The 72,089-nt window shown below is 35.3% G+C and overlaps 1 protein-coding gene, 1 long non-coding RNA gene and 1 pseudogene across 2 annotated transcripts; 1 reads left to right on the top strand and 2 right to left on the bottom strand.

Annotated features, from left to right (window-relative positions):
* Positions 1-36,978: 36,978 nt before the first annotated feature.
* On the bottom strand, positions 36,979-39,508 carry LOC108471251 (patellin-3-like; annotated as a pseudogene).
* Positions 39,509-41,443: 1,935 nt separating this feature from the next.
* LOC128284356 (uncharacterized) lies at positions 41,444-45,388 on the top strand. The gene is made up of 3 exons (XR_008274785.1): positions 41,444-42,004; positions 43,687-43,749; positions 45,165-45,388. It is a non-coding gene; the product is annotated as an uncharacterized LOC128284356 (long non-coding RNA).
* Positions 45,389-46,639: 1,251 nt separating this feature from the next.
* On the bottom strand, positions 46,640-56,272 carry LOC108473719 (ferrochelatase-2, chloroplastic-like). The gene is made up of 10 exons (XM_017775440.2): positions 55,887-56,272; positions 55,536-55,812; positions 54,716-54,859; positions 53,856-53,957; positions 53,084-53,187; positions 52,855-52,981; positions 50,310-50,462; positions 48,332-48,432; positions 47,753-47,954; positions 46,640-47,151 (listed from the first exon to the last, which is right to left on the bottom strand). The coding sequence occupies exons 1-10, from the start codon at positions 55,985-55,987 to the stop codon at positions 46,927-46,929; spliced, it is 1,536 nt and encodes a 511-aa protein (XP_017630929.1). The 5' UTR covers positions 55,988-56,272; the 3' UTR covers positions 46,640-46,926.
* Between the last annotated feature and the right edge of the window lie 15,817 nt (positions 56,273-72,089).

The following is a 72,089-nucleotide window of genomic DNA, read 5'->3' as shown; positions in this document are numbered from 1 at the left end:
AGCTTCCTGACATGGCTCATTGAACTCCCTGTTACCTTATCTGGTGCTCTCTGATAATAACTCTTCGGAGTTACCTAATAAGCTCTATGAGCTCCTTGACTAAAACTCTTATGAGTTTCCTATTTAGCTTGGATAAGTGTCCTATTACATGGCTCGTCTGAGCATTCTGATATGTGGCTCGAGAATGTGCTCCCTGATTAAATGCCCCAATGGGTACCCCTGATTATGAGTTGACGATTTACAGTTTTGTACACCTTGTATGTACTACTTAAGAATCCATCAGTATTTCAATAATTCAACGGACAAAATTTCTGACATGAGAAATTATAAGATTAAAATAGTTATGCCCTGAATTCTTTTGAATACTTGAAAGAGTGTAGTATGATGAGCTCATTCATTTTTATTTGACGTACATATGAATTAAGTGACTAACTTGCTTATTTGAGTGTAAGTGATTAGGAAAATTTCCAATTTGTTGGAAAGCATGTTATTATTGTATACTTATTGTAATGAATGCGATTGGTAAGTTTAATTCCTATTATACGAACTTACTAAGCATTAATTGCTTTCTAGCTTTTCTTTCTTCTATTTTATAGTGCTCGTAAGCTCGCAAAGGTTGGAGATCTGCTGGAGCATTATCACACTATCTACTATCTCATCTTGGTATAAATATTAAACTCATTTTAGTATAATGGCATGTATACGCTAACTTTGTCAATTTTGGTATGTAAATGGTTGTTTGTAATCTAGCCATTGGAATTGCTAGTAATGGTTTGATTTGGTATATTATTATAAGGTTATATCATTTTAATAGATATGTATATGGTATGGTTTGGTTGAATTGAAGTAAAATATATGCCTTTACTAAAAGGGGTAAGTTTGATTATGTAACATTATGAAATAGGGCCTAGTCGGAATGGTGGTTTCGGGACCACAAATCCAATATCAAAATATTTACTTTATGATTATGAGGCCTATAATATGAGTATATGCATGTGTTAAAGTTTCATGAAGAAAGTCTTTGAGTAAGGTGTTCAATTGGAAATTAGGGACTAAATTGAATAAATTGCAAGACTTGAATTCTAGAAGCAATTTGTATGAAATTTCTTTGGGTTATGAATTAGAAGGTCTTGGAGAGTAATTTTCCCAAATTTTAAGTTTTTGGTCAAAAATAGGCTTGCATGGATGAAATTTTAAAGAAAGGGCATGAGGGCATTTTGGTCATTTGGCTTTTTAATGAAATAAAATGGGAAAAATCAAGCCAAAATCAGCCATCTTCTCCCCCATAGCTGCTGAAATTCTCTTGTCACCATAGCTAGGGTTTTCAAACATTTCAAGCTCAATAGTAAGTGCTACCAAGCCCCGTTTTTTATGCTCTTTATATTTTTGAAATCCTGGTAGCTTGCTCTCTGCATTTCTACCCATATTTCATGCTAGGGTTCATGTTTAAAAATTTACCCATGCATGATTTGCTTGTATTTTGATGGATTATGGAGGAATATGAAAGTTGAATGCCTGTTAAACATCTTTTCCTAGGTGATTTTCATGAAAAACCCTTATAGGGACTATTTTGCAAAAGATGTAAATGTGTCGTAGAAATGAAAAAATAATGGAAAATGTGGGCAACCATAAGAAGGAAAAGTGTTCGACTAGGCTTGGGTAAGATAGAAAGTGCATGTGCTCCATTATACAAGCCTAGGGACTAAATCGTAAAAATGTGAAAGGTTAGGGGCAAAATGGTCATTTGGGCCGGGGTAGATATTAAACTTGAAATGTATAATGTAGTGTATTAATGAGTTAAATTTCATTGTTATAGACCCCGAGGAACAAATTCTGGAGGTTGATCGACGTAAATGCAAGGTTTCGGAATAACCGAAACACAACTCCGAAAAGAATACCAGGTAAGTTCAGATAGCTTAAAGTAAACTCCTAATATGCATAATTGAATGATTTATGAATGCATGATGATTGCATTTATTATTAGCATGAAATATCATAGAAATGCATATTTGATGGTAATATGTGAAAAATGTCTCGGATGAGGTTGACAAAGGGAATTCGATGGATAAACCCCCATTGATAAGTGTAAAGAGATCCTGTATGTGTTGCAGTAAGGATTTAGCCCGGACGGGTAATCCGTGATCTCAAGTATGAAAAGGATCTAACCCAAACGGGTGTTCCTGGAATGATCAAGCCTCCCGAAGAATATGTGTGCATTATGGATTTAGCCCGGACGGGTAATCCGATTAGGGTCTGAATTTAGCCTAGACTAGTAATTCAGATCCGAGCTTATTAAAGGTGTTTGTCATTAAAAGGAATTTAGCCTGGACTAGTAATCCCGACATCACCTTATGAGTTTATGATATGGGGGATTTAGCCTGGACTGATAATCCTGGCATGAGATGTGAGGTTTGTGGGAGTGCATATATGTGAAATGATCATTCATAAGAATTGATGGATAATGGGTATTCCATCAAGATTTCCTAGAAACTCAATGGGATTAATATGATGTATGTCAATAAGATGATGAATGATGAGCTCATCTACATAAATTACACGATGCTTTGTTACTTAACTAACTCATTGATTGAGTGCATGTGATAGGGAATCGTTTCATAATTGATGATCTCATGATTTATATATGGATATATGCTAATTACTCGGTAAGTTTACTTTCTGGTTATTCGAGCTTACTAAGCATGTAAACGCTTACCCCTCTTTTTTTCCCTATCTCACAGAGCTCGAGGACTCAAAAGGATTGGAAGACGATTGGAGAGTCAACACACTATCCACTAGATAAACTTTGGTATAAAGACTTTGTTTGTTTTGTTCAATGGCATGTATAGTATTTTTTAATATTTTGTTATATGTGTCATTTGATTTTCCAAATGATTTGATTTGCCAAATGAAGGCATGTAAGAATATGTTTATCTCTTTGTATATGGCCACGAAAATTTGGCTTAATTGAAGTAGGCTATGACCTACGAATTCATGCATGGTTTTATTTACAAGTGATGGGTCATACCAAATGGCAATAAGTCACATGAACGAGCCAATTTCGGATGAATTAAAGTGACATGGGAACCCATAAATACTAAATGGGAAATAACCTATCATGTGTGAAACCAATGATATGAGGCTTCCATACATCTAGTTTAAATCAAGAATATTACAAGTGCATAATTGTGTTTTACTTTGAATTTGGTAACCACTAAGCACAATTAGTAGAAAGGGGTGACTAAAGGCTTGGAAAATAGCCTATTAGAGTCCACATGGTTAGCCTCACGAGTGTGTGTCTAGGTCATGTGTGACACACGGTTCCCTTCCATGGGCATGTGCTATAGCCGTGTGTCCCCTGCACTTAAAATTTTAGCTCAAAGTTGTACATAGGTAGGCCACACAGGCGTGCACCATGGCCGTGTTAAAAAGACAGTGTCGTCCACGGGCAGGCAGCACGGGAGTATGCCATGGCTGTGTTGATAAGTCAGTGTCGCCCATGGCTGAAGGGTATGGGCGTACCCCAAGTCACACGAGCGTGTGAGTTCACACGGCCCACCTACACAGGCGTGTGACACTTTATGGTAAGGAAAAATTTCCTAAGGAGCCCAAGGTTTATCGAACGTACCCAAATTTGTTCCGCACTGTCTCTAGGTATGCTATTGGCCTCGAAGGCCTATATAAGGGACGAGTTGTTCAGGGATGAAAAGCTTAAAATTTGAGTAAAACTTGGTGACCCAATTTGGTACGTTTCGAAATGTAAAGTCCTGGTAATGCCTCGAACCTTATCCCGGCGTCGGGTACGGTAAGGGGTGTTACAGACTATATGAAAATAGATGATGTTATTTCAAACATGTTAATGATGATTGCTTGGTTTAATGCTTGGAATTTGGTTTTTATATATGTGTAAGTGTTGTTGTAGGTTAATGAAAAAATTTGGGTGAGAAATAAAGCTAGGAAATGGCTTTATTTTGTTCACACGGGTAGACATACGAGCATGTATCTTGACCACGTGTGACACACAGCCTGGCACATGGGCATGCGGTTTGGTCGTGTGTCCCCTGCATCATAAAATTGAGAAACAGAATGCTTAGAATTGGGTACATGGGTAAAGACACGAGCATGTGTCTCAGCCGTGTGAGCTATACGGTCTAGAACACGGGTGTGTGTTTTGGTCGTGTGAAACTTGCACCTAATTTTGGAAAATTAAATTGACCACATGGCTTAGCACACGGACGTGTGGCTGGCCGTGTGGCACGAGTCAGAGAGTTACATGGGTAAGGGCACGGGCTAGGACATGATCGTGTGCCTTACATCGAATGCCCACACGGCCTGAGACATGGGCATGTCACTTGGCCATGTGAGCCACACGGCCTACTCACACAAGCGTGCATTAAAGAAAAATTTTTAAATTTGTGAAAAATTCTCTGAGATCCCGATTTAGTCCCGACTTGATTCTAATGTTTAAATTGGGCCTCGAGTGTAACACCCTTAACCCGTATCCGTCGCCTGAATGGGATTACAAGACATTACTAAACAAATGTACAGTTCCGAAAATTTCATAGTAATTCAAGTCATAAGCACATGTGTATTACTAGTGCAAATCATATGTTCAATACTGTTCAAGATTTCAATCGCATCAATGCTTATAATTTAATTTTAAAAGAAAACATACAAAACATATATCATATCATCATTTACATTCTTTATTTAATAACCCTATAATATTGTTATTAATTAAATCCTGCATAAATACTAGTTGTATAGCAATTGGACTAGGTCTTATTACCACTTATTTTTATTCATGATTGTAGTTTTAATATATATATGTCCATGAAAAATTCATACGATTATAAATAACAACTCAATTGAACAACAAGCATCCAATCATAAATAACTCATTTCATTTCAAGTTCGTCTTTACTACATAATCCATTTATACATAATTGATGATTTACAAATATCAAATGGACTTGTATCACCAAGCACATGTTCTTATCAGACATATTATAAATCCATATAATTGCACATATTTAACATGCAAAGACTTAATTAACATAATGTCCGGAATATATGCATCTTATACGCACGTAAATTGTAATTTAAATTCAACTACAAGAATGTGGCCGACTATCACATATACACAAGTTCTAGCATAAGTTATGATAGTCATCATATTTCTGCACATATATGTCCTAATTTTTACTTGACAAACTCATGACAAACCCTAGTATAATTACATCGATTACAAACATGTAATCGATCCATAGAACACCTTACAAGTTATATAAATACTTAAATATACCTTCAAAATTATCACAAAGATGTTAAACTACCATATCATAGAACATATCTATCAAAAGACTTAAGCAATATTTCAACCCAAAATCGAATCCAAGCCTACTAATATAATCATTTCCATTACACCAAACACTTACCATAATACACACCACAATCAAGCATAGTCGCACATATATTAAACCAAAAGCATGAACATCATAACTAAGCACATACAAACAGAATATAAACACATATATATGGCAAGCCATTTTCACAAGGCTTTTAATACACAACCAAAAGTTTAGCATTTCCAAAACACACTTTAGTCTATACATGCCATAATCTTTAATTTAACTTATAAAAGTACCAAAAAATAGAGGATAGTATGATGAGCTTCGAAGATGATCCTGAACTTGTAACTTGACTTCAAAAAAAATCTATAAAACAGAAACAAATATTCACATGATAAGCTATTATAGCTTAGTAAGCTATAAGCAAATAAACAACTAATAATATAACTATCTCATAGTAAATTTAACCAAACTATACTAATATGAGTATGCTTAGTCTCAAACTACCACATTTATTTATGACATTTCATTTTATACAAAATTCCTACCTTGGTCGAATACCTATAAAGCTAACATAAATAATTCATACTTCATTTACAAGCCAAGACATCATTAAACAATTGAATTTACATATATTCATAACTTCTACTCAAGCATCATAATATATATCATTGTATGTACATTATCCAAATAACTGAATATAATTGGTACCATTAATAAACATACCACATATCATTTGAAGACAAACACATACATTTATGTACATCCTTATCAATTTCTATTATTATAATATAATTTCACCATCCGCACTTATTCAATAAGACATTATAACAAATACTAATTACTTACTTACTTACCTTGACTTGGTAACAAATTAATTCATACCTGACACATAGCTTGTTTTACCTTTTCAAACATAGCTTATCATTGCCTGATGAACCATTCGAAATTGGATAAGACACTTGGATAATCACATAAATAGTACAAAGCCAATGTCCCAGACGTGGTCTTACATGTAACCTCAAATGATGCCGCTGTCCTAGACAGGGTCTTACTCATAAACACATATTGGAATCACATATCGATGCCATGGAATTACTCACACACATATATATGTATCCTATGTCATGACATATGTATCCTAGCTATTCCTAAGGTTCATACGGGGCTTTCGAACGTCGTATCTCGGTCGAATTGGACTCGAAAGTGTAATAGCCACATTTATTCACATTCGGCCACAATATATATAGTTTCTAATATTTCATAACAGCAAGAAATTTTAACATTAAACTACCAATAAACACGTCTATTTGCTTATAAACTTACCTCGGACACCATAAAACGGGACGGGGCTGCTAGTCGACAACTTTCGTTTTTCCCCAATCTAAATCTGATTTCTTTGGTTCTTGATCTAAACATATTCAAATTAAGCTCATTCAAACATATTTTCACTCAATTTAGTCCAAAAACACATAAATTGTAAAATTACTATTTTACCCTTAACATTTACAATTTTTACAATTTAGTCCCTATTGCGCAAAACACAAAATACACAAAATTTCACAACACCCATGTTAGGCCGAATAGTACCCATGCTCATAAAAGTCCATATATTTTATCAATTTTACATTTTAGTCCCTCAAATTATTATTTTTGCAATTAAGTCCTAATTACTCAAAATCATCAAATACTCCAATACAAAATATGTTAATCTAATACATATCTTCCATTTTTCATCATCAAACAACAAAAATTACAAGCTATCAACAATGACACAACTCAAAATATTCATCAAAATAAAAAATTCAAGCATGGGTTTTGTAATACTCGAAGCAACGATCTCAAAAACGTAGAAATTATCAAAAATCGACAAAGAACGAACCTTGATTTTAGCTTGGAAGATGGCCTAACCTAACTTCTCCTATTTCTTTTGTTTATATTCAGCTATGGTGGAAATAATAATATGAGCACTTTGTTTTATTTATCATATATTATAACATTTATATTACTTATTATTATTTTACCTTTTTAACCTTAGTTAATAAATTATAAAATCACTTATATCATGCCCACTACCGTCCAACATCATATATAATGGGCTAATTTCCTTATAAATGCTCCCACTTAGAAAGACATTAACAAATATGTAACGCCCCGTACCCGAGACCGTTGCCGGAGTCGAACACGAGGTGTTAACGGACTTAATTCATTTACTTACAGTTCATTTTAAAATTTCGAGACAAGTGGATAAGCGCATCACGATTACTTTAAAAATCATATCTCGAGTTCCAAAACTCAAAAACCGATTCCGTAAATTTTTCCTGAAACTAGACTCATATGTCCATCTACAAATTGTTTTCTAGAATTTTTGGTCGAGCCAATTAGTACAGTTTATTAGTTAAAATCTCCCCTATTTCAGGGTTCGACTACTCTGACCTTCATGCATTACGACTTAGATATCTCCCTGTAAAGAGCTTCAATACTTATGCCGCTTGTTTATAAATTATGACTTACAATTGTCTCTGGTTGATTTATGGTAAATTTTAAAAATCAGAACAGGGGATCCAGAAAACTCTCTGGCCCTGTTTCGCGAAAACTTAAACATCTCATAAAATACGGCTCATATGGTCGTTTCGTTTCTTTCATATGAAAATAGACTCATCAAGATTCAATTACATAATTTATTCACTATTTAATTCCACTCCTAATATTTTTAGTGATTTTTCCAACTTACGTCCTTCTTCTTTGTCGGCATCTATTTTAAGGTAAATTTTACCTATTTCATAATTTTTCCATGAATCAAATAGAAAATTGACATACATTATTATCGAGGTAATCCCGATTAGCCATGACGTCGTAGCACTAATAGGACCATGATTGGTCATTCCAATGGCTAGTCATTACCAAACATTTCCATACCACTTAATAACCATATCACAAGACCATAATGTTATACTTCAAAATATACGAGCCATTTTCGCATGGCTATCTGAATACACATTACCAAAGGGTACTTAATTAACAACAAGGGTCAGCCCTATACATGCCATTTTCAAAATTGAACTAAAAGAGTACCAAAAAGTGGCTTAGATAGTGTGGATGACTTCGACTTTGACACTCCCGAGTCCGATGGTGACGAACAAAATCTATAAAAGAGAGAATCAAAGTAATGAGTAAGCATTTTGATGCTTAGTAAGTTCAAGTAATGAAATTATTTACGACTAAAATATAGCGTTCATATGACTAAATGAATAGTTGCATATCGCATATTCCCAAAATCATACTTACTTCACACCTCAACGGTATATTCATACGAGGATCAAACCTAACTAAAGGCGAAAGTTGTTAATCAATAGGCGCATACAATCTAAAAAGGAATTAACTTTTCCGATGCATATACGAAACATACCTTATCGTTTGGATTTTATGAGCGTATTAATTGAAATTATTACAGCAAGATCACTCATTTCCAAACCCAAGTACCTTCGAGATTTAGCCGGATATAGCAACTCGCACAAATGCCTTCGGGTCTTAGCCCGGATATAGTCACTAGCACAAAAGCCTTTGGGACTTAGCCCGGATATAGCAACTCGCACAAACGCCTTCGGGACTTAGCCTGGATATAGTCAATAGCACAATTGCCTTCGGGACTTAGCCCGGATATAGTCACTAGCACCATGCCTTCGGGACTTAGCCCGGATATCATCTGAATAATCATGCACATATATCGATAAATCATGACACATCCATATTTCATTTTCATTACTAAAGCTCAAACACAAGACACTTATCAAACCTTACCAATTTCGGCTCAATAGCCACATACAAAGAGTGTAACACCCCGTACCCGAGCCCGTTGCCGGAGTCGAACACGAGGTGCTAATAGACATAATACATTTATTTCCACAGTCCATTTAAAAATTTCCAGACAAACGGGTTACTGCGTCAATGTCGCCTTAAAAATCATATCTTGAGTTTCAAAACTCGAAAACCAGTTTCGTAAATTTTTCCTGAAACTAGACTCATATATCAATCTACAAATTTTTTTCTAGAATTTTTGGTCTAGCCAATTAGTACAGTTTATTAGTTAAAGTCTCCCCTGTTTCAGGATTTGACTACTCTGACCTCCACACATTGCGACTTGGATATCTCCCTGTACAGGGCTTCAATACTGATGTCGTTTGTTTCTATAGAAACTAGACTCGAAAAGGAATCTATACATATATGGCATGACTTCTAATTATCTCTGGTTAATTTGTAATGAATTTCCAAAGTCGGAACAGGGAATCCAGAAACCGTTCTGGCCCTATTTCACGAAAACTTAAATATCTCTTAACATATGACTCATATGATCGTTTCGTTTCTTCCATATGAAAATAGATTCATCAAGGTTCGATTACATAATTTATTCACTATTTAATTCCATTCTTACTATTTTTAGTAATTTTTCAAATCCAAACCACTGCTGCTGTCAGCATCTGTTTTTAAGGTAAACTTTACCTATTTCATGGTTTTCCATGAATCAACTAGAGGTTGTCATACATAGCACCAAAATGATCATGATTAACCATTCCAATGGCTAATCGTTACCAAACATTTCCATACCTCTCAACGAACAACATACAAAACGATTATAATGTTATGATCAAAGTATATTTAAGCCATTTTCGCATGGCTATCCAAATTTATACAAAACCCAAGGGTACATGACCAACAACAAAAGGGTAGTCCTATACATGCCATTACAAAGTTCAACCAAAAGTGTACCAAAAGGGCTTTGATAGTGTGGACGACTTGACTTCAACAATCCCGAGTCCGATAGGTGACAAACCAAAATCTATAAAAGAGATTCAAAGAAGCGGAGTAAGCATTTAATGCTTAGTAAGTTTTGAGCCATAAAATTAGACACAACTAAAATGTAGCATTCATATGGCTAAGCGGATAATTTCATATGCACAAATTCTCAATATCATGCTTACTTCACATTACCAACCCTTATATTCACACACAAAGATCAACTTAGCCAAAGGCGGAAGTTCATTAATCGATGACGAATACTACTTAAAAGGAATCAATTAATCCAATGCATGTACAAAACATACCTCATTGTTGGGATTTTACGGCGTATTAATTGAAATTATTACAGCAAGATCGCTCATTCCCAACCCAAGTATCTTGAGTTTAGCGGATATAACCACTCGCACAAGGCCTTTGGGTCTTAGCCCGGATATGGTCACTAGCATAAATGGCTTCGGGACTTAGCCCGGATATAGTCGATAGCACAAATGCCTTCGGGTTTTGGCCCGGATATAGTAACTCGCATAAATGCCTTCGGATCTTAGTCCGGATATAGTCACTTAGCACAAAAGCCTTTAGGACTTAGCCGGATATCATTCAATAACCATGCACATATATCAATAAATCATGACACATCCATATTCATTTTCATTACCAAAGCTCAAACACAAGACACTTATCACACTTACAAATTTCGACAATAGCCACATACAAAAGCATGATTTTGATTTGCTTGTGACATAATCTAATCGAATCATAATCTAAGTTCCATTACTCAAAACTTACCTCGGAGGTGGTCGAACAATTTAGTGCGTTATTCGATCACTTTTTCCTTTCCCTTATCCAACTGTGGTCCTCTAAGCTCTTGAGCTAATCCAAACAAATTTAACTTATTAAAGTCTCATTATGCTTGCTTATGGCCGAATATGACAAGGAGTTTGATAGGTCATATGGCCACCTTTAGCTCAAATACAAAATGGTCATAGGCATTTTTAATCACATTGAGCAATTTAGTACAATTAATCAAACATTTCCTCATGTGCACCTTTATGACCAAATACATACATCATTAACCTAATATCAATTAACTAAGCACTTAACAAATTCTCCTTGAGCCGATTGTCTAAGTCAAGATAGGATCATCATTATGCTTACCTATAGCCGAATGTACAACATCAATCTATGCATTCATTCGTGTGGCGAACATGCATGTCTATGTTGAGGCCGATTGCATACTAATACATTCTACAAGTATGGTCACTTGTATTGACCAAATACCATTTTATTTCAAGTTCAAAACTTGGCTAATACACATATATGCACTATTAAAACATCCTCTCCATTCCATCAATTCAACACATGCATTACTCATTAATATACAAAATTATATTCGGCCTTAGCACACCTCTTGCTGGCCGAATTTTTTCTCCATCTAGCAACATTTTATGTACTATGCCGAACCAAAAGATGAAACACCTAGCTTAATCATTTCCAAAACACTTAATCGGCCTTTGACCAAGACTTTAAACAAAGTCTATGTTCGGCTATCACACATATGGGCATTATTAGTTCAAAGTTTTAACAAGATTAATTTCTTTGATCTTAACCTAAATGACAACCCCCATTGTTCATCTAGATTTAGCATGAAACAAACACCAACCAAGAAAACAACACCCATGGCCGAGTATCATCTTCATCACATAGCAAGATTTAAACCATGGGCTAGGTAGAACTCAAACTAACGTCAAAAATATGCATGAATCTCATGGAACAACATCAAACTTACCTTAACCTAGCTACAAGCATGGCCGAATCTCTTCAACATTTCCTCCTTTCTTTCCTTTTGAATTTCGGTCAAGAAGAATGAAAAAGGATGGACATTTTTTTTTCTTTGTTTTCATCATTTTCCTTTTTCCATTTCTTTATTACTAGCTTTTTATTTTATTGTTTCCTACATACCACATTAGCACACCATGCTTAAAATATCTATGCCCCATAGCATGGCCGGCCACTAGCTCAAATATTGGGCAATTTGACATGCAAACCCACCATTTCTATAACATGCATTAATAGGCCACTTTACATTTGCCTAGCACATTTCTAAATTTTCTCACATAAGTCCTATTTACTAAAATTCACCTACAATTAAACAAAATTCAAATATAAAATTTTCACACATGCATATATACATATAATAAGCATCAAATATGACACTAATTATTTTTATGACTCGGTTTTGTGGCCCGAAACCACTTCCGACTAGGGTCACATTAGGTGTGTCACAACTCTCCCCCACTTAAGAAATTTTCGTCTCGAAAATCTTACCGGTAAATAGGTTTGGGTATCGTTCTTTCATAGAGTTCTCGGTCTCCCAAGTAGCTTCTTCCATTCCGTGTTTGAGCCATAACACTTTTACTAAAGGGACCCTTTTGTTTCGTAACTCTTTCACTTCACGAGCCAGGATACGAATCGGTTCTTCTTCATAACTCATATCAGGTTGAATTTCAACCTCTAATGGATTAATTATGTGCGATGGATCAGATCTATAACGTCGAAGCATCGAAACATGAAAGACGTCGTGAATCTTTTCAAGTTCAGGGGGCAAAATCAATCTATACGCAACTGGACCAACTCGTTCGGAGATTTCATACGGCCCAATAAATCTCGGACTCAATTTGCCCTTACGGCCAAATCTGAGTATCTTTTTCCAAGGTGAAACTTTAAGAAACACTTTGTCTCCCACTTGATACTCAATGTCTTTTCGTTTCAAATCCGCGTCGACTTACGGCGTCTGTGGTCGCCTTGGACTTTCACGGATTACTTTTACTTTCTGCTTCAGCATCTTTAATCAAATCAACTCCGAAAATTTTACTTTCACCGAGCTCGGTCCAAAACAATGGTGTACGGCATTTTCGACCGTACAAAGCCTCGTAAGGTACCATCTTAATACTTGACTGAAAACTATTGTTGTAAGGGAATTCCATCAAAGGTAAATACCGTTCCCATGAACCACTAAACTCGAGGATGCAACATCTCAACATATCCTCAAGTATATGAATTATCTGCTCGGATTGACCATCGGTTTGTGGATGAAAAGCGGTGCTAAAATGCAGCTTGGTACCCAAAGCTTCTTGCAATTTCTTCCAAAATCGCGAGGTGAATCTCGGATCAGTATCCGACACAATAGAAATCGGTACCCGTGTAATCTCACAACTGAGAAACATACAATTCAGCTAGTTTATCCAATGAAAAATCCGCGTCGACGGGGATAAAGTGAGCCGACTTAGTCGGTCTATCAACAACAACCCAAATCGCATCCTTCTTACTTGCCGACAGCGGCAACCCGGATACAAAATCCATCGTGACTCGATCCGATTTCCATTCGGTATCATGATCGGTGAAGTAAACTCAGTAGGCACTTGATGTTCGCCTTCACTTGCGACATACTAAGCACTTCAAACAAAATCGGAAATGTCTCGTTTTATACCATGCCACCAAAGCGGCGTCTCGGATCGTTGTACATTTTCGTACTCCCGGGTGAATTGACATTCGGCTACAATGAGCTTCGTTCGAATCATCGAAATGAGTTCGAATTTCTTGGAACACACAAACGACTTCGAACCTCAAACAATCGTCATCATCAATTTGAAATTCGATTCCATATTGAATACATTCAGCCGTTTTGCAACCAAATCATCATCGACTTTACGAGCTTCACGAATTTGATGAATCAACAATGGTTTGGCCTTTAATTCTGCCACTAACACATTGTCGGATAGAACGGACAAGTGTACATTCATCGCTTGTAAAGCAAACAGTGATTTACGACTTAAGGCATCCGCAACCACATTAGCCTTTCCCGGGTGATAGTCAATGACAAGCTCATAATCTTTCAACAACTCGAGCCAACGTCTTTGTCGCAGATTTAAGTCTCTTTGAGACATCAAATATTTGAGACTTTTGTGATCCGAATACACATGGCACTTCTCGCCAAATAAATAATGTCGCCATATTTTCAAAGCAAATACGATGGCAGCTAGTTCGAGATCATGGGTCGGATAATTTTCCTCATGTGGCTTTAATTGTCTCGACGCATAGGCCACAACTCGACCTTCTTGCATCAATACGCAACCCAACCCAAGTAGGGAGGCATCACTATAAATGACAAACTCTTTGCACGATTTGGGTGCACTAGAATTGAGCTTCGGTCAAATAAGTTTTCGATTGATCAAAACTTTTCGACATTTTTCCGTCCATTCGAACTTAACATCTTTTGAAGTAACCGTCATTGGTGTGGCTATCATCGAAAACCTTTACAAACCGTCGGTAATAACCGACAAGTCCCAAAAAGCTTTGAAACTCAGTAATATTTCTGGGGCTTCCGGTTAAGTATGGCTGAAATTTTGCTCGGGTCAACTCGAATACCGTCACGAATACCACATGACCCAAGCTAACCTCTCTTAACGAACTCACACTTCTTGAACTTAGCATATAACGCTTATCCGTAAAATTTGCAACACTAATCTCAAATGCTCGGCATGTTTGGTCTCATCTCTTGAATAGACCAAGATGCCATCAATAAACACAACTACTGAACCGGTCCAAATCTCGTCTAAAGATCCGATTCATCAAATCCATAATTACCAGAGGGCATTAGTGAGCCCAAGCGGCATCACTAAGAACTCGTAGTGGCCGTATCTCGATTAAAAGCGGTTTTGGGTATATCCGAATCTCAAATTCGCAACTGGTAATAACCCGATCTCAAATCTATTTTTGAAAACACCGAGGCTCCCTTTAGTTGATCAAACAAATCATCAATACTCGGTAATAGATATTTATTTCTTATCGTTACTTTATTCAGCTGACGATAGTCAATGCACAACCTCATGGTTCCGTCCTTCTTTTTCACAAACAATACTGGTGCACCCCAAGGTGAGAAACTTGGTCGAGCGAAACCTCTATCCGTCAACTCTTGCAACTGAGCTTTCAACTCTTTTAACTCGGTTGGTGCCATATGATACGGAGCTATCGAAATCGGCGTAGTCCCAAGTACAAGCTCAATACCAAACTCTACCTCCCGAACAGGTGGTAAACCCGGTAATTCTTCGGGAAAAAACATCCTGGTATTCACAAACCACCGGCACAGATTCGGGTTTCTTTTCTAACTCTTTGTCATCAAGTACATACGCAAGGTATGCTTCGCACCCCTTTCTTACATATTTCTGAGCCGACATTGATGATATTACAGCTGGCAACCCCTTTAAGTCCGTAGATTCAACTCGGATCATCTCGTTATTTGCGCACCTCAAATCAATAGTCTTGCTTTTGCAATTCACAACCGCATCATGCACGGTCAACCAATCCAAACCAAGAATAACATCAAATTCATCAAATGGAAAAAGCATCAAGTCCGCCGGAAAACAGGAACCTCGAATTACTAGGGGACATTTCTTACACATTTTGTCGACAAGCACGTAACGACCCAAGGGATTTGACACCCGAATTACAAATCAGTAGACTCAATAGGTAAAGTCTTACTGGATGCTAAGGTTTCACATATATAAGAATGAGTAGAACCGGGGTCAATCAAAGCAATCACATTAGAATCAAAGAGAGTAAAAGTACCGGTAATAACGTCTGGCGAGGAAGCATCCTCGCGTGCGCGTATAGCATAAGCTCTAGCAGGAGCACGAGCCTCAGATCTGGTCATTGCATCTCTAGATCCTCTTTGACCACCACTAGCATTGCCGTATTTCTAGATGGTCTACCTCGGCGATGGTAGCACCGGTTTCCCACTCGATTTACATTACATTCGAGACAACCTCGGGCAATCTTTAATAAAGTGGTCAATGACCAAGACTTGTAACAGGAGCGGTCATGGAATCTACAACTCCACGAATGCCATTTACCACAATCTGGCACTCCTCTGTCTCGACGATCGGTTCCAACAACTGGCGGCCAAGTGACTCGTGCACTCACGAAGTCGATCGCGATCTCGTCTAGAACGACCAAAGTGTTTCTAGATCGGCCTAAATCATCTCTAAATTTCTTCGATGATGTTGAAAGGGCCTCCCCGAAGACCTCTTACGAAACTCCTTTGCTCCCATATCAGCTTTTCTTTTCTCCATACTGAGCTCCTCGACGAGTACCACAAATTCTCAGATTTCTAAAATGCCAACACACAGCTTTATATCATCATTTAGTCCATCCTCGAAACGTTTACACATCACGGCCTCTAAAGAAATGCATTCTCGCGCGTATCGGCTAAGCCTCACAAATTTTCGTTCATAGTCGGTAACCGACATGGAACCTTGTTTGAGTTCAAGAAATTCCTTTCGTTTTTGGTCAATGAATCTCTAAGCGATATACTTCTTCGAAACTTCGGTTTGGAAGAACTCCCAAGTTACTTGCTCTCTGGGCACAATGAAGTCAACGTATTCCACCAATAGTAGGCGAATCACGTAGCAAGGAGATAATACACTTTAGGCACTCATCGGTTGTGCAAGATAGCTCATCGAAAACGAATAGTGTTGTCCAACCAAAATTCAGCTTGCTTGGCATCATCATTGTCCGTAGCTTTAAATTCAGTAGCCCGTGTTTTCGGATTACATCAGCTGGGGCTTATTTGACCTTATTTGGTCGATTCTGGGAGGTATGGTAGGTCTTGAGGTGGTATTTGTCGGGAATGGAGGTTGTGGAACAGTAGTATTAGTTCGAATGTATTGGTTGAACCAATCATTCATCACGCTATAAAAAGCTTGTCTAGCTTCATCATTCGGATTACTAGCATTAGGTTGAGAGTCCGGCTTGTTCCTTGTCTTGGGAGCAGCGCTACACTCTCGAGATCATCACTACCGCTTCGGTCGGGATCGGGATCCATTACTATAAATACACACATTTGCAAATGTCGAAATCACCACACTATCAAATAATCACATAATGGCATGTATAGCTAGACCCAAACGTAGTACGGTAGTCCTAGAATCGACTAAACCGTAGCTCTGATACCAATAAAATTGTAACACCCCGTACCCGAGCCCGTTGCTGGAGTCAAACACGAGGTGCTAACAGACATAATACATTTATTTCCACAGTCCATTTAAAAATTTCCAAACAAATGGGTTACTGCATCACTGTCGCCTTAAAAATCATATCTTGAGTTTCAAAACTCGAAAACCAGTTTCGTAAATTTTTCCTGAAATTAGACTCATATATCAATCTACAAATTTTTTTCTAGAATTTTTAGTCAAGCCAATTAGTACATTTTATTAGTTAAAGTCTCCCCTGTTTCAGGATTTGACTACTCTGACCTTCACACATTACGACTTGGATATCTCCCTGTACAGGGCTTCAATACCGATGCCGTTTGTTTTTATAGAAACTAGACTCTAAAAGGAATCTATACATATATGGCATGACTTCTAATTATCTCTTGTTAATTTGTAATGAATTTCCAAAGTCGGAACAGGGAATCCAGAAACCGTTCTGGCCCTGTTTCACGAAAACTTAAATATCTCTTAACATACGACTCATATGATTGTTTCGTTTCTTCCATATGAAAATAGATTCATCAAGGTTAGATTACATAATTTATTCACTATTTAATTCCATTCCTACTATTTTTAGTGATTTTTCAAATCCACACCACTGCTGCTGTCAGCATCTATTTTTAAGGTAAACTTTACCTATTTCATGGTTTTCCATGAATCAACTAGAGGTTGTCATACATAGCACCAAAATGATCATGATTAACCATTCCAATGGCTAATCGTTACCAAACATTTCCATACCTCTCAACGAACAACATACAAAATGATTATAATGTTATGATCAAAGTATATTTAAGCCATTTTCGCATGGCTATCCAAATTTATACAAAACCCAAGGGTACATGACCAACAACAAAAAGGGTAGTCCTATACATGCCATTACAAAGTTCAACCAAAAGTGTACCAAAAGGGGCTTTGATAGTGTGGGGGACTTCGACTTCAATAATACCGAGTCCGATGGTGACGAACCAAAATCTATAAAGAGATTCAAAGAAGCGGAGTAAGCATTTAATGCTTAGTAAGTTTTGAGCCATAAAATTAGACACAACTAAAATGTAGCATTCATATGGCTAAACGGATAATTTCATATGCACAAATTCTCAATATCATACTTACTTCACATTACCAACCCTTATATTCACACACAAAGATCAACTTAGCCAAAGGCGGAAGTTCATTAATCGATTGCGAATACTACTTAAAAGGAATCAATTAATCCAATGCATGTACAAAACATACCTCATTGTTGGGATTTTACGAGCGTATTAATTGAAATTATTACAGCAAGATCGCTCATTCCCAACCCAAGTATCTTGAGTTTAGCGGATATAACCACTCGCACAAGGCCTTGGTCTTAGCAGGATATGGTCACTAGCATAAATGCCTTCGGGACTTAGCCGGATATAGTCGCTAGCACAAATGCCTTGGGTTTTGGCCCGGATATAGTAACTCGCACAAATGCCTTTGGATCTTAGTCCGGATATAGTCACTTAGCACAAAAGCCTTCGGGACTTAGCCCGGATATCATTCGAATAACCATGCACATATATCAATAAATCATGACACATCCATATTTCATTTTCATTACCAAAGCTCAAACACAAGACACTTATCACACTTACAAATTTCGGCTTAATTGTAACACCCCGTACCCGAGACCGTTGCCGGAGTCGAACACGAGGTGTTAATGGACTTAATTCATTAATTAAACAGCTCATACAATTCATTTTAAAATTTCCAGACAAGCTGGCTAACTGCATCACAGTCGCTTTAAAAATCATATCTCGAGTTACGAAACTCGAAATCCAATTACATAATTTTTTCCTGAAACTAGACTCATATATATATCTACTAATTTTTTTCTAGAATTTTTGGTTGCGCCAATTAGTACAGTTTATTAGTTAAAGTCTCCCCTGTTTCAGGGTTCAACTACTCTGACCTCTGTGTATTACGAATCAGATATCTCCCTATACAGACCTTCAATGACTATGCCGTTTGTCTCTAATAAAACTAGACTCAATAAGGAATCTGTACATATAAAGTGTGACTTCTAATTATCTTTGTAAAATTTATGGTGAATTTCCAAAGTCATAACAGGGGATCCAGAAATTGCTCTGGCCCTGTTTCACAAAAATTAAACATCTCATAAAATATAGCTCATATACCTGTTTCGCTTATTCCATATGAAAATAGACTCATCAAGCTTCGATTCCATAACTTATTCATTATTTAATTCCATTTCTACTATTTTTAGTGATTTTCAAACTCACATCACTGCTGCTGTCTGAATCTATTTTATGGTAAATTTTACCTATTTCATGGTTTCCATGGATTAGCTAGCAATTTGACATACATAATACCAAATATGATCATGATTAGCCATCCCAATGGCTAATCATTACCAAGCATTTCTATTTCCATACCACTCAATAACCATATCATAAGACCATACATATAAAATGATTATAATGCTATACATGCCATACTCAAAATATACAAGCCATTATGCCAAGATGGTATACGGAAAGTGTGAGCGTGCCTCCGGCCGTTTCCGATTTCCGAGCTGGCTTGTCAACACTACAAGGAATGAAAAGGAGGAGTAAGCATAAATGCTTAGTAAGCTCACATGCAAATAGCAAGTAACATAACCATATAAGCAAACATAAAACATCATTTGCATAATCATCACCAAGACATTCATATCACCTTTTCATTTATCATCTTACCATATTGTTGTTATATCGAGTTTTCAACCCGAGGGTTAAGTACATACCTGTTCAAAGTATCCATTTCACAACACTTACCAATACGTCCCTTTCATCTTGAGTATTCCTCCATTTGAGTAGAACTTTACCCGTTGAACACATCGAATATAATTCGGATACATGGAAAGTTTGCACATAAGTGCCACATATGTAGCCAAGCTACCATGTAACCCGCCCATAAGTGAACTCGGACTCAACTCAATGAGCTCGGCGTTCAGCATCCATAAGTGAACTCGGACTCAACTCAACGAGTTCGGATGCCTAGTTACACCTCACGAACTCGGACTCAACTCAACGAGTTCGGACGCTCGCATCCATAAGTGAACTCGGACTCAACTCAACGAGTTCGGATGCTCAACCATCCTAGTGACATGTCACTTGTATCCTAATCTATTCCTAAGGTTCAAACGGGCTTTTTCCTCGATCTCACATCTTTGCCGTCTTCCACGGAATATCGAAATCGATACTTGGTGATAGTTCATACTCATCAAGTAATTCACATAATTACATATTATCAAACAATTATCACAAGTATAATATTTCATAATAATTATCATATCATTTAAAAACATTAAAACATTTAAAATAATAACTATGTTACCAACATTTACATATGAACTTACGGTATGCGAAAATGGCTATTTTACCATTTCGTCCACAACTTGTATTTTCCCATTTTAGCCCAAATTTTAGTTTTCCTTGCTCTATCATTTAAAATATAGTCTAATTAGGACTCACATTATTCAAATTGACCCAAAATCATATTTTGGAAAAATTACAATTTGCCCTAAACTTTTGCATATTTACACTTTTGCCCCAAAGCTCTAAATTAAAATTCAGCCTATTTTCTTATGTTTTATGACATGCTGATCATTTTTCCCTTCTATGGCAACATCAAATTCTCACTCTAACATGTACTTATGACTATTAGGTATTTTTACTGATTAAGCCCTTTTGCTCGTTTTCACTTAAAACCGAGTAGCACAAGTTGTCTAACATAATTTAAAACCTCACATTCTATCATAAAACACCAAAATACACAAATTTCACCTATGGGTATTTTTCCAAATATAAACCCTAGGTTAAATTATTGCTAGCATAAGCTAAATCGAGCTAGGGACTCCAAAAAGTAAAAATCATTAAAAACGAGGCTAGAACGGACTTACAATCGAGCTTGGAAGCTTGAAAAACCCTAGCCATGGTTTCTCCTTGCTATATTCGTCCATGGGGTTGAAGATGAGCAAAATTGGCTTTTAATTTTGTATTTTAATTCATTTTACCCTAAATGACCAAAATGCCCTTACTACTAAACTTTCCAAAAATTCCTTCCATGTCCTAATTTTTGTCCATAGACTTAGAAATTGGTAAAATTACTCTTTAAGGACCTCTAATTAATAATCTAATTCAATTTTATGCAAAATACTTCTAGAACACAAGTTTTGCAATTTATTCAATTTAGTTCCAAATTTCAAATTAAGCACTTTATGCATAAAATTTCTTCACGAAATTTTCACACAATCATGAAATCATATCATAGACCTTAAAATAATCATAAAATAATTATTTCTATCTCGGATTTTGTGGTCACGAAACCACTATTCCGACTAGGCCCAAAATCAGGATATTACATTAATAGCCACATACAAAGAGCATGATTTTGATTTGCTTGTGACATAATCTAATCGAATCATAATCTAAGTTCCATTACTCAAAAACTTACCTCAGAGGTGGTCGAACAATTTCGGCGGCTATTCGATCACTTTTTCCTTTCCCTTATCCAACTGTGGTCCTCTAAGCTCTTGAGCTAATCCAAACAAATTTAACTTATTAAAGTCTCATTATGCTTGCTTATGGCCGAATATGACAAGGAGTTTGATAGGTCATATGGCCACCTTTAGCTCAAATACAAAATGGTCATAGGCATTTTTAATCACATTGAGCAATTTAGTACAATTAATCAAACATTTCCTCATGTGCACCTTTATGACCAAATACACACATCATTAACCTAATATCAATTAACTAAGCACTTAACAAATTCTCCTTGAGCCGATTGTCTAAGTCAAGATAGGATCATCATTATGCTTACCTATAGCCGAATGTACAACATCAATCTATGCATTCATTCGTGTGGCGAACATGCATGTCTATGTTGAGGCCGATTGCATACTTAATACATTCTACAAGTATGGTCACTTGTATTGACCAAATACCATTTTGTTTCAAGTTCAAAACTTGGCTAATACACATATATGCACTATTAAAACATCCTCTCCATTCCATCAATTCAACACATGCATTACTCATTAATATACAAAATTATATTCGCCTTAGCACACCTCTTGCTGGCGAATTTTTTCTCCATCTAGCAACATTTTATGTACTATGCTGAACCAAAAGATCAAACACCTAGCTTAATCATTTCCAAAACACTTAAGCGGCCTTTGACCAAGACTTTAAACAAAGTCTATGTTCGGCTATCACACATATGGGCATTATTAGTTCAAAGTTTTAACAAGATTAATTTCTTTGATCTTAACCTAAATGACAACCCCATTGTTCATCTAGATTTAGCATGAAACAAACACCAACCAAGAAAACAACACCCATGGCGAGTATCATCTTCATCACATAGCAAGATTTAAACCATGGGCTAGGTAGAACTCAAACTAACGTCAAAAATATGCATGAATCTCATGGAACAACATCAAACTTACCTTAACCTAGCTACAAGCATGGCGAATCTCTTCAACATTTCCTCCTTTCTTTCCTTTTGAATTTCGGTCAAGAAGAATGAAAAAGGATGGACATTTTTTTTCTTTGTTTTCATCATTTTCCTTTTCCATTTCTTTATTACTAGCTTTTTATTTTATTGTTTTCTACATACCACATTAGCACACCATGCTTAAAATATGCTATGCCCCATAGCATGGCCGGCCACTAGCTCAAATATTGGGCAATTTGACATGCAAACCCACCATTTCTATAACATGCATTAATAGGCCACTTTACATTTGCCTAGCACATTTCTAAATTTTCTCACATAAGTCCTAGTTACTAAAATTCACCTACAATTAAAAAAAATTCAAATACAAAATTTTCACACATGCATATATACATATAATAAGCATCAAATATGACAGCTAATTATTTTTATGACTCGGTTTTGTGGCCCCGAAACCACTTCCCGACTAGGGTCACATTAGGGCTGTCACAAAGAGCATGATTTCGAGTGGCTTTCTAACATGATCTCTATACACATTCGGCTACCCGTCATAAGTATAAACTAATCACCTCAATATATAATTCAAGTGGAATCATTATATCTCCGTTTATTCGTTATGCTTATATGTCATGACTTAATCAAATCATAAACTAAGTTTCATTACTCGAAGACTTACCTCGGATATTTGGTACAGATTCTTGAGTGGCTACTCGATTACTTTCTCTTTTCCTTATCCGAAATTGCCCCCTATGCTCTTGAGCTTAAGTTCAACAAATTTTAACTAGTCATTAATCGACTATTCAAGTATTACTTTCAGAATATAATACATATGGATTCGAGTTTCACATATATAGATTATAGTAAGCTTTATAAAAATCAATAAATAATTCATTAGCAAATTTTCATTAATGTTTACAATATACTTACAATTTCCCTATAAGCTGACTTCTTGAGCAACAGTCACTAAAGTTTTTATAACTGGAGCTACAAAACTCCAAATCAATTGCCGTAAATTTTTCTTGACAGAAGACTCATTTATCTATTATCCATAAAATTTTCAAAATTTTTTTAGTTTATCCCAATAATACCAGATTTTTCTTAAAGTTCACCTTGTTTCACTGTTTGACTAAACTGACTACTCTTCACTATGAATCAAATTTCTCATTGTACAAAATTCAAAATATGTTCTCGTTTATTTCATTTGAAACTAGACTCATTAAGGAGTCTAACCATATAAATTTTATCTTAGGGCCATTTTTGTACAATTTATACTGATTTTATAAAAACAGAATAGGGAATCTAGTAGTCATTTTGACTCAGCCCCACAATACTTCAAATATCTCAAGATCGGTAACTCTTTTGTTTTTTATAGTTTCTTTTGTAAGAAACTAGACTCTTCAAGATTTAATGACATAATTTATTCAGCTTCTAACTCAACTCCTACAAATTATGGCGATTTTCCAAAATCACCCTACTACTGCTGTCCCCAAGCAGATTATTACCAAATCACTCTCCATTCCATCAATTCAAAACACATACATTACCCAACATCATTTTAAATTTGCTATTTCCTACTCTTCAAATTATCAATTACAAGGTGATTTACATCTATATATTGAACCAAACTTGCTAGCACACAAAATTCCTTGACCGAATGTTATAAACCTGAGCCACACATATTGTTCATTTAGACCCTTCAATGGCCACATTCGCACCTCCCTATGAACAAACCAATTTCAACCTTCAAGAAAAGAAAAGAAATATATGTACTAAGAGCTTCAAACTACTTGGCCGAATATCAAACCTCCAAACAACCAAAACTTAATCCATGGAATGAATAGAACTTGTACTAATCACCTTATTTATACATAAATTTTCAAGGATTTCAAAGTACTTACCTCTTCCTAAACATCAACCAAGCTGAACATGAAACAAGAGAATTCTTTTCTTCTCCCACCCTCAAGTCACGACAAAGGAGGAACAAGAATGAAACAACTTTGGTTTCTCCTCCCACTCACCTCATGTTTTATTATTCTAAATTCATTATTTTATTTTGTAAACTAAAAGTGTTAATAGAAAAATACATATTATCATCAATAACCCATACCATGACCGGCCACTACTTATTATAAATGGAAATTTAACATGCAAACCCATCATTTTTATAACATGCATTAATAGATCCTTATAGATTAACCTATCACATTTCAGAAGTGTCACACATAAGTCCTATTAACTGAATTCACATGCAATCGACTAAATCGAAGCTTAAAACTTTCACACATTCATATTCACATATTTTAGACAATAAATATCATATTCAAATACTTCGGTGACTCGGTTTAGCGGTCCCGAAACCACTTTTCGACTAGGGTCAATTTAGGGCTGTCACAAAATAAGCCCTTTACAAAATAAACTATCCACTCTTCAATTTACGCGATTAAGTCATTTTATTTAATCGAACATCTAAACGACAAAATTAAATCACGAAAATTTCACAGATATAAATTCACACAAAATAAACACAAAAAATAATTTTTAAATATTTTTCTAACTCGGATTCGTGGTCCCGAAACCACCATTCCGATTAAGGTCTAAATTAGACTGTTACATCGAGGGTCCATTCAAGGGACAATATGAGTAGTTTCGGATATGAATAGTAAATGACATGAAATACATAAAATTATTTTGTAAACTTTGGTAATGCTCTGTAACTCTATTCCAGCAATGGATATGGGTTAGGGGTGTTACACTATTCATGAGGCATAATTGAATTGCAAACAGGTTCATCTCATCAAGCTCTTCCCATTCTGACTGATTTAGATTATCAAGCTTTTTTTTCCCTATAACGTCCTTTTTTAGATTGTTCTAAACTAGAATTGTCATCATTCAAACTTGTCACAAGTTAAAATTTGTGATGCCATCAAACTTCTCACTGTTTAACCTCGTAAATGTCATCTCTAAATGGGTTGAATTAGAAAATTAAACCAAACTCTGCTACCAATTTGTTAGGGTAAACCCGTGTAAGCAACGAACAAGAAAAATAACAAAGAAATTAAAAAATCAAACAAACAAATTTTAAATGGAAAAACCCTTTCGAAGAGAACAAAAAAACCACGGACAAAGATAATTTCATTAAATCGGCTAAAATGAATAGTACAAAGATAGAGATAAGTACAAAGATAGAGATAAAAACTAAACCCTGAAACCCAAAAATAAGGACCCTTAAAACTTAAATGCAATTTCCTGAAAGCTTGTAAAAGCTAATACTTAAATATGTTATGGGTTAATGTTTCTAGGATAGAAAGTGGCCTATATATAGGCTAAATGTAACACCTCACTAGGCGTAGTCCTAGTTGGTGGTTTGTGTAGGTGGATTGTTACTTAAATATAAGCCAAATAATGTTGATTTATGCCCTATCTACCAAGTTAAGTTAGTTTTAATTGTTGTGCTATGATTGGCGCATTGTTTGGCTATCCTAAAAGTCTATAAAGATATGGTGGAAGTTTCATCTTTTAGTGAAGTGTAGGATATTGATTTATACGTCTTGGTATGGTCAATGTGGAGAACCCGCCAATTAGCAGATTCACTTGTTAAGTGTTGTGTTGGCGAACCCTTCTATTTGTATCCACCAAGTCAATTGTTTCACTTGGTTTGTAAAGTCCACTAGAGGAAATTTGTTGGACCTGATAATTTTCCTTGAAAGCGTGGTAGGTAAAGCCGCAACTATAGAATAGTTTGCCATGATTCCTTGAGAGACATGATTATACTGTTCAGTTTTAGTTAGTTCCTTGTTAAAACCTAGTTAGATTTGAACTAGAGTACTGTAAATGACAGTTTGATTTGTTTAGGTAACGGAATGACTTGTTTAGTTGTTGGTTATGAGTAAAAAAATAGTGTACCACTCTGATCAGTGGAGTTTGGTAGAAAAGAGTATTCATAGATTGATGTGTCGACCACCAAGGGGTACTGAACCAGTTTTAATTGTTGGCCAGGTGTAGGGTTATTATGAGAGCCATTTGGGTTATAAATAATAATGTGGTTGATGTAGTGGGGGTTCTTCATTCTTTATTCTACTTTATGTTTATTCTTATACCTAGATAAAGAGAGAGTTCTTTGTAGAGAAGAACCAGTGAGTGTTCGAATACAAGTACAGGCTGGAGAGTGTAGAGAAAGATTTTTAGTGTAACCAACTTCTTTGAGATCTTCATTGAGTATCCAATTTGTGTGAGTTTTCTGTAAGTCTTCTCCCAATCCTTGTATATTATTTGTTTATGGGTTGTAATAGTTAAAGGTTATGAATTCAAGTAAAACTATCTCCTTTGAACATGGTAAGTTGTTGCATGTAAGCATCTGCATATGTATGTAAGCGATAAGAAATAAATAGGACTTCCTTAAAATGTAAACTCGATATCCAAATATGATAGGCTATTGGTAGGGCATGTTAGTTGCTAACCAGATTGGCGTATGAATTGGGCCATTGGTAGGACATGTTAGTTGCTAACCAGGTTGACAGAGATGACGGGTCACTGGTATGGCATGTTAGTTACTAACCAACCTGTTGTTACAGGTGATGCCATCGGTAGGGCATATAAGTTGTTAACCATGGAAAAGAGCCCTGATCTTGTAGGAAAACATGCATATGTATGAAATAATGTAGACTAATACATCTATTATGATGTGTGAATATGGAAGCCAAGGTTAGCATAAGGAAAGGTGAGAAAAAGAGTAAGAAAATGTGAACACTGCATTTGTTGTATATAATGCATGTTATGTACATTTGAAGTGAGGTGAAACCGTCAAACGGAAATGTTGATTTTGTAGTTGTATTTCATGAGGAGTATTAAGTCTTAATCTTATTTAATGTATTTTGGACAATCGTATCTATTAGTTGTAGTGCTTGACGCATTCTATCCGTCAAAGGGGAGTTATATTAAGTAGGCGTATAGATACCAGTCAATTGATATGTCTAGGATGATAGACTATAAGATGGTAGCTTTTGTTGTTCATGAAATTGTTCTCTAAGAGAGTAGTTGTGAATTGTACTCGACAAATTAAAGTCCGCCAAGGATACTATCAGCTATTATTGTATGTAAGAGTGTCTACACCCAAATGTTTCTTTGAAAAACCTGCTAACTTATTATTTTTTAATTATTTATGTCATGTTGTCCTGTCTGTTGGAATCTGATTAGAAGGTTGAGCATGTTTAGTTCTAGAGATCACTAAGTTCTTTCAAACTTACCCATTTCTTTCCTTTTTTCAGGTATTACCACGACGTTAAAAGCTCGTAGAAGGGACTTTGCCAGAAGATAGTGACCTCTGTTGTAAGTCTTGCACATGTTTGTTTTGTACCATGCATATGCTTTCATTTTGGGCGGGTGGCGTATAGCTCTATTTAGTAACCAACTTTTGTAATAATTTACGTCTTTCGCTCTATCTCTATTTTGTGAGAATTATCATTTATTCCAAAGATATATGCTATGTATAAATGAGTAAAAGTTTATGAGACCATCTTTAGACGTATACGCCAAACTATTTTGAATGATGTTTGAGTGCTAGTGATGAAATAGAAACTTTTATATATGAAAATGATAGTTTTGTGTTTTGAGTAAATCTGTCAACATTTATAAGGCTTTCACCGAAAATTCGTTTTCAATTATGTTTCATATTACATGGTGTATCACTAATTTGATTGTTTTTTCATTCAAAATTTTGAGTTAATGCCCCAATTTCGAGAGTATACGTTCAAACCTCAATAAAAATAATAAATCAAGTTTAAGCCTATTTTCTATGTAACGCCTCATTTTGACAAGATAAGCCGATTCTTGAAAAATCGAAGGCTGAGTCATGCCCCGATATGCATGTTACATGTTTTTGGCTAGTCCATTGTCGTTTTGCTAAATTGTATTTGTGTATGTAGTTTAAAATGTCTTCGAATTCACATGATGCTAGTGGTTCCAAATCTTCGACTGATCTAAGAGCAAATGGAAATGTCAAAAAAGATTATTTTTTTCAAGATGATGGAATGATGGTTTGACCAATTATGAGAGTTGCTCATGTGCTTCCACCCTAACCTCAGTCCCAGCCTGAAGCTATACCACAAAGGGCACCTATTCCTGTTGTACCAGTTTTAAACCAGTTTCAATGAAATCCTATGAGAGAGATTAGAAAATGGGTGCTAAGGAATTTTTAGGACATAAAAGTGATGATCCTGCGGCAGCTGAGCAATGGTTTTCTCGTGTATGTAGAGTAATTGCATAGTTGAAATATGCAATGGTGGATAGCATGTTGTGCACAGTTTCCTTGTTGGAAGGGGAGGCATATTAATGGTGAGAAATATTGGTAAGCGTGACCCCCAAGGAATAGATGGATTGTGAGTTCTTCTTAAGTTCAGATAGAAATATGTTAATCCAATGTATGTGGAACAGATGGAGAAAGAATTTTATATTTAAAACAAGGATGAATGTTCATGATGGAATCTGAGCGAGAGATATGTGAGGGATATGTTCCAGATTAAATAAGCTTTGTGTAATAAATTTGAGTGGGGCTTAAGGGATGAAATTCACACCTTGGTAACAGCATCAGAAGTTTAGAGTCTAGCATCAAAAATAGCCAAGGATCAAAAAATGGAAACGATTGTTCAAGATAAAATTGGTGGGCAAGATAGAGAAAGAAGTGAGCATGAGAATGTTGAATTGCTCCCTGTCACAAATTTTAAGAAGCCTAAAGATGTGAACAATTTCTCCTATTAGCTTGCAAGAGATTCTCATATGATGGGAAGATGTGTGATAATAATAAGTGTCAGGCTACATTTATGGAGAATTCTGGTGTATTGAAAAAGATTAAGGCTCCTGTCTATAACATCTGTGGTAGAAAACATGTGGGAATTTGCTGAAATACGAAAAAAGTCTGTTACGAATGCAGGTCGCCTGACCATTTGGTTTGAGATTGCCCAGCAATGACTAAAGGTCAATCTGAATGATCAACCCAAACATTTAGCACAAATCAACGTGATGCGAGGGTAAGAACTATTGTGAGATCAAAATCTATCATGAGAGCTCTAAGTAGAAGTTCTGCTAAGACCAGTTCAAGAGCAACATTCAGTGCTTCTGATATGAGAGCCCAAGAATATGTTGTACCTGATGGTAAGAATTTCATGGTGAAATTCCTTTTTAGGGTGGGAAAGCTGTAACACCCTACCTAGCGTAGTCCCAGTTGGTGGTTTTTGTGGGTGGATTGTTCGCTAAGTATAAGCCAAAGAAGGTTGACTTACACCCTATCCTCCAAGTTAAGTAAGTGTTTATTGTAGTGCTATGGTTGGCGCATTGTTTGGCAATCCCGATAAGTCTATAAAGATGTGGTGGAAGGTTCATATTTTGGCAAAGTGTAGGTTACTGATCTATACGACTTGACGTGATCGATGTGGAAAACCCGCCAATCAATGGATTCTCTTGGTGAGCTTTGTGTTGGAGGACCCTTCTGTTAGTATCTGCCAAATAGTCTATTCCACTTGGTATGTAATGTATGCTAAAGATAGATTGTTGGACCCAATAGTTTTCATTGAGAGCGCAGTGGGTAAGTGGAAACACGAAAATATACACACTTTTTCATGCCATTTTTTAACTTAAATTCATGCAATTTTGGTAAAATACTTGTCGAAAAATAAATAATTATTATAAAATAATTAAATTACACACAAATTGTGAACATGTTGAATTTTAATTAATTTTATATCAAATTTTGATTATTTTTTATTATTTTTGACAGATTTGCACAAAGGGCGAAAAACGGCTCAGCAGACACTACTAGAAGCACAAAACTGAGAAGCAATTTTGAAGCATCAAGACGAAATAATTTTCAGCGTAAGACGGTCCAAATTATGTGTACTAATTCATAATATAATTAATTTTAATTTTAATCCAATTTAATTTGCGTTAAATAAATTATTATTTATTAATTATGAAAAGTGGTCAAGTTAAGCTAAACCGAGAAAACCAAACCAACTAAGCACTGGGCAGCCCAAAACCTTCCCACATGCTGACCCAATCAGCTTGCTTGGCTGATTATTTGACTTGCAAAATGGCCCTTGAAGACTCCTTCAAATTGCATTCAAACTCCTCCACTATTTGTGTCTTTCTAGATTTGCCTCTACCTTAAAATAGCAAGTTTGAATTCTTCAAACTTGCCACATGTATGGCCGGCCATGGGGGGACTCTATGGCTGCTGATTTTTGCTAATTTTAGTAGCCTTCTCAACCTATAAATACCCCCTTGGCTGCTCACTTCAAACACATCTCAACCTTTCTCATCTCTTCACTTCTCACTCATTTTTCTCTCTTCATTCCCTTCCATTTTTTCTTTATTTCCTTCCCCTATTCCCTTGCCGATTTCACCTCTTGAAAAAGAGTCAATCAAACACCATTTAGAGCAGCATTAAAGTGTTCGTAGAATCCTCAATTCGACAAGAACAAGCAGAGAAGGAAGAGTGGAGCAAACTAGTCAAGCCACGGAGAAAACACCAGATTTGATTCTTGTTCCCTATCCTTTTAATTTTTTTGTTGTTATGATGAACATGTCTATGAATATTTGTGATGTTGATATGTTTAATTTAATTGATATTGCTTAAATTTAATTCGTGTTAGGTTGATTGCATTTCGTCTACTTAATTTATTAAAATTGTGTTTATGTTGTTGTAGGCCTCAGTAAGATGTTTGATTAAGTAAAACCATGTTTGATTAAGTAAAATCGTGACTAAGTTATTCTTGCATTACAATTGTAAGGTAACTAATGAATTAATTATTTAAACGGATTGAAATTGTAATTAATTGACACAATACTTAATTAGTGCATGTTTAATCATCTAAAGTAGCTGAAGGTTAAATTAGCAATGGTATCTAACAATACATTAGCCTTGCATAACTTGCAAGATTATAGTGATTAAACTGTTTCAAGGTAGAAATACATTGTTACCTCACGCAATCTTTTATGTGCTTATGAGATTGAATTAATTGTTTGAATTGGTATAGAGATATGTACAAGAGATTATTTTAATTTCATAAGTATGTATGTGCATTAACACATTTTCCTATTAAAATTTGTTTAATCAGTTGAATTGACATAAAGATATAGTCAAGAGATAAATGGATTTTGGTAGGTAAGTATGTTCATAAGTTAGCAAATTACCGAGTTGCCGTGAATTTATTCGTAACAACATAAACATGAGTTTAATAATTCTAAGTTAAGAAATACAATTAATCTAGCACAATTATGTCATCTTGATTAAAACGTCTTTTGAAATCGTGCGTTGGAAATTTTATCTTATTTTTATTTATTTTACTTAGTTAAAATCCTAGTTTTTAATTACCTCCTCAATTCAAAATATTTTTCTTCACCAAAGTGTTTTTAAAATTGCATTCATAAATAATTCTTTTCAAAGTCCCTGTGGATACGATAACTTGACTTTTACTTGTCACTTTATTACTTGTTATGATTGTGTACACTTGCACATTTTCGTCGTTCCAATAAGGTCGCAGCTATGGAACAGTTTACCATGTTTGCTTGTAAGACGTAAGTATGCTATTCAATTTTAGTTAGTTCTTTGTTAAAACCTAGTTTGATTTGAACTAGAGTACTGTGCATGATAGTTTGATTTGTTTAGGTAACGAAATGACTTGTTTAGTTGGTTGTTTATGAGTACAAGCAAAATGTACCACTCTAATTACTGGAGTTTAGTAGAAAAGAGTGTTTATAGATTGATGTTTTGGGCACCAAAGAGTGCTAAATTAGCTCTAATTGCTGGCCATGTGTAGGGTTATTATGAGAGCTATGTGGGCTATAAATAACAATGTAGCTGATGTAGTGGGGGTTCTTCTTTTCTTTCTTCTACTTTGTTTTTAATCTTTTACACTGATAAAGAGAGAGTTCTTTGTCAAAGAAGAACCAAGTGTCTAAATAACAACTAAATGCCGAAATATGTAACAAAAGATTTATGGTGTAACCAGCTTTTTTGAGATCTTTAGTGAGTATCCAATTTGTGTAATTTTTTGTGAGTCTTCTCTGAGCCCCTGTATACTGTTAGTTTTCGGGCTGTTGATCTTTCGTAATTCAATGTAGCATATTAAACTAGTTTTCACATTTAAGGAGCTTGAATACAAGCATTTTCTTTATGTTTTAGTTAAGTTTCTTTAATTTTCCTTACATTCAATAAAATGTGCACATTGATTCTTTTACTGACCTTAAGGGCTGAACAAGGCTTAAAGGAGAGCTAACATACTTTGTGAGTGTGCAGGAGACCATTAGAAGGCATTTCGGGTCAAAACTGGATGCTATGTTGCAACATAGAGATCCAATGTCGCAACATAGAGAGCAAAATAGAGAAAGTGAGAAACTGCCTTCAATGTCATGATACAAGTTGAGGATGTCACAACATACCCTTGAAGATGGTTGTAGAGGAGCATACTGGTTGCTATGTCGCAACACAGGTCTTGGTGTGTCGCGACATCGACTCTGTGATGAGAAGAAAACACCAAACAGGGGCGTTTTGGTCTATACAATCGAACTTAAAGCTCAGGAATGTCAACTAACCTAGGTTTAAGGACAACAACCACTTGAAGGCTATAAATAGGCTCATTTAGCACACATTATGGACATCATTCCATTAGCTCATATTCTTTTCTTAGGTTTTAGGTTTGTTTTCTTATTTCTCTTAAGTTTTCATAGTTTGGTTTATTTGTTCCTTCGAGAGATTTTATTGTAAAGCAATATCAACTTCTGTGGATTTATATTATTTAATATCAATCAAGCTTTCTTAAAACTCTCTGTTCCACTTCATTCCCCATGATTAATTATCCCATTCTTCCCATGTTGTTTATTAAAGCCATGAGGAACTAATCCTTCTATGGGGGTTTAGCGAGTGGAGGCATGATCTTTTAACTATTTTTTTAGGGTTAGTTAACAGATCAATTGTTTGGAAAAGGAAGAACGTGAAACAAACCTTAGGCCTGACAACCTTGTAAAGTCATCAAGGTGAGAATAAACCCAAAATTGGTATTGCCTATTCGTGAACACCTTTACCCTAAGCCAGTCTGGACTATGAGGTCAAAAGATAAGTAGTTCTTGCTGACTCATTATGTTAGTGGAAAGTCAAAAGATCCTTCTAGGATAGTGACTAGTTGGTTGACGAAGAACCTGAGACGACATTTAATTGGGATTGCCGAAGTAAGATGATCACCCATCCTCAGATTTGGATTCACTTTATTTATCTCTATCTCTCGTAACTTTAATTTCTTTTTATGTTATTTTATTTTATTATTTTAAAAACCCTAAACATATTTCTTATTTTACTTTCGTACAATAACTTACCTAAAGTATTAGTTAAATCTTTAATCGTTAAGGTTAAGATTGATTTAGTAATCACCTTCCTTAGGTACGATCCTCAGAGTACTCACCTACTTCGTCGTAAAATCTATATTACAACTTGACCCGTATACTTGCAGATATCGCTTCATAACTCGCTATCTTATTGCAGTATTCATACTTAAGTCATTAGTAAATCCAGAGGTAGTCAAGTTGTTGCCGTCGTTGCCGGGGAAGCAACGCTGCTAGACGGATTTTGATTTCTTGCATTTTAAAGAGTAATAAGGAAATTGTTAAGTTGTAAATATGATTTGTTCTAACAGTATATCACATTAACAATATGCAGGATTTAGGAACATTTCGGTACAACATGGTTGCAACTTAGCATATCTCGACCTATTATTCATAGTACACATTTTGAACTAAACTCGACTTTATTAACCTAGATTACTTGTAATGTCAGATTTTCTTATTACACTAATAAAGATCCCATAGCAGTCTTGAGGAAATTTGACCATATAGTTAGCTATGCAGGAATTTCACTAGAGACTATCAAATTTTTGTTAATCCTGATTGCATTAGAAGGCAAGGCAAAAATGTGGTTAAAAAAATTCCCTCCGGACACTATTACTACTGGTCGATTTTATGAAACTATTTCTTCATTGAGCATTGCAGATGACTAAGGTATTGAGTAGCTATATCAGATATTTTATTTTCAACAAGGTATTACTGAAACCCTGGGACAAGCTTGGGATAGATTCAAAATAATCCTTAGATCTATGCTAGGTAGAGACATACATTTTACAGTTCAGATTCATCATTTTTATTACAGCTTGGATAGTCAAAATAAATGAAAATTTGATATTATGACTAGGGGAAGTATTTGGATGAAAATTCAAGAAGAGGTAATGGAAATAATCCAGCATTAATGAATTTACCTGGAAAGAATGTCAAGAAACAAAAAACCTAGAATTGGAAGTTGTAGGAAGTAAAAAGCAAGAATGTAATCAATTAGAGTCCAACAAAACAAGAATTAATAGGCTACAACACAGAGGAAGAAGGGGATAATGCAGAACAAGAGAATAATCATATGGTAACCCAACTGGATTGGTGAAGACAAAGTAAGGAATAGCTAGAGCAAATTACACCAAATTCAGTAAAAATGGTACCATCCATCATCAAACCCCTAGAGTTGGAATTAAAGCCATTATCCGAGCACTTAAAGTATGGATATATGGCGGAGCAAAATACGTTACCAATAATTATTGCTGCTTGTTTAGACGAAAAACAGGAAGAAGCCCCATTGAGTGTCCTAAAGATGCATAAAAAAGCAATAGGATGGACAATTGTTGATATCAAAGGAATTAATCCTACATTCTGTCAACATAAGATCAAATTAGAGGAAGGGAAAAACCTGTAATGGATGCTCAATGGAAAATTAATCCAGCTATGAAGTGGTAAAAAAGGAACTGATCAAATGGTTAGACGCAAGTATTGTTTATGCTAGCTTTGATAGTGAATGAGTTAGCCCGACCCAGCGTGTTCCAAAGAAAGGAGGCCTAACTATAATTGAGGATGGTAAAAATGAATTGATTCCAACACGAACAATTACTGGTTGGAGGGTATGTATTAATTACAGGAAACTGAACAAAGCAACAAAAAAAAAAACACTTCTCACTGTCTTTCATTGATCAAATGTTGGATCAGTTAGTAGGAAAAGACTATTATTGTTTCCTTGATAGGTATTCGGGGTATCATCAAATTCTAATTCACCCTGATGACCAAGAGAAAACTACTTTCACTTGCCCTTTCGTCACGTATGCTTTTAAAAGAATGACCTTTGGATTATACAATGCTTTAGCAACTTTCATGAGATGTATGACTGCTATCTTTGTTGATATGTTGGAAAAAGGTCTGGACGTTTTCATGGACAATTTTTTGGTTTATGGAATCTCATTTCAAGAATGTTTGGGTAACCTTGAGAAAGTGCTGAGACGATGCAAAGAAACTAACCTACTGCTCAATTAGGAAAAATGTCATTTTATAGTAAAAGAGAGACTGGTCTTAGGGTACCAAATATCAAGAAAAGGCATGGAAGTAGATAAAGCAAAAATTGAGGTAATTAAACATCTTCCATAGCCAACTAACGTGAAAAGTGTTCAAATTTTTTAGGCCATGCAAGATTCTACCAAAGATTTATCAAAGATTTTGCTCATATTTCTAAACCTCTCCTTCAAAAAGAAACACATTTCGTCTTCGACCAAAGTTGCATTGAAGCTTTTAAGGTAATAAAAGCTAAGCTCATATCTGCTCTTATGATAATAACTACAAATTGGACAGAACCTTTTGTTTTTTTATGTGTGATGCTAGTGATTATGCAATAGGTACAGTTTTGGGGCAAAAGCAAAATAATTTTTTTGGAGCTATTCATTATGCCAGCAAAATGCTGAGCCCAGTGCAATTTAATTATACCATAACTGAAAAAGAGATGTTGACAGTAGTGTTTTCTATCATTATGCTATTCATTATGTGTTGTATTTTATTGTATATGAATAAATTGATATGGAATTGATTTTTGGACTATAAAATGTAATCAAATGTTCTGTATTTGCTTGTAGCACCTTATAACTTAGGTCTAGTAACTGGACCGGGTATAGAGTATTACAATACGCCTCCTGTAGAATATATTTTTCTTTCTCTTTTAAAAATAACATACATCAATAAATTTTCTAAAATAAAAACTGAATAATTTCTTAAATAATTTTTTAGAGTATTTCTAAAATTCTACCAAGAAGTCAATGTCTTAAATTAAAATTCAAAATTTTAAAGAGTAGAAAGACATTTGTTATATTTTAAACCTTTACCTTTTACTAATTTTTCAGAGTACAAACTATTAAGAAAACATTAATGTAGCTAAGAATAATTCTAGAACCGATGAATTGAAGATACAAAAACTTTTTCCTTGAAAATCAAAAAGAGGGCAAAACCCAAAGATGTACAATGAAACTTAACGAGCACAAAAATAATATCCATGCACGTGCATCCGTGAGAATCCACGAAACCACCGTTTGAAATTTACTAGGACAAAAAAAGAAAGGAACATATTGTATGAACAAACCCCCAAAATTACATATATAATATATAATAAACAAGTTGGAAAATCAGAAGTAATGGCAAGACAACTAGAAAGATGGGTTATGTATGTGAATGCCTTGTGTGATATTAATTTCCTTGAATAAAACTAGTGAGATGTAGTAGGGTGGGACTTGAAGCGATAGAGGAGCTTCTTCTTTTTGGAGGAGGGATTGTGGATAGTGAGAACAACTTTGCCAGCCTCGCCAACCTTGAAATTGTCGCACACCACCGGTTCCTCGGTAGAGGCGGCAACCTTCCTAGCCTTTTGGATTATAACTGCATAGCTGTTTTCACCACTAGGTACGAATTCTGCACCATAGCTCACACCCCATCCAATAACTCTTACCTCCCATCTGACAAGGCATGCCTGCACCAACAATCTCATCCAAGTCTTAGCCAGCCAATACCAAAGAAAAAGGGTGCAAGGGATACACCTATTAATTAATTAATTATACAACTAGTACTACCCGAAACCCCAAGCGTTGTACATTGGATCCCATTGACCGAACGAAGAGACCAAGGAAAAGCGATTTACCTCAGTAACTGGAAACTCTACTGTGTGTTTTGCCGCTGGTTTAACAGTTATCTCGGTAACAGTTTCGGTGGTGGCGAATTCACTGTCTTTGCTCAGTCCTCCATATTTGACCGGTACTTGTTCAGCAGTGATGTACCTAAATGTACAAAAACATATTTGATTCTTATATATAACGGAAACGTAGAACAATGGAAGGAGTACTGAAGAAACTATACTTGATTTAGACAACAACCTGAAAAGGGTGTCCGCTGATTTGGAAAGGCCAGCAAAGACAAACTTGCTTTTAGTTCTTTGGGTCAAAAATGGATTTATCATCTTATTGACCGCAAGGTACCACCAAGGAACATTGATGAACACATAAAAAAACCAGCAAAAACGTCAACCATTCAGAACATAGGCAAGATCCAATAAACCTCCTGTTTGGTAAAAGAAAAACACTTAACATAGTAATCAATACCTGTCTGGCAACAAATTCTGGATAGTTGTCCTGGAGCAAATGAAGAGCCTGTTTGGTAGCTTGTCTAAGCTCCCACTTGGCTGGTCCTGGGGAATTCTTTAAGTCATTGACTTGAACAATAGTACAAATTCCACCGGGCCTAAAATCTAGTTTCCGAATACTCTTTTCCAGGAATTGGATTCTCCATCTGAGGAAATTTTGCCTCTTTTCTTCATCCGAAAATGTTTTCTGGTAAAGCTCCTTGTTTCGGAACTCCCCGAACACATTATAGCACACCGGATGTCCTTCCTTGTCAAAACCATGCATAAATACCACCTTATTCAAATTATCACCCAGATCTTGCTCAACCAGTTCATCAATCCCGAACTCTTTTCTCCAAAAATAGTGCTTTTCAGCATCACAAACGCCTCTTTCACCTTGAAATCTCTGGCTCTTAGAAATTTGAGGAGAATGACATCGCTCCTTTCATCTGCAAGAAGCGGTACGCCCCATATGGATATCTCCTCGGGTGGCACCACCTTGTCCTCTGCTTTACCACCTTTTCGTTCGTCTTCCGATACCACATAAGCCTCTGTCTCTGCTGCAGGTTGAGCTGAAGAAGAAGAGACTGAGACAATGCTCTCTTCAATGGCTTCTACAGTCTTGGCACCATCGTCTTCCACGGTGTTAGAGCCAGCAGCTGCAGTAGCAACCTTGTCTTCAATAACCTCCGTTTCAACCAGTTTGATACTATCTTCCTTTACGGGTGCATCATTAGTTTCGGCGACTGTTTCTGGTTTTGGTGGTTCGTCATCAATAACCGCTTCGTCCTTTGCCTCCTCTTTGGCTGATTCTTTCTCGTCATCCTCTTTAGGCGCTTCTGGTTGTTGCCCACCAAACTCATGCTTGTTAAGCGCTTCTTGAACAAGTTGCTTAAGTTGTTGTAACGCTTTCTTTTCATTATCAAGAAGATCAACCACCCTCGTGCTCTCTTCCTTGAAAGAACCCGACTGAAGAACATTTCCCTGATCATCACACTTGGGTTTTGACAAATACTCTTCCACTAAAGCCTTCTCGACCGGCTTCTGATTTACGGATTCTTCATCAGTTTCAGCTTGAGGTGGTTCTTTCACAACTGCTGCAGCAGGTTGTTGTTGTGGGACGTCATGGGCAAGTACCACCTGGTCAACATAGGCAGGGTTCCGAGTTTGGTCAGCCATAGCTAACAATGATACCAATAGGAATACAAATGGGGAAAGTGGGTTTATTGGAGAGTTCAAAGGGGGGCGGGGGGAGACAGTTTTAAAAGAGAGGAGTGGGGTTGAAGTTAGGAGGAAAACAAGCTGTGACAATCATTCATATAAGGGAGCCAGTTGGGATTAAGTCTAAATTAGGGGACCCACCACGTCTGTCTATCACCTGTTTTACGACCCAACGGGCGTTAGCGTTACATTGATAGAAATGATGGATGGGCGCAGTTGAGGGTTTGGTTTGGGTGGGGTCTACCTTTGGGCAGAAAATGAACCGTTGATGCGTTGGAAAATGGACACCTAGGACCCTCTGCATCTTTGTGTCTGTCATATTCTTCTGCGTAGCCAATCCAATGTGGGATGTGGGACCCACTAGTAAATCATTCACTTTTGTGATGGTATGAAATTGAAATATCTTGAAAATAGTATTTTCTTTACTAATTTAATGTTATTTTAATATTTTCATTTTAAATTTTAGTTTTTTCTTAAAAAATAAAATTCAGCATGATATTTTGATATTTATACCTCAAATTATTTAAAAAGATATAAATAACATGATATGTCACTCAAATCTATTCTCATCAATGTTGACATACAAAATTGAATTTCAATTGTATCGTTTACCTAGATAATTTTAATTTAATCATTATTTAAATAAATTTAATTTTGACATCTTTATGTTAATGATAATACTTTATTATCAATTAACTACATGTTAATCTTAATATATTATTATTATTCAAGCTCATAATAATACTCTACTAAGGACCTTTTAAGAATAATCATATTATTCTCGGATATTATTATAAAATAATTTATTTATATATTCGAAAAGAAACTGAAATAATAATGATAATACTTTGTATTAACAAACGAGGTAATACTCGACTAAGGACCTTTTAAGAATAATTATATTATTCTCAATATATTATTATAAAATAGTTTATTTATATACCCAAAAAAGAAACTGAAATAATAATGATAATATCTTATATTAACAAACGAGGCAAAACAAGTATGTTGTAATCATCTAATGATTGGTCTTTGGGCATACTCTAACAGTATATGCCTTCTCTGTTAAGGACTTAGAAAATCCTCTTAACTTTAAATCGTCATCCAACCTAACAATGCCTAACGTCTTTGCAAATTTTATCAAATGCTCATGTGAATCACCAAACTTGCCATTGAATTGCTTCAAATTATGACTGGTATAGTCCTTGGGTTCTGGTTTGGTAGGTACCCTAGCAGGGTATGATAGTTTAAGATCAAATTCGGAGAAACTAAAGACAGTTTGAGATCAAATTTGGAGAAACTAAGGCTTTTGCTTCTTTTTTTTTTAATTTATTCTAACAACCTTCGAAGTTCTTCTTTGGTGACAAAACCCTGGGTTTTTAGTGGGTTGTGCCACCAAGGAGGATACTCCAAGTTAGAATGTTGCGATGATATTTTTTTCTTAGGGAAGCAGTTAAAGTGTGGGTGGTAGGTGTGTTGGTGTTTATGGTTTTGGTTATGCCAGTTGTCACAGGAAGCACAAGATTAGAAACATCGAATGTATTTTCTCTGTTTCCATTTTGGATAGGAGTGGCTCTAGTGGAAGAATTTCCTACTGGCTAGATGTGAGAAGGAATGTTGTTTGGAAAGGGTGTGAGTTGGGAGATAGTTTACATCATCTTTTTTTTTTTTTACTCTTCCAATATTTTCATCTTTTCTTCGTTTGACTCCATTATCTTCATCAAGTTTCGAATGTTGATAACTCTAGAATATAGAGTCATCTTCAACACTTTTTAACATAAAAATTATGCAAATTCTTAGTAGTTGATAACACTGTTTGTAGTTTCTATTCATAATTATGTATAATAAGCAATACTATGAAAATGTGTTATTTTAACTAATTATTATGCTAAAAACATGGTTTTTAATCTTTTTGAAGAGGTAATTAGATTCAGTGGGAAAAGAAAGCAGAAGTTTGCATGTTAATGCAAATCCCGCAACAATGCACAAAAAGAATTATAACATAGGACTGAAGGATTGGGTTTGAGAATGTACAGATTTGGATGTCCAATCTAGCTTTCTTGGACTTCAAAATTCATCTCAACCCAACTACAGAGTGGATCAACAAGCTTGGACAACCTAAAAGAGCTCAAATAGATCACTAAAAGAGAAGGAAGCTCAAATCGTCCACCACATGCTCAAAACCGACCAAGGACTTGTTCTTCATCTACCTCAACCACATGCCTTGAATTTAGGAAAAACCAAATCAGCTTTATGGAGATCAAGGGGTCGACACCAACATGGAGAAAATTAAGGAAAAATTGACGCCAAAAATAGCAAGAGATATTAGGGACTCACTAGTATAAATAGGGGCAAGCATTTGAGAGGAAAATAGCACTAGCAAGAAGCTAAACACTTATCAAAAATTGAGAGCAGAAAACACTTATCAAAAATTGAGAGCAGCAAGTAAGCAATAACTTGATAGCATTTAGGTGAGAATGACACCTAGGAGAGGGGGAGAACTATCGTGAGAAGCAAGCAAGAAACAGTTGCGGAGAATCACTGAATTCGGTTGTTATCTCTTCTTATTGTGCACTAGCCATGGATAATCCCCCTCGGTATTCCATCTTCCTTTTCTCTTATTCATTATTTTGTTATTGTGTTGATAAACATGATTGCAACTTATCTTTGTGTTTTTAATTTAATGATTATGATTTAATTCTGTTTTTGCTAGAAAAATTATGAAACTTTGACATGTGATTCTTGATTCTATGTTAAGAATGTTCTGTACAAATATTTATTCATTCGTTCAAGTAGAATTAATATTAACACTTATAAATGCATGGCCAGCATTGGTAAGTGAGAGTTTATTATTTAGTCTGAGAAAAGGTAATAGTTAATAGACAAAAGACTTGAATTGTGCATGTCATGTTGATACCGAGAGATGATTGTTGCATGCATAAACTGTATGTAAGGCTCAAGAGGGTGATCTTAAGGTTAGTTTGACATAGATATATGCAAAGTAGCTAAGAAACATAAGGACTCCAAGAGAAGCCTATGATTTAAAAAGTTGGTTTAGTGAATTTTCATATTGTCACGATTTATCGTAACATTTTATAACATAAATGCCAATGATCATTAGTCAAAGGGAAGTAATTGTTCTAGCATATTTATGTTAATATTGTTAAATCATGTGTTAGAGTTTTCTACTGCTATTATCTTTTGTATTGTGTTTAAATTCATTTGTTTGCATACTTAGTATAACTAGTTACATTCTTATCTCACATTAATAATTTATTTTGTAACAAACCAAGTTATTAATAATTAATTTTGCAAATAATTTGTCTATACGGTCTCTGGGAAACAATAACTCATATATTTACTACTTATTACTTGTCACGACTATGTACACTTGCACATAATTCGACACTCATTTAAAAACTGTATGAGGGAATTGGATTATTTGAACTTCAGAACCTTCCATAGTTTTCAATAAAAATTAAAGGAAAGATAAAAATATATATATTAATAATGTTTTACTAAATGTAATTTCTCTTTGCCAATGGAGTTTCCAAAATGTAAAGGGCTCTTTTATTAAGATAAAGAGACATTACAATCTAGCAAAATGAGAAGTTGTGGAGAGATGGCGAAGAGGAAGATCAGAGCAAACTTTGGAGAATAAGCGCAATGTCAATCAATTGTAATGGACATGATAAGAGGTTGAGAAGGATAAGAGTTATAGTGGTTGTTTAGATTATAGAAAACAAGTTTCAAAAAAGATTTTAGAATGCTAAGTTTGATAAATGGTCCAAAAGTCCCCAAATGAAACCTTTAAATGAGAATAAATGAAATCATGTTCTATAACCTGTAGTGTGACGTCCCAGTTTTCAATAGTTTTAGAAAGTTCGGTCTTGGACTGAATTTATTGAATCAAAATAGTAAACAATTAAAATAAGGTAATTACATGTTTGGAATGGATCAGGAAGATCGAATTATTTAGTGTTATTGAATTGAATCAGATAATAAAAATAGTATAGGGACTAAAATGATTAGTGACTTGAATGAAGGGAAATTGATTTTTTTTTTAAATTGGAAAATGCCATAAAAGGTGATTAAACTAAGATTCAATTAGCAAATAAACCATTTTTATAAGTTATGTTAATGCTTAAATAAACCATTTTTAATCATTTTCCACTATCTAACATTATGATTATTAATAATAGAATAATTTATAATAGTTGTTAGTGGAAGAGATGAAACCATATATTATCACCTCATCTTTCTCTACCACCATTCGTAGGAACAAAAGAAGGAAAAAAAGTTCTTTCATCTCAACTATTTCCGAAAGCTTCCATGGGCATAGGTGAGTTGTCTTTTTAATTTTTGGTAAATTATTACATTTAGATAACTAATATTCAAGACGCAAGTGTTAGATTGATGATTTGTTTAATTTTGAACAAGGAATATATAGTTGAAAACTTAAGGATCGACTTATATCAAAAGTCTAGATTCATGCATGTTAGTACTAATTAGAGTTATGGTTGAAATTGTTCGAAATTTTAGTAAAAAGTGTTTAAATTAAACTTGAATTAAGCTTAGATTGTTTGATAAATTACGTTTAATTTCAGACCAAATTGTAGAAAATAAAAACTTTGAAGATTGATAATGAATAATGGTTGTAGAAAGTCCATGTATCATATCTATTAAGCCAAATTTAAATTCGATTGGGTGATTTGTGAGATATAGTGTTTTGGATAATAATGTTAGCAATGACCAAATTGAATAAATCACATTCATGTTTATTTATCATATTTTTATATCTGAATTATATATCTAACGGATATCCCGTATCCGAATTTATCATACGTAACTAATGCAATGTTGGGACATCGAAAAACAAAGAAAAACGCAAAGTTGTTGATGAATAGCTAATTCGGTTTGTGCTCTCATAATTCAAGTTCATTAAATAAATATAATTCAGTTTGTGCTCTCATAATTCAAGTTCGTTAAATAAATAAACATAAATGCTTGAATGGTTTTATTTGAAAGGTATATATATTCTAATTATGCGATTATGGTCAAATATGTGATTTTTATTTATATATGTTTGCTTTATATATTATGTGATGGTTAATAATGGAATTTCCCCTATTAACGTTTTTGGATAGTCACGAGTATAGTTGACATGTCATAAGGTCCATATCGATAGGTGAGAGATTCATCACTATGTGCGTACATATTGTGATAATTCTCTAATACTTTGGAGATCGAGAACATATAACTAGCTCAAATACCCTGGGGTATGAGCGTATTCTGGTGTAGTTGATAAGATCGGTGCATTTATGCTCGATTATCACTTCAGTGCATATCTGATGTGATGGTGGATTGATCCGAGTATCCGTTCTTATATCTGATTTGATAATAGGGGTTATAATGTAAAAATGGTATGTTGAAGATTTATTAAATCAAAATGAGGTATTGATGCTAACATTAGACATGAATTTGATATGTTAAACTAGGTGAAAATACCTTGAAGTTGCTTTTGAAATAATATCGAGAAATTGAATAAAGCATTGATGAGAATAAGATGAAATGATAAATATCTACTGCTATATGCGTATCTTTGATGTTAATGTGAAATGGTTAGTTGGTTAACTTGAGTTATCATGATACTTATGTTTATTTTATTTGGTTATGTTTATAATTGAATTCGAATTATGTTTGCACTACTGAGTAACCATTACTAAGCATAGTAATTTGTTTGTTTCCATGATGTAGGTTTCAAATAAAAGCTATAAGAGTTTCATGCTCAAGCATCCAACTCTTAGATTCAACTTGGAAACTTTTACAATCTTATTTTGTATGTATATATATGTTTTAAAGTCATACGGCATGTACCTAAATAGGTAGGCTTGTTGTGTAAGTAAGTTTTGACACTTTTGATAAGTGACATGTAATGTTATATTGGTTGAGCTTTACCTTTTGATTACTAGTTAGTTATATTTGATTATGCGAGTTTGAATTTATGCAAATTACTTAGTTTAGTAATGATATATTGAAGGCTTTGATTTGATAATGTTTGAACATGTTTAAATAGGTTAATTGGATGAAAATGTTCTATGGTAAGTTTTAGGTGTGTTTAGGTCCATTCGGTTAAGGCAAGTACAAAATTTTGACCATTTGATCATTGAGTCTCAAGACAAAAACACATCTCGAGACCGTTAGAACAAATTTCACTTGAATTTTGCATTCAAGAGCATGAGATCTTGAGACAACTATATAGTCTTGAGACAAGTGGCTTTTGTCTTGAGTTTGTCTCAAGATAGAAGTGCAACGAAACTAAATAGATTTTACCCTACTCCAAGTCTTGAGACAAGAACCCCTTGTCTTAATACATTCAAACATCGAAGTAAAAATAGAAAAATAAGGAAAGTAGGTCTTGAGACCTAGTCTCGAGACATAAAAGGTTTTGCCTCGGGACACATGTAGTTTCTCCAAACATGTTAACTTCGAAGTTAAAAATTCCAAAATAACTTATGACCTATCTCAACACATGAAGACTCTTATCTCGAGACATAAATTTGAAATTAGACATTTAAGTTTAAATTCAAATCTTAACTCTAATATTAATTCATTATGATGCCCTAATAATTAGTTGAAATAGATTATTTACGAATGTTTGTGTTAGATCATAATGAATGGGTTTATTGTTCTAAAGGAAGAATATAAATTTAAATTTTGCAAATTTATGTCAAGTTAGGCTAAGTTGTTTCGGCAACGGAAGGTGACGCTAAGTTGTTTCGGCAACGGAAGGTGACGCCACACATTTAGATCCGACAGTTGGGTCGAATGTTAGGTGTAACATGTAGGGTACTGTAAGAGAAGTTGTGAAAATAATGGATATAATGGTAGTTTAGTGAAAATTACACTGATGTAACTTATTTTAACAAGGACCCTGCTACTTGCAAACTTAAGTGCAAATGCACAGTTTGATCAATGAGGAGAGGGAAAAACAAAAACAATTAGTGCTCCAGAGAACGGTTAAGAAGTAGAATTCTTAACAATATCCATATTTAAGCCTCCAAACCATGCTCTCCAAGACATCCCAGCAATAGACAAACCTAGGAATCTTGTCAACCTTCTTAAGCTTAGCTCCACAACCTTCTTAATATAGAGTGGTTCTGCAAGGAACAATATTTCCTGATACTACTATTGATAGAAGCATCTATGCCAAACAAAATGAAAAGAGAAGGGAAGAAAATCCTCAAGCATATATTGAATTTGAAAGAGACTACAAGACCGCTACAATGATTCCCGTTTCACCCACAACAAACCTGCAGAACTTGTTTCTAAACTGTTAAGATAACCAGTGTGACTAAGGCATCAATATATACATACATAAATATATCTTAGCATCCCATGTACTTTACCTATTTAAAATACTCTAATAGAATGAATATAAGTTGCAGCTTTTGAAAATTTACACTTATCTTCATTAATTATCTCTGTATTGCATTGAGACTTGAGTGGTAGAGTTAATTTAGCGGAACAAGGGCAAAATGCCCCACTGATGCAGAAATCCCTCACCAGTTGTGACCTCTAGGAGCAATAGCATGAGAACTGCCAACATGGCTGCTCTACCGTTCCAAGTTTCAGCACTTTTTGTCCAACCCCATTCCCAAACAGTCACGGGTGGTGGCAGCTCCCTCCGTTGTGAATCATATGTAGCCAATAGCTCTTCCACACTGCCAAGGGGAACTAATGACTGCACAAAATAAAAGATTATTTGCTCAACCCATAGAATGCTTGTTACAATAAGGTAGCATTATGCAACTGAAACAACAAATTAGGGTTTTTTTTCTCTTCTTTTTAGTACTACGAACATATATACATATATATTCGGTGGTGTTGCATTTGCAGACAATTTTTTTTTATCCTAACTAGTGTACTCTATTGACCCTAAAATCTAACTAATAGATTAATTCTCAGCCTAGAAATTTTTAGAGAAAAGCCTCACTTGAGGACAAAGAGAGCACCTACAGACCCCATATGTTCTGTAAAATACAAATAACTAGCAGCAGGATTTGGTCAATGTATTCTTATGTCCACTTATAGTTTTTGGAAGCTTTTCTTCCTACTTTTCTATTAACCATCACAAGACAACTATCTATCCATGCACAAACATGCAACTACCTGCAAACATGCCCATTCTAAAATGAATGAGCCTTTCTTCACCAAAATACATACATACACCTCATAATGATATAATTGAGTATTCAAATATTATATAAATCCAAACCATATTTCTATGTTTTAGGTAAGGCACTTCTGTTCAATTAAAATAATTGGTGGAAACTATAAGGTACCTGTCTAGCTTCAAGATTTGAAACTGCCATGGCACCAACATAAGGAAGACTCTCAATTACAGCATCTGCCAAGTCTGAAATGAACATTGGTTCACACCCTAACGCAGGAACACGACCCCAGTTTTCAATACCAGATTCTAAAGCCAATTCTTTGTACTCAACATCAATCTCTTCAAGAGTTTCAATATGCTCACTGACAAAGCTGTGAATCAAATATGAAAGTTATGGTAGCCAAAAGAAGTTAATGATTGAAAAAAGAATGGAACACTAATCGCTAGAGGAAGTTAAATAGAAGCTATTTGATGCCATTATACTATCCCACGATCCTAGTTGCCTGTACCAGAGTCTAAAGTTAAACTTATTATACTCAACATTAATTTCTTCAGGAGTTCCAGTATGCTCACCTAAGAAGTAGGTGAATCAAATATCAAGTTTTGGGGGTGGGGGGGAAATGGAAGCCAGAGAAAGATGTTACGATTGATGAAAAATGCAACAAACAGCTACCAACAAAGACTTAACCAGAAGCTATTTGATTTAATCACCCAGCACACATTATCATTGTGACATTTATATAATTACCTAATTGGTACTGCCAGAAGACTTTTTACTCCTTTTCGCCCTAGGTCAATTATTGTCTCATCAGTGTAGGGCTTCAACCATTCCACTGGCCCAACTCTGCTCTGCAAGAACATTAATAGCCATTAACAAAAAGAGCTAGACATGTGGAAAGAGTCAATGGTCAAGATAGTACCCAAACCTGGCCTACTTCACTATATATCTAGTCAGACCCAACATAAATCCGAAGTAAAAAAATGGTACCCATACTCAAAACCTGACTCCAGAAATTAATTTAGATAGTTTTGGCACATAGAAAGGAAGTCTGAAGGGGGAACAAAGGTTTGAATGTAAACCTTACCCCTCTAAAGAGTAGGGCCGTAAATGACTTAGGCATGAATGAACAAACCTTCTTTCGTGTTCATCTATGCATTCTGAACCTTAACCCTCTAAGGAGTTACATAGCGTTATTTAAAGAATTTAAAAATTGGGTTCAAGTTCTACTCGTTTAAAATTGGAGCTTGGTTTGTAAAAATCAGAAGAAATTGTTTGTTAGCATTAAACAAATATTAAAGAACATAATCAAACATGTTCTTTAACAATTAAAAATATGTTCATGAACAATAAACAAACAAAACTAAACAAAAAGGTCAAATTTTTAGGCAGAAAAAGATGTTCAATATCTTCCTTACAAAAAGCAAGTCTATTAGATGGAAGAAGATATTCAATATCTAACCCAAAACCTCTTGATAACGAACATAGAGAGACAACTTAAATATAAAAGCATCTAAAATAAGTAAACTTTTCTTCATAAGCATGATCTTTAAACAATCTTCCAAGTAGACTTGATAAACAATTGAGGCCAAACGGGTTTATCATTTGAGCTATGAAAAATAAGATGACAAATAGGATAAACTGAATATAGAAGCTGGGACTAAAATCCATGTAAATATTCAACTCAAAATTAATTGTTGTTAGGAAAAGAGGCTTGACCGAAAGAAAATACTGCATCAAACCTCAGCTAAACTGGCGTAAGGTAACACCAATATGTCAGACCCATTTCCCATATTCAAAGCTATGGTATCAAAAAACTGGATACTTGCTAACAGCATCAATTGCAAACAGAAGAAGAGTTCAAATTCCTAATCTGTGGGACTGGGAAAAATAAACTAGGCAGATGTCATTAATTTGAAGTAGCTAAACCTATGTTAACGGTTGCCTATGTGTTTGAGCACCTGATTTACCTACTGTCCACATCTTTGCACTTGGTTAAAGAAGATCAAATAGTCAAAAATAGATATATAGATATGTTGTAATATGACAGTATAAACACTCTAAGGCAACAAAAATTACAACATTTTCTACATCAATAAATGTTGTATTTAGATTTAATACGTCAATCGCACAATAGTAATTCATTTAATGGTTTTTACCTTCATCATCTAACTTTAATGAAATTTGTTGAAAAACAATAATATAGCCTAGTCAGCAAAACCTTCAGCCTAGCTCAAGCCAAACGATGGCTAATGCTAAAGATTTCGTCTTAATTTTTGTAATGCCTTAGTAAAAGAATACTGACTGATAGCCTGCTGCATGGATAAAATCTTAATATCAGTACAGTAGAAGCTTTACCTACAATTCGTTGGTCATCATCAAACTAAAGTAATAGCGCCACACTGGGAAAATTATTTTTTTGTTAAAGCATTATACAACCAGCATAGAAATATTCTGAAGAGGTACCAGAACCTCCATAAGCATTTAGATTGGAACTTTCCTACAGTTAATACAATATTTTACTATCCATCCACGTAATTCCAGAATCCAAACTTACAACATATCAAAAGTTTTAACCACAAAACTAAGAAGTGAAATAGATGAGTCTGAAGTAATATTCCAAATATAAGTACCCGATAAGCAAGAGTGTATGCATTAGTGATCTTTCTCTTCTCTAATTCCTCTATTATCAAAGATTAGTCTAGAGTAATATTCCAAATATAAGTACCTGATAAGCAAGAGAGTATGCATTAGTGATCTTTCTCTTCTCTAATTCCTCTATTATCAAATCCACACATTCTTCCATCTCTGCCTTGTAAGGATCACCTGCCTCTTCTACGTATGCAAGTGGCACCCCATGTGCACTAAAAAATATTACCACCTGTAATTCGCAGTCTCAATTAGTATAAACATTGTAGGATGGTAACTTTTAAGTTATAAGACATAAAAAGCTCCAACAATAACAGCAAAACAAGGAAGTACATTTTTTATTTTTTATTTTTAAATCTAAAATCTGAATCTTGCAAAAAGTTAATAGGCAAGGTCCCCTTCACCACATGACTCCCAAGTGATCAACGAGACATCGAAACTTTGTAGAGAATGATACCAAGATATCATATTGATTTATTATGCAGTTAAAAAGGATTTAAAGTGTAAATAAATAGGATAAAGATAGAAAAGCAAAAGGTTACTTGACACCTCAATAAATACAGTGCCACTTCAAACTAACTGCAATCTAAAGTTTGGTTATGAAATATTCTAAAATCAGGCAAGTTAGAAATTAAAAATTTTAGGAGCCAAAAACCAGGAAAGCAAATGCAACTCCTAGCTTTTTTAATGCATCAATATCATGCATGCAATCTTAATCCAGATACTAGTGAAAAATGTCTCGATAACTAATAAACTGCAGTTCAGACAGAAAGTTAATGAGTAATTCCAGAGAGAGCAAGTTGGATACCCATAATATCCTAAAGAGAGGGTCTTCAGTGTTTACATTTCTTCAGGCCATCATCAAGATGATTAATGCCATCTACTTAATAGGAAAAGACCCAGCCGTCAAAATTTGAGTCATCCTCGGACAAGTCATTTAATTATAAAGAGAAAGGCACATCCTTAACAGTGATGACTCCACAGACAAAAATTACCACTCTTCAAGTCCTTGCATATTTCCAAAACTTTTCATTTAACATGTAGAACCATATTCTTAATGGAAACCATTTGAGATCCCACAACTAGAACAGTCTGTCTTGGTTAGAAGATCTTACAAAATTGATCCCACTACGTGCTGATAATAAAAAACCTTCTACAACCAAAAACTATATTTTTAAATTTATAATTATTTACAAGTTAATAAGCTTGACCTCTCCAACAGTTATCAAGAATTCCTTGTATATGCAAGCAAGCTATTCAATAAATATTTCAAATAGGCGTACTTAAAATTATGGGGATTTCAGCCACATTCAAGGTTTAAATAAAATATTCCCTAAGAATTATGTTATGACAGATTACAGCTAGAATTTAACAAAAGATATTAAAGTGTTTAAAAAAATTGTTTGTATTTATACTATAATAACTGTTTTTTAATAAACATTAAAAGGAAATTTCAAAGGCCTGATCGGTTCATTTAGGGTGAATACAGGCAAAAATATATTCCCCTTTGTTAACTAGAATTGTTCTCTTCAAATAAACAGAAACAAGTAACTTTAACCACACCATCCAAAGACTTAGACTGAGCACCTAGGCAGCAATACCTGCCTAACTTTATTGCATGGAAGTTTTATTTCAAGCAAGAAAATCAAACTTGCCAAAACTTAATTTATGTGCTTCTAGCAATCAATTAATAACTAATATCTTTGCAACTTGACCGTATCATAAAACAAAACTATTGAATCAAACTGCAGGAGCAAAAACTTCAATCATTTGTTAAATTTTCTTCAATAGATAATTTTGTCAAAATAAAATATATTCTTAGACTGGTTGAACATCACATGAAGATAATAGCTGAACATCTCTCCCAAAACATAGGTTTTGAACTGTTCTCAACTGTCAAAGAGCTGAACCAGCACTGTTATTCCATCAACCCATAATTTGATTCAGTTCTGGCAATCTCCAAGAAGAAATCGGATAGGAATCAATGCATACAGATACCCAAGAAATACAACAAAGAACCCATTTAGCATGTCGGTGATGGGGCAAAAGAATGATACGACCTCTGTGAACAAAAGCGGATTTAATTACCCAGGGACTTAACTCCTCATATTGCATGAGAAATAAACGCAACATTTATGTTGTCATTTTTGTACATATAAACCCAACCATTCTTTCTTTCCCACAATAAGATATTTACAAACCAATAAACAACTGGTCAATTCCCATAAGTCTAATAATACAACGATTAAAGGATGCCAAAGGTCAAACCATTTTATAAACATAAGATATAAGCTGGTTCGGTTCATCTGATTACTCAGAATAGTATTTCTCAACTTTGAAAGGCTAGTTTTCTGAACTTCAGAAGGAAGTTAACCTACTTCATTCATGATGAGCATCAAGTATCTTGAAGATTTATAATATAGTGAAACAAAACACGACAAGAGAATTAGAAAGTTAGGGGCAAGCATTGCATCAGTTTAATACAAAATTCAGATGTAACACCTTTTTCATGATGTGTAAATCAAACAATAGAACACAACTACATTTCAGCCATGAACAGCCATAAAATAACAATTTGAGAAAATTCAGTCAAAAAGAATACAAGAAAGGTCTTAAACTCATACACTTTCAGGATGGTCAAACTTCTGCAGCTCCTTTTCAATTAAATTAGCCATAGCTTTTATATATCCCTCACGTTGATACCAGGAAGGTATGACTGTATGCTGCATGTTCACTAGATATTCATCATCACTGATGAACCATTTGATTACATTGTCAGAGAAAGAAAGTTATTTTAAGAATAACCTTAAAGATTGAATCACTGAATGCATGGTAAGTGCTCTTATTCCTCACCGAAATATACTTTCCAAGAGTCGAAGGCTTGAACCGCTAGTTGATATTGAAAATTGTGGATAAAGTGGAAGTACGACAAGCTTTGTTATTCCATCTTTCTTTATCTACAATTTTGTTACGAGGAATGTAAAACAACAGTATATCATCAGAATCCACATTTATATCAGAGAAGGCAGAGAGAAAATAAATATTAGTTTTTATAGTAGATTGATACATCCATAGGCAACCCTGATAGACAACAGAATTACCAAAAGAAATAAGCAGATTATTACAAGAAACTACTCAATGAAAACTAAGGTCTAACAGAAGCGATGTTATCTATGAAAACTTAGACTCGTTTCTAAGACCAGAAGAAAACAAGCAGCAACCCAAATGAAGTCAGTTGATTCCAATCATACAAAGTAGTCATCCAGTTGAAAGCCATAAATTCAGAAAGCAAGTAATAAAGACTAAAATGTGCAAATTTACATGATAACTTACAATTGAAAACATTACAACACTTAAATGATACTTTGTATTTTCACTTATTTCTGTATAATGAAAAGTATTAAAGCAATTCCATATCCAATCAAGTTTGAATGTGGTTTATTTTCAGAACGTTCTAAACTGAAATTCTACCAATTAAAACTTTCATATGTCATAGAGATGTTCGTGTATAATAACCATAAAGCTTGTTAAGAAAAATAAACTAAAAGTGGATTAGTAAAATAAGAAAAAAGCTACCACAATAGGTACCAGTCATCCAAAAAAAAGACTAAACCTAACAAAGTACCTGCTCAATAGCTTCTTCAGTGAATGGATGCCAGTACCGCATGCCAACGTAAACTTTTGCAGGAACATTCTTTGCCCAAAGTGACTTTCTCAGCTCTTCAGCCTAAAATGGGTGGTGATATCCCAATATAATTACAAAAACTTACAAAAGAAACATGAACACATCATGATTGCTATATATTTCAGCTTTAATAACCTATGAGCCATTTGGAGTTTTAATTAAACCGGTGGCAGAAGTTTAAATGCCATCCATTAATTGTCAATTTCTACAGTTTGGACTCATCAATTTTTACAATTGCAAATATAAAAAGATTTATATTAAAAAATTAATTGTCACAATGAACAGCTGCAAAAACCGAATCTAAAAGCATTACCCGCAAGGCTGTAACTGGCATTACCAGTTTCAACATTTGATTAATTTCATCTTCATGTTCCTAACAAATTGCCTAGACTTGCAAGAGCAAGTGTAAATGTCCAATAACAAGAGGGGGAAGGGGTAAAAGTAAAATCAGATAACAGCATAAACGAAATATAAAAAAGTGAATGGTTATGGCACATATGTGTGCATGGCCACACACTGACTAAGATGCAATGGTGCATGAAAATTACTTCAAAATAGCTTGGGCATGATTTTAATATTTCTCTTACACAGTGCCATTAAAAGGAACATCAGATAGCAGCATTAAAGAATCACAAAAAATGAATGCTTGTGAATGGCTACACTCAGATGCATGAAAATTCAAAAATTTAATTTTCTCTTCCACATTACTTAATCAGCATAGTAGGTAACTGAAAATGGTAGGCCTAATATCGCATAAATGTGCCCACCAGAAACTCTAATGATAACAAAACCAATCATGCCTGAGCATCAGTTATTCCTCGTAGAGGAGAACCACCGCCAATTGAAGCATAGCCTTCCTTGCTCTTAGGTGCTCTAAGAACAGATATAAACTGTGCCAAAGGCTTTTGCAAAAATTGAAACAACCTTGGTAACCGTATAATATCCTGTCAATTACACGATAAAACAGAATAGATTAAAAAAGTTATCTGACTAACTTGAAGCAGGGACAAAATATTATCAGATTAATTGTTTTGGGGTTTTATATTCCTTTATTAATGCAAACACATACTACTAGACAATGAGATAGGTAAGAGCTGGAAGTCATTAACCACAATGGATGCACAGTTTCGATTGGCAAAAACCAGTATTATACTGCTTATTTTGAAGAGTTACATCCTGAAATCAATGCCTTCGATGTCCAATACACAACCAAGATTAGTGAAATGAGGGAGTTAATAGCATCGGCTAAAGAACAGATTCAGAATGAGTGCAAGTTTGGCTAAGTGTTATAATTAGATACTATATGGGTCTTAGGGCTTTATTTTCATGCAAAATGAGCTCATTCGATAACTGTATTAGATTCTTTTCTACTTATTATCAATAAGAAGTTAGTGCTCTTCAAGTTCTTTCAAGAAGTGAGGTTGTGCTTGATTCACCAAACCATAGCTCTAATGACAAAATAACTTATATTGGTTGGATCATGATGATCTTAGTAGCACAGCTAACAACGTAAGTGCACCTTAAACAAAAGATTATTCCACATCAAAAACCAAGGAAGTTGTGTTGACATATTCAAAAAGGGTCATACATAAAGCAAAAAAAAAAAAAAGGGTTACCAACCGGGTCGGCAAAAAGGTTAAACAAGAAGGGCTGCACATCTTCAAGATTCTCGGGACCTCCAAGGTTCAATAACAGCACTCCAATCTTTTCCTCGGCAACAAGAGGCTCATTGGAGACACCTGGAGCGTTTGAAGTCACCAAAGCATCCGCACCGACGCCCACGGACAACAAATTCTGTTCGTTCCGTTGTGTAGAAACTGACAATTGTGTCTTAGACAATCCGGAGGAACAGCTTGAAAGTAGAGAAATTCTAGACACCCTCTGGGAGATAGACAGCCTATGAAATGAAAAATTGATTAGGGTAAAGCTAGAAAAACAAAAAAAACCCAATAAAGCGATAGAAGGAGGAACCTGCAATGGCGAGAGGCAGAGGTGAGACATGGAGGACGAGGAAACGTGGAGGAAGATGATGCTGAATACCAAGTTGAGCTCTGAATTCTACTACTTCTCATTGCTTCGATCTTTAAGAAAAAAGATAGGATAATCTAATACTAGAGATAATTATGCTATCGTCACCATCTCCATGTTTACTGGAAAATAAAGAAACGGAAACCAAAACAGAGGAAGAGAGAGTGGGATGAAAGGTGTGGGTAGGAGAGAGCAACACACGAGAACTCAATTAAACCACCACTGTTCAAATCTTCTTTATCTTTTATCTTCTTTTTTTTAATTCGCCGCCACTTTTATCCGGTGTTTTTAACCATATCACCCTTAAAAAACATAAAATATCTACTTTCTAATCTTGTTTATCAATACTAGATTATTATCCGATGAACTTTTATAACAAATATATTCATAAATAATTGATATAAATAATTAATTAAGTTTTAATTAGATGATAAAGTATAAATTAATAAAAATTAAAGAGATATGGGTTTAAATTTTATTGTATGGATATTATAATTTATTTTATAAAATGAAAGTATTTTTATTTTTTAATTAAATTTATGCTTCATTAACCCGTCACTTAACTTAAGACATACTAATTCAATTAAGAAATTATAATAAATAAATGACTATTTAATCGATAAATTTAAAAAAATTCAACTTCATCCTTAAACTTTTTCCAAATTAATTGCTAAACATGAATTTCCACATAATCTAATTTTTTATAATATATCTATATAACAGATTAAATATATATTTAAAATATAGCTAAATTCAAAAAAATTATTATAAAAACTAACAGGCAACCTATAAAAAGCTATACATATTTTTAAAAATCAAATTTAAATGAAAATACACCTAAATTTTTCTTCATTGAACCGACGTATAAATCGGTTCAACCATAATTCCCATCCAAAAGTTTTCAAAAACCAATGGCATATTTTAGGGTCGATCTTTATTATCTACCATTCAACTTTGTGTACTAATACTAAAATGGATTTAAATTATATGAAATTTTCTATTTCCTATATATATTTGTTTATATAAGGTACAATAACGATAATAACAAGTAGGAGATTGTGGTGGTGTTAAGAAGATTGTTTCACTTTAATAAACGTAAAACAAGAAAAGATAAGATGACAAGAAGAAGGTTGGGGCAACAACATTGCAAAGGGTAAGTGCTTAAAGATTGCTTGAGAAGCTAAAAGATTCTTTTCTAATGATTTGAGAGGGTATTTACAGGAAAGGTCCTCTTGTTTGCTAGTGTGACGTAGCAGGTTGTTATAGAGGAAGTTGCTACCATGGAGTATGTGAAAGGCATGCATAGTGGGTCCATTCTATTATTCATTTAGGTAGTACGATGTTACTATGCATAAGTGAGTCTCATTGGTTGTTGAAGAGTGTGTCACTTAAGGACTGCTCACATTGAAAAACAAGTTGCTAAGCCATGGTGAACAAGTATCTAAAAAAGGAAGGAAAGCGCATCTCATATTAGCATATGGTTTGTAGTAGACCAGAAGGTGGATCGGTTGAAGTCAATCTAGACAAACGCTGGGGCGGAGTCACTTTATGTTATCCATGTGAAGTCTTCCAAATATACCACGTGCCTAGCCCAAGTGGTAGGTATAACGATTGTCCCTCTTTCAGTCAAAAGGTAGGTTATAAAGTGGTTTGTCTTGAGACATTTTTACTAGGAAGTTGTATAAGAGGTGGGATAACCAAGAGGTGCATCATCAAATAATGGAACAAACATAGATAGCATATTGTTTAAAGCAGAAGGGTTGTAACACCCCTTACCCGTATCCAAGGCCGGAACATGGTACGAGGCATTACCAGACTTAACCATACACATAGACGAAAATCGGGCCATAAAATTTCATTTAATTCAAAACTTTTCAAACACATGCACAGACTCATATTTAAAGACATATAACATGGCATAAATGAACACTTATACATCCATAAGCATGCAATAACATGTCATTCACTTTAAACATATCTGCTTACCATCTTGTATATAATATACATTCTTACATTAACTAGAACTAGACATGCTAAATCTTATTCTCATTTTATACCATCATAATGTAGTTACCAATTTGTCCATTAAACATCCATATTCAAGGCAACATTACTCATTTCTATTTAATTCGTGATCCACTGGCCTGCATTTAACTTACCTGATGTATTACCAAGCATGCATAACAAACAAAACTAACTATATCATCACATCAAAACATAGGACATGGTATGATTAATTAAACTTACATACTAATGGATAAGGACCACGTCTCATGATCATATACGATAACTCAATGCAGACCGATACGTATGGTCAAAGTCATAATAATAATACATATCACAAACCAACTTCCTATACATGCCACTCACTTGATATTTCTAATATTTGAATTCATTCTCCCAAAAATGATAGCTTAATAGTGTGATTTTGCCTCTGACGATCTCCAACCTCGAGCCAACCTACCAAAACTGAAGAAGTAGAGAGGAGGGGTAAGCTTTACGCTTAGTAAGTCCATATGAAGTTAATAAGCAATTACCCACATATTTTTTTTAAGGTAAAACATCATAATTGAACAATTTACTCTTGTTCAAGTTAAGCTATTTTATCAAGTTATAGTTACTAATTCATTTATATCTGGAGCTACGAGACTCCAAAGTAAGTTTAATTAATTTTACTTGAAACTAGACTCATATACCTTTCTCCCATAAAATTTCCAGAATTTTTGGTTTAGCCAATTAGTACAGTTTATTCATTAAAGTTTCCCTGGTTTTGCTGTCCAACAGTTCTGACCTCTCTTCACTAAAAATTATTTTTCTCATAGTACAGAATTTGGATAATGCTCTCATCTATCTTTCTAGAGAATAGACTCATTAAGGAATTTAATAATATAGATTACAACCCATAATTATTTTTATATAATTTTTAATAATTTTCTCAAATCGAAACAGGGGATCACGAAGTCATTCAGACTCTGTCTCACAACAATTTAAATATCTCATAATATAAGTTTCGATTGCATATACCGTTTCTTCTATGTAAAACTAGACTCATTGGGCTTTAACCTCATATTTTATTCAGCCCCTAATTAAATTTCCAAAATTTATGGCGAATTTCCAAAGTTACACCACTGTAGTAACCCAAAACTGCTAAGGCTAAATTTACTTATTCATTACTATTATTCACCAAATCCATACAATATCATTTCATTCATAATGGTAAGAACACATAATTATGCTTCATAAGCATAAATCCATAATCTCAATGTCATCAAGTATCAAGGACTTATTCCAAATCATGTCATTTTCATAATATTCACCAAATACTATATACATCATAGATCATCACATGTCAAGGCATCACACATAAGTTTAGTGTACATACCTGTACAACTTGTAACATAACTCAAAGACATACTCACCAATGGCTTATCTCATTGGGATCATCAACGAATACTTCGCCAAATGACCCGTTGAACACTCAGAATATAATCGGATACATGGAATGCATGCACATAAGTGCCATGCCCACAGTTAGACAAACTCAATAGCCTGTGGAATATATGTGTAGCCAAGCTACCATGTAACCCACCCATAAGTGAACTCGGACTCAACTCAACGAGCTCGGGTGTGCGCATCCATAAGTGAAATCGGACTCAACTCAACGAGTTCGGATGCCCAGTTACATCTCACGAACTTGGACTCAACTCAATGAGTTCGGAACTCAAATATCCTAGTGACATGTCACTTGTATCCTAATCTATTCCTAAGGTTCAAACGGGATTTTCCTCGATCACACATCTTTGTCGTCTTCCACAGAATGTTGGAACCGATACTTGGTAGCATTTCATATTTATCAAATAGCTCACATAATTTGAATATTACTCAATAATAACCACAAAGCATAATATTTCATTATAATAATCATCATATCATATAAATATCATTAAATTACTTAAAATAACAATTATGTTATCACATTTACACATGAACTTACATCTCATTTAATATCAAGGCAATAACATTAAATTACACATTGCATTATTAAAAATCATATGAACCTACATTGTATGCAAAAATGACCATTTTTACCATTTTTTCCACAACCTGATATTTTCTGATTTTAGCCCGAATTTTGATTTTTCCTTACTTTATCATTTCAAATATAGCCTAATTAGGACTCACATTATTCAAATTAACCCAAAATCATATTTTTGCAAAATTACAATTTTGCCCCTAAACTTCGTCAAAATTACATTTTTTCCCCTAGGCTTGTAAATTAAACTTCATCCTATTTCCTTATGTTTTATGACATGCTGATCATTTTTCCCTTCTATAGTAACATCAAATTCGCACTCTAACATGTACTTATGAACATTAGGTATTTTTACCGATTATGTCGTTTTACTCGGTTTCACATAAAATTGCTTAGTAAACGTTGTTTAACATAATTTCAAGCTTCATATTCTACCATAAAACATCAAAATAAACACATTTCACCTATGGATATTTTTCCAAATATAAACCTTAGGTTAAATTATTGCTAGAATAAGCTTAACCAAGTTACCGAGATTTTAAAAATGTAAAGAACTTTAAAAACGGGGCTAGGGAGCACTTACAATCGAGCTTGGGAGTTTGAACAAACCTTAAACATGGCTGCTGTTGGTAGAAACAATTGAATCAATAAGATGATAGCTAATTTCTATTTTTGTCCAGCAATTAACCAATGGTCTAATTTCCATTTAACGACCCTCAATTTAAAATTTCATAACAATTGGACACCTCTAGTATGTAACTCAACTTTTGCACTTTTTACGATTTAGTCCTTTTGACTAAATTAAGTGCCTAAACGTCAAAATTTTCAAACGAAATTTTCACGAAATTATTCCGTGAAATCGTAGACCATAAAAATATAATAAAAAATAAAATTTTCAACGTCGGATTTGTGGTCCGAAAACCACTGTTCCAACTAGGCCCAAAATCAGGGTGTTACAAGGGTCATCATAAAACTTCTTGAATACGACTATGCCTAAGGAGCTAAGACAATGATGATATAACACCCTATACCTAACCCCATCTAATCATAGCATGCATATTTGGGCTATTCCTTAACTTTCTATGTCCAGAGGATCAACAAAATAGAGGCTCTAGTACCACTAAATTGTAACACCCTATACTTGACCCGATTATCAGGTCTGGGTACCGAATGTTACAATCAACTTGAATAACTTAACAAAATTTTTAAGCTAATTTATTACGTACTTAGACAATACCAAATTTCAAAAATTTAACTTATTTGAGACTTTATTAAACCTAACAGTTATTTACAATTTTAGGTTTTCTTACCTAAATAATACAAAAAATAAAATTAATAACTGAAATGGCATACTTATGAGATTATTTACCAAAATGGTATGGTTTTACTGGTGCCACTTGTCAAATTGGCGACACCGAACTAAAATGTAATGATCTAAAGTATTTAGGGACCTGATATGCAAATTTTTCAGTTTGAGTCGCTGTTGGAAAAAAAGTGAAAGGGTACTGCCTGACAGTGTAGTGGCACCAAACCTTAAATGTGGCTAATTGCCTTGTAAACCTTCATTATTTATTATTTCTTTTTTATTCCCCTTCAACTCATTACATTGTATCTAAACAAGCCCTTAACCTATTTTTTGTAGTTAAATAAGCCTTAACTTATGATTTTTACTCATAAAATCCCTTTATTTTAATATTAAAGTAAATATATTTTACTCATATTTTGGACCACATGAACTATCCTTGGAATAAGACTCAACCCATCTTAAAAATGACCAACTTTACCATTAGTCCACAGCCCAGAATTTAGGCCATTAAGAGCTTCTTTAAACTATTTAGCTCGGGACTTTATGATTGGCACTTATAATAGATCTTGTAAAGCCTTAGGCATTCATTGTGCAAATGAATCATCATTGTTTGGCCTAATCACAGTTTTCAAATGTCCTTCAGAATTCGACTCATTGCTCGAGCCCATGATCACATCATGTCCTTTGGTGGCTTACTATGTACCTACAACCACTATAAATAGACCATGAGTTCACTTGCAAATCAACTCACAAACAACATAAAATCAAACACAACATGAAAATAAAATATATGCACGTTATAGACACCTTTAACTTGTATGTGTCATCGGATTAGGGTTACAAAGCATTACCTTACAAATGGAACATTTAAATAGACATTTCATATACTATCATAAACATATTATAAGCTAACCATTCACATACATATCGTCCCTAAATCGAGCTTTCATGGCCCTAAATGTATCTTAGAAACAATATGGGACCAATTTGAAATCATTTGGAAAGTTTAAAAAAAAGTGTCTCAGGTCGTGTAACCTTCGAACTAGGGACACACGGCCGTGTCCCAGCCCATGTCCTCACTCGTGTAACTCTCTGAGTAAGGTCACATGGTCGTGTCACACGCCCGTGTGCCAGGCCGTGAAACTCTCGAAATAGCCCCACTCGCACGTATGCTAGCTCGTGTAACTCACTGACTTGCATATAAAAGGAACCTATAGGGGACACATGGCCGTGTCGTCAGGCCGTGTGTTACACACGGTTGAGTCACACGCCCGTATCTTAGACTGTGTGGATATAAGTTTGCCCTATGTCAAGCCATTTCCAACACCAAATCATGCATGTACCTCTAGGCCTTTTGTGCACATAATCAAGGCATCAAAACTTTATCAAAACATACATTTAATGACCAATTCAAAAGTCGTAAAATCAACTAACAAATATGCCCTTCAAGGCACCTCAAATGCAAACATTAAGACTTACTTATACATGCATATTATACAACTTTTCATTCATCAACTACAAGTTCAAATGCCTTTCAAAACATGACATAACTTTATCATATTCAAACTATCTCAAAACATACCACATAAGCCATTCTAAAACATGAAACATGAAATAGCACAATGACACAAACCATCAAGGCATCAAGGGTATTAAACCAAGACAACTTTATAAGCCAATCCACCAACTAAACATTCATCACAGTAACATTACATTTCAACCTATACATGCCATTATAACCTTGGCCAAAACATTCAAAAACTACCATTATTTATGATGCATAGTGTGATAAATCTCTAACGGGCTTCCAAATCGATCTATATTATGATATTCTATAAAACATAGAAAAGAAACTACGTAAGCACATCATGCTTAGTAAGTTCGTAAAAAATGAAACACAACTTACCATTTCATTACATAACAATAGTAAAAACATAATGTAACCCAAACCACAAGCTTGACACAAGCCTAAACATCATCATCAATACATAAGTTAGTGCATTTATACACAACTCATTTGGATTAACCATATGATAAGTCATTTCCATATGAAAATACATCATTTGAATCATTCATCCTTTCCATGAACATATGCATAATACCATTTGGAAACTTACCATTTCAATCTCTTTTCTTGCCCATTGAACCAACAAGAATATCATCGGATACTCGGGAAAGCTCACGAAGTGTGCTTAAACATATAATTGTAACATTTCCTTTACATTGTTACTTACACGAGCTGTGAATAGTGCTACTCACACGAGCTGTAACGCCCCAACTTCTATTCCTGCTTTTGTAGAATTTTAACACAAATATGTATCTACTTTAGTGGTTAAGTGTTCTAGGTGTGTGTGAGAGGTTCCAAGTTCAAGCTTTATCTTGAGCGAAATTTGTTATTTTCTTGAATTAACCCTTAGTGAGTAGGTTTATTTTTAATTATTACTATTGGATATCAAAATGGGCCTGCTGGTCTGGTGGTTAGGTAGAGTGTGGGTTCACTGGAGGTCTTGTGTTAAAATCTTTGCGCAAACGTGATTGCCAATATTTTTGCTCTATTGGCTTGTAAAGTTTCAGTTGAACGAAAAGTTTGAGTAGTGGTTGTTAGTGGGGTTAGTAAAAAGATTTGAGGGATTGGAAGCTAATATGATATTATTTTATTTTATTGATTTTATCTTTTTTTTCATATTTTCTCTCTCCTTCCAAAAACTTTTTGACGTCAATTTCCCCAAGATTCTTCCATCTTTTGACGTTTTGTTTTCTCATTCTCCCTTGTCGAATTTTTACTTCTTCCTCTTCTTTCGATTATTCAAATCTACCTCGTTCTTGTGCAAATGTTTGACTGTGTTCGTTGAGGGAAGGACAAGGAGCAAGTGTTACTCTTTCAGCGATTTGATCGTTAAGGGTCTTTGTTCGTTGGTTGTTCAGTGGTCTCGAGAGTGTTTGTGCATCAAATCAGTAAAAGGTGTGTACCCAAAATGCAGAAAAATGGGATTCGGTGAAAGCTAAAAAACCCCACTGTCGACGCCACACGACCTTGTGGTAGGCCATGTGCGACGACACGGCCGTCTGATTGACGAAGGCCAGGCCGTGCACAAGACACGATTGTGCGATGGTCAGAGTATGGCTGTGTGAGCCACACGGGCTAGGCCAAATTGGGCGTGTGGGCCCACATGGGCATGTGGTATCTGGGCGAGGCTATGTGATCCACACGGGTAAGGCCAATCTGGGCGTGTAGACCCACACGGGCAAACCACACAGGCGTGTAGGCCTATTTATCTGAATTTTTCCCTAGGGTTGCACGGGTTATCCCAAATGACTATGGGCCTACTATAGGGTCGGTAAGGGCTAATTAAACCCTAAACTGTATCAACTGTCTATTTGATATTCTGATTTTGTTAGAATTCTGATGCATGTTAACTTGCACTATTATCTGTTATCTGTATATGATTATAAGCATGTAAGCCTGTTAGATTGTTTTCCTATATCTGATATTGGGGTTAGGATGATGTATATTGGAGAAAGTGTTTTAAAAGGCAATTTACGCCTATTATCTGGCAGCATGGCTGCATTACATCTGTTATGTAACACCCTTAACCTGTATCCGTTGCTGGAACAGGGTTACGAAACATTACCAGAACTTTCAGAACATTTATAAATAAATCATCTCAATCACTGTTCTTTATCCGAGATTATTCATAATGTCCCTTAAATGGACCCTCGTGGCCCAAAATAATCAATGGAATCGAGTCGGGACTTAATCGGAAACTTTTAAATTTTTTTGCGAGTTTTAAAAAATTTTCCAAGTTATAGGGCACACACGCCCGTGTGGTCCGAGGGACACACGCCCGTGCTACAGGTCGTGTTCGACCCCGAGTAACTCTCTGACTTGTGCACATGGCCATGCCATACCCTCGTGTGCTAGGACGTATGGTTAATTAATTCATTTTGAATTTAGGTGTAGGTTTCACATGGCCAAGACACACGCCTGTGTTCTAGGCCGTGTATCACACACAGTTGAGACACACTGTAACACCCCAAACCCGGCCTAGACGTTATGGCCGAATCTGGCATGTCACATCGAAACGTCTTTTTTTGAAATTGATCTATTCGGTAAAAATCTGTTACTGAACTCAAAACTTTTTATTAATATTCAACAATAGCTCACGTCAAAACGTTTACCAATTTATTTGATTTGGGTACTTTTATTCAACTTATACCACGAAAGCTTATTGAAAACTTGTTATTGAAGGCTCGTGTTCTTTAGAAAACCATGATGATTTTGAAAACTCGTGTTACCTTAGACTAGTAGTTTAAAATAAGGAAATCAAAAGCCCAATTAAAACTTGAAATCCACAAACGACCTTATTACAAAATTAAAATCCAAAAGTGAAACGTAAATTAAATTAAATTAAGTGCAAGACAATAGACGTGTGGCCACCTCCGATTCCAACATAACATCAAATCATCTATGGCTGGGGATTACCTTTATAGACAGAGAGAAAGAGTGAGTTTACGAAAAACTCAGTGTGTAACCCCCTAATGGTCAAACAGTAAACAGTGCATGCAGTAACAGTTTGGGCCAAAGCTCTATTCAGTAACAGTACAGTCTGGGCTTTAGCCCTATATAGTATCAGAATAGTACAATCATCTAACCCACCCCGTTCCAACCAACACACCAACCATACCAACCAACACACCATGTGGGCATTAAATCGACCCACCTAGCCAACACACTAATATCGCAGCGAAGCTGCAAATAGTAACGCAGCAAAGCTGCTAATAACAATAAACGTGGCAAAGCCACCAGAGCAGTAATTACGTGGCAAAGCCACTAATACAATACTTCTTCCAAATCAAAAACCCAACCCCATGCAATATGTCGTGTCATAAGTATTACGTATATGCAGAATGTCATACTCAAAACCAGTCATGTAAATGTCCTACAAACACCAATTAACCTATTACTAGGGGTATGATGGTCATTACTAGGGGTATGATGGTCATTTCGTCGGTTAGGGGTAAAACATAAATTTTACCCCTCAGGGTTTAGGGTCTCGGTATAGATACTGACCCCTCCAAAGGTCTACAGTCATCTCGAACGACTCCGATAACCCATGTGGCCAAAACAGTGTAAATGGGCCCAAGGTCTATTACTCGGCCCAAGTGGGCCCACACCCTTATGTGCCCCATTTAGCCTAAATTCAGTCGCGACTACGTGACCACCATAGCCCACTCCATTATTTGTCACTTACCATAAATTTTATGCTGTGGGGCCCACAAGCCCATTGGGCCCACACAGCCCATCTTGGCCCAATGAGGCCTATAATGGCCCAGGCCCACGAGAACGCTCGTGGCGGCCTTTACAGTCTGTCGCCCATGATTTGTGGGCTCGGTTTACCACACGAGCATTCACACGCTCGTAAGGCCACAATGTCGAAGTTTCAGCTTTTCGACTTTTTGGCTTTTGCCGATTCACAGCAACGTAGTGGTGTGAATACACACCTTTTCGGCTTTTGTCAGAACCAAATGATGTATAGTTATACACCTACTTAGCGAGACACACAAAGAATCCCACGTACCCAACCTACACTTAGCAAGACCTTTAGTTAAACAACTGACGATTCGAGTTAACCACATCATAACCTTCAACCCAAGAAATACACCATCTTACGTTGCTTGAATGAGAGTGGCTTAACCCTCTAAGATCACTAACCCAAAATTGATCACACACTTGTCGAGAATCTGAATTAGAAACAGATCTTGTTAGATAGGATCAACTACTTTCCCATTAACACAATGACAACATTGGGCTTAACCCCAGACAATGAGGTAGCATATTACCTTAATTGAATACTTGAGGAAAAAGGTTGTGTTGCTTCAAAACCACTTGTACACCACCACTCCTTGTAGAAACCCTACACATAAGGAAGGAATCATACATCGATACCTGAAGAGCAAAAGGGAAAATCATTCGGCTTAAGTGAATGTAAGAAAGCAAAACCTCAACCCTTACCGATTGTCAGAGAATCCTATGAAAATCAAAATAGTGTAGCAATAGAAGAACAGAAGAGTATTCGGCCAATCCCTAAATAGCAAAGTAACAAAAAATGGTTAGTCAAAAAGATGAAAGGTATTCGGCCTAAAACAATATGAGTATATTGAAAGAAAATAGAAAAAGGGAATGAAGCAATTAGATGAAGAGATGATTCAGTTAGAAAAGAGACTAAGAGAAAATCAAATAGAGAGAGATGAGTGAACCGTTTGGCCAAGAACAAAAGGATGCTAAGTTCGGCCAAGAACAAAAGGAATATCGAGAGTAGAAGAAAAATATTTGAAGAGGGAAAGAAAGACTAATGTAATTCGACTATGGTTGTGAGAGATGAAGAGCAAAAATTTGGTCAAGCAAGAACTAAATTCCAATTTGGCACCACCCAAAAGAAAAGAAAAATTCCCCAAAGCGTCGAATGCATATCCCCAATGTAACACCCCGAACCCGAGACCATCGCCGGTGTCGGACACGAGGGGTTAGCAAGCCAAGTTCACTTGTTTTGCCCATTCATTGGACATTTCCAGTCAGGCTGGAAAAACTGCGTCACTGTCGCCTTAAAAATCATATCTCGAGTTTCAAAACTCGGAAACTGGTTTCGTAAATTTTCCCTCAATTTAGACTCATATATCCATCCATGGATTTATTTCTAGAATTTTTGGTCGGGCCAATTGGTACAGTTTATTAGTTAAAGTCACCCATGTTACATCGATCGACTGCTCTGACCTTCGCGCGGTATAACTTGAATATCTCTCTGTACAGGGCTTTAATGCTGGTGCCGTTTGTTTCTAATGAAACTAGACTCAAAATGGAATCTGTACATATAAGGTATGTCTCCTAATTATTTCTGGATAATTTATAGTAAATTTTTAAAGTTGCGACAGGGAACCCAGAAACCGTTCTGGCCCTGTCTCACAATAGCTTTAATATCTCTTAACATGTAACTCCTATGACCATTTCGTTTCTTCCATATGAAAATAGACTCATCAATGTTCATTTACATAGCTGATTCACTATTTAATACCATTCCTACAAATTTTGGTGATTTTTCACATTCACGTTACTGCAGCTGGCAGCATCAGTTTTAAGGTAGGTCTTACCTATTTTGTAGTCTCCATGAACCAACTAGTCTTGCCTTACATAGGTCCACATATGATCATTTTAACCATGCCAATGGCTGATCATGTGACCAACATTCCCATTTCCAATTCATAGTCACATCATGACACCATATATATATATACAAACCGCAAATAGTTTAAGTTGATACTTCACTATTACGAGCCATTTTCGCATGGCCGTACACATATACATCATAACATATTTAAACCAACAAGGGGTAGTCCTATACATGCCATTTCAAGTTCAACCAAGAATTTACACCAAAATGGGGGCTTGATAGTGTGGATGACTTGACTTCAACGATCCCGAATCCGATTGCTATCGAGCGAAATCTAGAAAACCGAGAGCCAAAGCGGAGTAAGCATTTTTATGCTTAGTAAGTCTCAAGGAATATAATCAACTCTAATTACAGCAATACATTCACATAGTTAAATGCATCATTTCATTAATGCACATTCACATAATCATACTTACTTCACCATCCCAACTCTTATGTTCATACACAAATAACGGCTTCATTAAGGCCGATAACTCGTTCCATCATAGGAGCGGATATTCACACGCTCTACTCCTAGCGCAAAAGCACACACCGCACTTACCTTGTCATTGGGAAATTTCATAAGTGCATTAGCTGAAATTTTCCAGCAAGCTTATAATTTTCAAATCACATACCTTCGAGTTTAACCGGATGTCGCTACTCGATCAATCGCCTTGGGACATAGCCCGTTATGGTAACCCGCACCAAGGCCTCACGGACTTAACCCGGATATCACGATTTGCACAAATGCCTTGGTCTTAGCCCGGATAGAATGACTCGCACGAATGCCTTGGTCTTAGCCCGATGTAGCCACTAGCACAATTGCCTTGGTCTTAACCCGGTTATAATTTCCAGCATAATTGTCTTGGGGCTTAGCCCGGATATCAATCAATTTCTCATGCACACATACATCAATAATCATTGGACATACATATTTATTTTCGTTACTAAGGCTCAAACACAATTATAATCACTAACATAATCGCCTTCGGGACTTAGCCCGTATCATTCAAATACTCATACACACATAAATCAATAATCAATACATCCATATTTCATTCCACATAATTCAAGTAAGGTCACTTCTTGAGGACTTACCTCGGATGTTGTCGAACGGCTTTTACTACTATTCGATCACTTTTCCTTCCCTTGTCCAATTGTGGCCCTCTTAGCTCTTGAGCTAATTCAAACAAATTCAATTTATCAAAACCTCATTGTGCTAGCTTATGGCGAATATGACAAGGAATTTAAATGGTCATATGGCCACCCTTTAGCTTGAATACACAATGGTCATGCACATTTTATACTACATCAAGCAATTCAATACAATTTATTCGAGCATCAAGGAAAAGCTAAGGCCTTCAATAGGCTACCCAAGGCCGAATATACTTGTCCATGTTGAGGCCAATTATGCACTTAATACCACACAAAACAGCATGCATTTTACTAGTTAATGCTTTGCATATTGTAGCTCAAAACTTACAATATAGCATCAAGCACTCATATGTGTGCTAGGCAATGTGCTTACAATTTCACAATTATTCTTCAACATCTTCTTCTTTAAACAAACTTATTCATCACTTCCTTCATAACCAAAACATCATGTGCAAACATATATATACATATATGAGCATGGTCAATTTCAAGGTGTCCATAGCCATCCAAAACACAAATTTTAACTAACATGCAAGAAGCATGAACCATGCTCATGAATGCATCATGGCGAATATGACAATCATGCTCCTTTTCAACTTCAATCATGATAAAACAAAAGAAAGCTCAAAATCTTACTCAAGAGTAGACAATCCATCATTGCATGCATCATCATCAAGCTTCACACTTAGCATGCAATGGCTTTATCACCATAACAACTTTGGCCAAATACCATTTCCATGGCTTAACAAAGATTTGAGCCATGGCTAACATGCACATCAAGTTAGCAACCAAAACATGCATGAAACTCCTAACACAACCTCATACATACCTTAATCTTGATGCAAACTTAGCCAAATCTCCTTCTAGATCTCTTCCAAACCAAGCATGAAGCAAAAATCCTCCTTCTTCCTTAGTTTTGGCTCAAAGAAAGGATGAACAAAATTTTTTTCTTTCCTTCTCTACAACTCACGGCAATGGGGGGGGATTACCACACTCACACACATTTTTTTCATTTTTTATCACCCATACACCTTTGTTTATTATTTCACCCTAATGCACCAACAAAACATGTTTCATGACATGTTTAGCCCATCCTCCCTTGTCATGGCCGGCCACCACCTATAAAAGGGGGAATTTGACATGCAAGTCCATTATTTTGCATGCATGCTTTAATTAGTCATCACACATTTCCCTATCATACTTTCAAAGTTCATTACTAAGTCCTTTCTTGTGGAATTCACCCTTATAACACTAAATCAATCATCATAAAATGTCATACATGAGCACACACATATTATAGGCATCAAAATAAATTTTTAATTATTTTTATGCCTCGGTTTTGTGGTCCCGAGACCACCTTCCGACTAGGGTCAATTTTGGGCATCACAACTCTCCCCACTTAAGAAATTTTCGTCCCGAAAATCTTACCGTAAATAGGTTTGGATATCGCTCTTTCATAGAGTTCTCGGTCTCCCAAGTAGCTTCTTCTATCCGTGCTTGAGCCATAACACTTTTACTAGCGGAACCCGCTTGTTTCACAACTCTTTCACTTCTCGTGATAGGATACGAATCGGTTCTTCCTCATAACTCATATTAGCTTGAATTTCAATTTCTGATGGACTAATCACGTGCGATGGATAAAATCTATAACGTCGAAGCATCGAAACGTGAAAGACATCGTGAACCTTTTCGAGTTCAGGGGGCAAAATCAAACGATATGCCACTGGATCGACTCGCTCGGATATCTCATATGGCCCAACGAACCTCGGGCTCAACTTGCCCTTACGGTACCGAATCGAGTATCTTTTTCCAAGGTGATACCTTGAGAAACACTTTATCACCCACCGATACTCGATATCCTTACGCTTGTGTCCGCGTCGACTTCGACGATCGGAGGCTATCTTCAGACTTTCACGGATTACTTTCACTTTCGCTCAAAGCATCCCTAATCAAATCCACCGAAAATCTTGCTTTCACCGAGCTCACCCAAAACAATGGTGTACGGCATTTACGACCATACAAGGCCTCGTAGGGTGCCATCTTAATACTTGATTGAAAGTCGTTGTTGTAAGCGAATTCAATCAACGGCAAATACCGTTCCCATGAACCACTAAACTCGAGGACGCAACATCTTAACATATCCTCAAGTATCCGAATTATCCGCCGGATTGACCATCGGTTTGGGGTGAAAGGCGGTCTTGAAATGCAACTTGGTACCCAAAGCTTCTTGCAACTTTTTCCAAAATCGCGAGGTAAATCTCGGATCTCTATCCGACACGATGGAAATAGGCACCCGTGTAATCTCACAACTGAGAAACGTACAATTCAAATTAATTTGTCCATTGAAAAATCCGTGCGTATGGGGACAAAGTGGGTCGACTTAGTCAATCGATCTACCACGACCCAAACCACATCCTTCTTACTTGCGACAATGGCGGTCCGGATAC

The sequence above is a fragment of the Gossypium arboreum genome, chromosome 11 (assembly GCF_025698485.1).
Source record: "Gossypium arboreum isolate Shixiya-1 chromosome 11, ASM2569848v2, whole genome shotgun sequence".
Lineage (NCBI taxonomy): Eukaryota > Viridiplantae > Streptophyta > Magnoliopsida > Malvales > Malvaceae > Gossypium > Gossypium arboreum.
The sequence above is the reverse complement of the archived record's forward strand: the minus strand, read 5'-3'. Positions and strand labels throughout refer to the sequence as shown.

Excerpts from the sequence above, each read along its gene's own strand:
- LOC108473719 (XM_017775440.2), bottom strand. The coding sequence starts at position 55,987 with ATGAGAAGTAGTAGAATTCAGAGCTCAACTTGGTATTCAGCATCATCT. Across the intron at positions 52,982-53,083 it reads CTCTTGGAAAGTATATTTCG|TGATGATGAATATCTAGTGA; the intron begins GTGAGGAATAAG and ends ATGGTTCATCAG. Across the intron at positions 47,152-47,752 it reads CAAATCTTGAAGCTAGACAG|TCATTAGTTCCCCTTGGCAG; the intron begins GTACCTTATAGT and ends TATTTTGTGCAG.